The sequence below is a fragment of the Dipteris shenzhenensis genome, chromosome 27 (genome assembly GCF_047967505.1).
Source record: "Dipteris shenzhenensis isolate YYH24624 ecotype China chromosome 27, Dip_SZ_1.0, whole genome shotgun sequence".
Lineage (NCBI taxonomy): Eukaryota > Viridiplantae > Streptophyta > Polypodiopsida > Gleicheniales > Dipteridaceae > Dipteris > Dipteris shenzhenensis.
Genome location: NC_141622.1, coordinates 46,783,374 through 46,855,462, shown reverse-complemented (window position 1 = coordinate 46,855,462; position 72,089 = coordinate 46,783,374). Strand labels below are relative to the sequence as shown.

At 43.1% G+C, this 72,089-nt stretch overlaps 1 protein-coding gene across 8 annotated transcripts; it reads left to right on the top strand.

Annotated features, from left to right (window-relative positions):
• Positions 1-26,644: 26,644 nt before the first annotated feature.
• On the top strand, positions 26,645-62,587 carry LOC147884398 (uncharacterized). 8 transcript variants are annotated; one of them, XR_015543681.1, is made up of 15 exons: positions 26,645-26,973; positions 27,156-27,277; positions 44,871-44,975; positions 47,910-48,044; positions 48,199-48,315; positions 48,400-48,510; positions 54,826-54,891; positions 54,996-55,122; positions 55,317-55,399; positions 55,560-55,776; positions 56,059-56,186; positions 58,651-58,725; positions 59,235-59,355; positions 60,769-61,914; positions 62,318-62,587. XR_015543681.1 is itself a non-coding variant. In XM_087398937.1 (14 exons), the coding sequence occupies exons 1-14, from the start codon at positions 26,931-26,933 to the stop codon at positions 60,870-60,872; spliced, it is 1,551 nt and encodes a 516-aa protein (XP_087255063.1). In that variant the 5' UTR covers positions 26,645-26,930; the 3' UTR covers positions 60,873-62,587. The 8 variants fall into 8 exon arrangements, 5 of the variants coding, with proteins under 5 accessions (XP_087255063.1, XP_087255064.1, XP_087255062.1 ...); XR_015543680.1 differs by having other exon boundaries at positions 60,769-61,926; positions 62,328-62,587; XR_015543682.1 differs by having other exon boundaries at positions 59,230-59,355; positions 60,769-62,587.
• The last annotated feature ends 9,502 nt before the right edge of the window (positions 62,588-72,089 follow it).

Here is a 72,089-nt window from a genome sequence, read left to right as displayed (position 1 = left end):
GAGAAGAGATAGAAGATTGATAATATTAGTGTAATTAGAGAGATGTTTTTGGTGTTTAAGATGAGCCACAGGGTGGAGGCTATTATTGTATCACGACAGGTGCAATATGAAGTAATATACAATGAAGTGACAGAAGAGCAGTGGATTCTTATTCTACAAATAACAGATGAGATAGCTATAGGATTGGAGTTTCCCAGGAGCCAGTGACCGAGAGATCTGTTTTATGAGATAGATATGATACCAGAATATGAATTTTTTTGAGACTAGAGTGAAGATATTATATCAGAGTCATTTGAGTGTGGGGTTTGGTTCTGTAGATATTTTTGTGAAAGGAGATACAGTTTGAAGAAATCCTCAACTTTGTAGACTCCCTCAGCTCTATAAGTCTACATCCCAGAAAAGTTCAAGCATAACACATCATCCAAAAGAGGTCCTGCTGATGGCAATGACAAATTGATTCACTCTTCTTCTCTTGCATATGCTAAAACTATCCAAATACAATCATGTATTTTAGAGTGTAGGATTTCTACATGTACATCATTACCAGATTCAATGCTTTACACAGACGGGTCCCATTCCAAGATTAAGTACATGGATATATAGTTTCCTATTTTTATACTTATATCAACTCATCAAACTCAACATCAATACAAAGACTCATCCAGAGAATTTCATCTGGGAGGTCTTCCATTGCTGGTAACACAACACCCTACGATTCTTTATGGAAGAGATTGCAGTAGTTATAAAGGGAGTATAGTGCTCTATCTTTGTTGCAATCATCTTTTTGGTGTCTCCATAGAGGATCAAACTCTGGGCCTTTAGTTTACAAGATTCAAAGAGCAGAGGTTCTGAGCTGTGTTGCAAGCAATGGGAAGAAATCCACATATGAGAGTGATCCAGTGTGAGTGGTGTGGAGAGTGTGATCACAGGAAGGATAGATGCATTAAAGTCCAGCTACATGTGATCATAGGAAGGATAGATGCATTGAAGTCCAGCTACATGTGATCTGACTTCATGCCAGAGTTTAGAGAGCTCTGAAAGTGCTTGCCCACAAGAAAAAGAATGCTCTTCAAATGCTTAGTGAGCTTCTTTAGTTGTGTGTTTGCTTGTTGCTTTCTAGTCTTGTTGTGATTGAGATAGGACAAGGTATGGCAGTTGAAGAAATTGTGAGGATGGCACAAGATTTCCTAGAATACTGGGGGATGCCATTTGAGAATGTAGTGAGATTCCTGGAAAAGATGGAATTTATAGCACTTATGAAAGATAGGGAAACCCCTGAGATTTTGTTTCAGATCCTGAATTATTGCTTATAGGGAGATGCAAAAGCATGGCTGCAAACTCAAGTTGCTACCTACATGACTGTTCATCCTCAGTAGCAAAATCCGGAGTATACAGTGGTGAGAGCAGCTTTCCTTGCATGGTTTGCACAAGCGAAGAGCCCTAATGAAGTTTTGAAAGAGCTGTGCAAAGTGAGGCAGGAGGAAGAGCAAGATGTGAATCAGTATCTAATCCAATTTGGGAGATTATGGTGTGAAGCTCTTATTCCAAAGGTACCACCTTAAATGATCAAGCGTGATCGTTTCATAGCTGGCTTGAAGCCTACACTCAGATTGAAAGTGGAGTTGAAGAATCTGGATAGTTTTGAAGATGCTATCAGAGTGGCTAAGGAGAAGGAATGGAAAGTCCAGAGACAGAGGCAGCTTGGCATGCAAGAAAAGCCTAAGAATCTGATTGGAAGTCCAAAAATAATAAAGGCTTATGCAGAGAGAGAGCCGGTGTCTGTTCCTGTGCAGGATTTCTTCTTGAAGAAGGACTTGCATGATGCTGTAGAGCTTATGAAGGCACTCAGCCTGAATTGGATGGAGACTACAGGAAGAGGAAGAGGCCGAGGTGTGAAAAATAACAAGAGAGATGTACAGGCTGGGAGTGAAGGAAATTCAGCTAGAGTAGGTATAGGACGGGGATACATGAGCAATGTGAAGTGCTGGAACTATGGAGAGTGGGGACATATCAGCCCTCAGTGTGATAAACCAACAAGAGTAGGTGGAGAAGTTTATCTTGTAATGCAGAAGACAAATGATAGGTCAGGAGACTTTAATGTGGAAGTGAAGGATTTGAATCACCCCTCTACCAGTGGAGTCAAATGGGAAGATAAGGGAAAAGGGAAGGCAATCAACCTGATTACGGTGGAGACTATTCCGAAGATCATGCCAGTGGCAAAGAGAACAAGGAGTGCAATAGGAGAAAATGGACCCTCTGCAAAAAAAGGAAACCACTCCCCATTTCAGGTGGATCTTTGATTCTTAAATTGCTAATCAATTCACCTTGCATACTTGGATTGGATTTTGAAATTTTGGTTGTGTCTTAACCCATGGCTCTGAGACCTTCCATCTCCTCCTTTCATTCCATTAACCTTCCATCTCCTCCTTCCTCCTGGAGGTGACCTTCCATCTCCTCCTCTGAGACCTTCCATCTCCTCCTTCCTTCCCAAGGTGACCTTCCATCTCCTCCATTCCATTGACCTTCTATCTCCTCCTTGCCCCTAAAGCTGCCTCTTGTCTCTCCACCTCCTCCGCCCTCCAAGCCTCCATCCAAGAGCTCCTTCTTTGTGACGCGTGGCACGCTCTTCTCCTCCAAGCTACCACGTGTCCTCTCTTTTTTTTTGGGTGTCCATGGTTAATAGGTTAAAGATACTAGGGACATGGTTTGGTGGAACAAACAAGGTCTCTTAAATTAAAACGTTGTAGACTTTAATGTTGAGAGTGACTCCAAGATTGGGTAGAAAATTCACATGCTCTAAAGCCAAGATTTTTTTTAAATAAGTAGAAAATTTACATGCTCTAAGAAGAATTTCATCTATAACTCAAAAATTCACATTCAAATCGCATTCCTAAGGTACATGCTAGATTAAGATATTAACCCACGCTCACTTGACCTGACCTAGCCAATGTAACACAATCTTAACCCAATCTAGGCCCCTAATCCAACCCATAACCTAACTTCAATCTAACCCTAATTCACCACTTCATCCACCTTCCCCATCTGCCACCATGGCCAGCCATCACTAGCAAGCCTCAAGGAACATGACAGCATGTGATACGGAAACGTCCATAGCTTGCCAAAAAAAAAACCCTGTGCCGCTAAAAACCTTCTGCCTCAAGCAATAATAACCTCAAGATTCAAGCAACTCTTCCACTCGGAAGGAAGCACTGCTGAAGTTTCTTCACGAGCTTCTCCATAGTGCTCCCTCGCCATCGGTCCTTAGGCTTCCTCCCCCATTAGCATGCTTGCCATCTATCTCTTCTTCCTCCTTTGTGCACCAAAAGCCTACCGACAATAGTAGAAGTGGTAAGGTTGATACTAGAGGTCCGTTCTATGAATCGAGAACACTAGCGAAAGGTTGGCGAAGGCAATTCCTTTGGTCAATTTGGCACTATAAGGATCTGTACACTTAAGGGTGCCTAGGCAAGAGAGAGGAAGAAGAGGCATAGCCAATTGGGACTGGCCACAGAGGTATTCTTCCAATATTTGGCAAAGTGCATTTAGTAAAAATGGCTAGCTTTTTAAAAATTGATGAGTAGAGGTGTACTCCACATTCAAGTTCAAGTTTACTTTTGGGTGATAGTAAACATTAGATTACTAAGTATGCAAGACCCAATGGAGAAGAAACTTAGATCATTTACGATAAAAACTCATTAGGATCAACTAAGCACATGGTAAAGCATTAAGACTATTGGTGAGAGTAGGATCTGAGATGAGCTTGAAGTGCATGCAGGTAGAGCAGTTGGGACATGGGTCTCTGGTGAGGTAGAGAGGTATGAAATGTGCTAGAGATATGGTCAGTGAGGTTCCCAAGGATCCTATGAGTGATCTAATGGGGGGGGAAATGGTTCCGAGGTGGTGAGCGATGTTCTCAAGGCTCTAGCGAGTGACCTAAAAGAAGGAGAGAAGCATTCCCCTCCATCGTACACTGAGACAGTTGCCAAGGGGAAGCAAGGAGGGTTCACTCAACTTGAGGAACAAGAAGCTTTGAAGCTTCTGCATGAAGAAGTTGATAGGAGAAACAAGGAAGCATAAAGGAAAGGTTGGTTTGATGTTGGTAAGTGTCACACTATTGAGTGTAGGTTTCGATGAAGGTGGTCAAGCCAAAGCTTGAAAAGCTTGTGCGAGGTGATCTATATCTCCTCTTCACGTGAAGAACCTCTTTTATAGTGGAGCTGGGCGATTTAATCACTTATGAATTCGATATCCTACCTAATGCATATTCTGCTAAGTTCCTGGGAGAGTGTTTTTCCTACTTCGTTGTGTGGTAGAGGAAGAGTTGGCTAGTCATGTGGTCTCCTTTGCTAGTGCAACGGTGCTTCCAATCCCATGGATGCCTTCTTTCAACATCGACAAATTCATCTTCTGATACTGCCCTATTTAGGTGGACTTCCCTATATTTCGTGCATGGTTGTGAGGATGCTTCAATAGGTTTATCACCTCGTTGGGTAGGGTACCACTGCATATCCTGCCATCATCATTTTCAAAGTTTGGTGCAAAGCACGCATGGATTCTATGGGATAGAAAGCAAAATATTCCTGAGTCCCTTCAAGCACGTCTCGCTGATGATCAAGGATTTGTGACGATATTAAAACATTGTATTAAAACATTTTGAACATTTTTAAATTAGCCCTGGGGCATTTTAAAACGCCCCAGTAGCGATTTTTATCTAGGACTGGCTCCAACCGGTTCTCGGCCAGTGTATTGATACACCAGTCGGTATTGCGAGACAACACGATTGATATTACATAATACCGTTCCGTTTCAATATAATTAACAACACCAGCTAGTGTTTAGCACACTTGTCGATGTTGTTAATGTTATATAAACTAGTGCTGCATGCATACTATTCACAAAATCGAGATTCCTAGAATACTATGGAGTCTTGGGAAAGACAAAAAGCATAAGAAAGAGGATAAACAAAGCTACAAAGAAATTTGTAAGTTTTGTTAGTCCTCCTAAGTTTTAAAAAGTATTTGGTGCTAATGGTGGGCTCACTTTTGCCGGTTGGAATCCACTTGCACTTAGATACTAATTGGAAAATAAGTATTTACATACTATTAGGTGAAGAGTGAGTTAGTTTCATGTGACATTGTACTTAGCTTTGGAACTTGTCTAGATTCTAGACTCTTTGGAAAGATTTGTCATGTGGGACTAGGTAAAGAGTTAGTTGCATGGCTTGGAATTTTAGTTTAGTTACATAGCTTAAGATTTCATTCTAGATGCATGAAATATAATAGATAGAAAATTTTAGAAAAATGGAATAGTAGACATTAGCACATGAAATGATTTACGTTTGGAATAGTTTATGTTTATGTGTATGATTTTCTTACTTTTAGCATATGTATTTATTTTATAAGCATGTAGCTATAGCTCATAACTATACCTAAAGAAAAAGTCAATGAGCCGGTTGGAGGTTCGCTTAAGCCGACCTGTAACAAATTGTTCGTTGATGAATAATATTATACCACATGCCAAATGGAGGTTCGCTTAGGCCAACCTGGAACATCTCGTATGTGGTTGAAATTCATACTATATATTACTAAAAATCTACAAACTAGTATTTAAGAATGATGAGGAAATATTTGACTTTGAGCCGGTTGCGGGCTAGCTTATGCCGGCCATTTGCATCTCATTCAAAGTCTAGCCAATTGTGGAGCTCGCAATTATCGGCTTGTAGCAACTCGCAAAATTATGTTGTGTACGTGTGGAGAGATAGTGAATATATTACATACGTTTTAATTTGTAGCCTTTATTAGAACTCAAACTCCATCTTACATATATACATAGAAAAAAACAATATTGAGAATTGAGGGTATTAGGTTAACAAATTCTCCTAGCTTAGAAAGTAGTAGTAAAATTGTTTATAATTACTTGTGTACGTAATGCTAGCTATGGCACCAGTGTGTCTAAAATACCAACATCCATCAATAGAGCATGATGTTGTAGATGATCATGGTGCAGGTAGATGCTTACTCAAGAGAGAGAAGAATGTGGAAAAAGGTGATTTTTTGTCCCATGCCTATTTCAACAGGTAGATTACTAGGTTCACAATCATCCAATTATGACAGGAGGGGGCAAGACAGTTGGATGATTTCTCTCTCTCTATGTATAGCAAGCTTGCATGGAGTATTCTAAGTTAGTGTCCCAAATAGCCACATTGATTTTGGATGCACACTGTAAATGATTCAAAATATTGTTATGTGTCGTAGAACCTAAATGATATGGTAGTATCCAAAACATGAAAACTAATGTGAATATACATAGTACTTATAGAAAATTTTGTACGTTTCTCTTACAACCTTTATTGGAAGCACGGCTCTACAAAAACAAGAAAGAAATCCAACCAAGGCTTGCGATTACGTTACAATGTTGCCTAACAAGAAGTGGAAATGCAACTTTTGTCATGAAGAGTACTTAGGCTCCGACACAAGAATGCAAAAGCACTTCTTGGGTGATAGCAACAAACAAATTGGAAAATGCAAGTGGCCAAGAGTTGAGAGATACGGACAAATGCCTAAAAGTATGGACAACCAGGTAGATGATATAGTCGCACGTCACCAATCCCAACCTCAAGAATGTATGCCTAATGATTTACTCACACCTCCAACTAGTCATTCTGTATATGTGCCACCTCAAAGTAGTGGTGTGGCCTCGTTCACACAGACGGCAAGTTGCTCTATGAAGTATAAGGATAGTGGACAATGTAGTGACATTTCTCCTTCGCAATCATGTGCACATACTGTGCACATACACAACGATCTTTGAAAGAGTCATTTAGGCAACAACATATAGAGAAAGTGCAACAAGATGTTTTTTAGGCCATTTGTTGCATCGATTACCCACTAAGCATGGTTCAAAATCCACATTGGAAAAGAGCCATGGCATCTATAGCAAAGGCAGGTCTAGGCTTTACGTTGCCCAGTTACAATGCTATCTAGAACAACTACTTGGATGCATACTATGAGAGGATGAAACTAGAGATGGAGCAAGTAGTATATGATGGTATTGAGAGAACATGATGTACCATTGTTAGTGATGGATGGAAAAATGTCATCAAGAGGGGTCTGATCAAATATCATGGTCGTGACATTTAAGGGAGAGGCTTTTTTTCAATACATTAACACAAGTGGTAATGCCAAGACAAGTGAATACATTACTAAACAATTGGAGGCTATAATCTAGGATGTTGGGGAGCATAATGTTGTTCAGATAATCACTGACAATGCAAAGAATTGTAGGAAAGCTGGAAAATTTATAAATCAAAAATATCCAACCATTTGGGCATCGCCATGCTCTTGCCATTGCCTTGACCTTGTTCTTGAGGATTGGTATAAATCAGCGGAGACTCTGTGGTTCAACGCCACTGTAGATGAAGGACAAAGATTGGTGTTATACTTCCTCAACCACAAGATATTGTTGGGCATATTCAGAAACCATCAATCTGTAGAACATTCACTAGAGTTTTTGAAACCTGCCAAAACATGTTTCAGAACAAACTATATAATGTTGGACCATTTGCTTAAGCTACACGGAGCTGTAACGGAGACATTATTCAGTGTAGAAGCTAGCGAGTGGATAGCTGAGTCAACCTCACAAAATGCTCATATTGAATTCATGGAGATGAAGAAAATGGCTCACACTGCTAGCTTTTGGAGAGAATAGCTGATGCGGCTGATGCAATGAGGCCGATATGGTGTGCCATTTATAAATTAGACATGAAAGGTCCAAGTTTGGGCAAGGCTTACATGGCTTGGTGGACTGCTAGGCAAGACCTCTTGAAGAAAAATAGATCCACAAGCGACAACATTGGCTATAGTGACGGTCATCGTGCCACTTTGCAAAAGATGTTTCGAAAGCGATGGAATCATGCTCACAATGACCTTCACTATGTTGGTCATATTTTAGATCCCCAATGGTGGGAGTATCATCCAAAAACATTGGAACACATAATGCAGCCTTGGTATAATCTCTTGGGATGATTTTTTGAGGATGGATTTGAATATGTTGCTGTTGTCAGAGAATTATCCACTTTTCGAAACAAGGAAGGGTTGTTTGCATATACAAGAACTATATGAGACCTCATAAAGGAGATACCTGCATGGAAATGGTGGAAAGATTGTGGAGCCTTGACATCTCATTTGCAAATGTTGGCATTGAAAGTGCTATCCCAGCCTTGTAGCAATTTGTCAAGTGAACAAAATTGGAGTAGCTACAAGAAATCGTTTGAAGACAAAAAGAGCAGAGAAATTGGTATATGTTTATGCAAATGGTAGAGTTTTGGATGATGTTAAATATGGAGAGAGTAATGTTTGAGATTTAGCCAAGTGAGTACATTGTGATTCTCTTAGATCCGTTGCATGATCCTCCTATTGTTGGACAATTGCAAGTCATAGCCAAAGCAAGCTCTAGCGATGAGGAGGATGAGGATGCAAAAACTTTGTGATGACTCATGAACAATCATTCCTAGGCTTGAAATACTATATACACTGCTGATTATGCTTACATTCTAACTTATTAAATATTGTGCTATTTAAAATTTTGTTGATTGATGTCATACCAATTGGAAATTATTCTAAAGCATTTAAATGGTATTACAATTGTGCTTACATCCTGATATAAATATTGTGCTATTTAAAATTTTGTTGATTGACATCATACCAATTTTGTTGATTGACATCATACCAAATGGAAGTAATGCTAAAGCATTTAGATGGTATTACAATTGTTTTATTTCCATGTTCAAACTTGGAAAGTATTATCCAATTGCTTGCAACCTTTATGTACTTGTGTAAGTGATGCTAGCTACACCAGTGTGTAAAATACCGACATCCGTCCATAGAGCATGATGTTGCGGATGATCATAGTGTAGATAGATGCTTACTCAAGAGAGAGAAGGATGTGGGAAAAGGCAATTTTCCATCCCACACCTGTTTTAATAGGTAGATTACCACATTTATAATCATCCAACCATGTCAAAAGGGGGCAAGATAGTTGGATGATTTCTCTCTCTTGAGGTCTAGCAAGCTTGCATGGAGTACTCACATGTTGGAAGCTAGGATGAAAATGCATTTCAAAGGGTTCAAAAGTTTTTGATGATTATGAAAGCAATTGAATTAACTGCACTCCTTAATTTGACAGCATTCAATGGCTCCAGAGAGAAATGGAGGCTCAACAACATCATTATTGCCAAAGCCTTTGATACTGTTCAGTGGGATTTCATTTCATCGACTATGCAAGCATTGGGTTTTGGCACAAAAATGCAGCAGCTCATCACTTGGCTATATCAAGATAGTGAAGCTGCCTGTATACTCTCAGGAGATATTTCCCCATCCTGGACTCTTGCTTGCTCTGTCAAGCAAGGATGTCCCCTGAGTGCTTTACTTTTTGCTATAGCCACCCATCCACCGCTTCAATATTTGGATCACCTTTTGGACATTGATCAGTTGCACGGTTTGGAGATTCTTGGTAGTCGCAGCATGATTGCTTAGGCATATGCTGATGATTCATTCTTTACTCCAAAAAATACTCGGGCTGATTTGTCCATGATTATGCATGCTCTTACTACATATGGCTTGGCTGCTGGCCTTCGGGTAAATTTTCAGAAATCAAAATTGCTGCCATTACATGCACAGGAATGGCACAACCTTCTGTGGCCTGGGGAAATTGTCCCCGCTTCTCATTTTATTCGACATCTTGGTTATCCTCTAGGCTGGGGACTCACCCGCTCACAACAAAATGATTGGGTGCTAGCAAAGTTAAGGGCAAAACTTGAATATTGGAAGCTTGCAACTTGGCCATTACATGTTCGCCTGCGAATCACACAATCTATTTTGATAGCATACATACAATTTTATCTGCCTCTCACCATGTTCACTAAGGCGGCTCTGGTTTCATTTATGTCAGCTATCATGGAAATTTTTTGGCGTTCAAAACATGGCAAGAAAAGTCTCAGATTACTCTCTATGCATCGTCTCTATTCTCCCAAGATGCACAGAGGTCTAAACATTCTTGATATTCAAATGCATTTACTTGCTCACAGAGGGAAAATGATGATACAATTTCTGCAAGGAGATCAGCCTTGGGCTTTCATGATCCGCTCTCTCTTATTACATCTTCATACATCTGCCTTTGGGCATTGGCAGCTTACTCAGTGGAATTTTTATTTGGCTCTAATCCAAGGCAAGATCAGAGGATGCCCTTTTGTCTCTCGTCTGCTTCTTGATTGGAAACATATTCTATCCCATTTGGAATGGCATGGCAGGGACTCTCTCTCGGGCAACTCTTTGAGGGTAGAGAATATTTTTTGGTCTAAAATTTTCCACCCCCCTTTGGCCATACAAGAACCCCGACGTTCTTATTTTCTCTCCTTCAAAGGCATTTCATCTGTGGCAGATGTACTTTAGGATGATGGCACAATCTTATCTTTTTCTATGGCTGCTCGCAAATATGGCTTGGGAGCTCATTATCTCCCTTTATGGCATCGAATATCAGCAATGCTCCAACCGTACTTGCCGGTACCCCATTTAGAACTTCAGAATCGGCTTGAGGATTGGATCTTACGCTCTCCTTCCTTATATGCCCGTCCTCTGAAGCTCTCACATATCATAGTGTCATCATTGTATAAAGTGTTATTACCTCTGCTTTGGATTTCCCACAAAGCAAATGTTGTTTGGCATATAGATCGCCCAATGAAGTGGTGGAGAAAAAGGCTGCATCTCCTTTGGCATTACAAAGTCCCTCTACGACAATAGGTTTTCCTATGGCGAGTTCTTCTTGGCATTTTTCCATCCGGACAGTTACTTGCACATAGACATATAGCTTCAGCTGTTTGTCACCGATGTCAGCACTCTACTGAATCAGTGTTTCATATCTTTTGGTCCTGTCCAAACACTTATGATCTCATTGCTCCAATCAGACAGAGGCTTCGATAGTGATTTCCTACTGTTACTTTTGGTAGATTTTTCTGGTTGTTTGGCTTTCATCCAGAGAGACAGGGATTTGATTTATTTTTTGTATGGGTGCGCTATTGGATGCTATGGACTCTATGGATGGACAGAAATCATAGAGTCTTTGGTGATCCACTATTTTCATCTTTTCTTTTTTTCAAACGATCTCTGCAACAATCTTTTTATGATTGTCTTCAGACTCGTTTGATTGATCAGGATGTATATACAGCTTATACTGAGATCTTCAGTTGAGTAGTAGTTACTTCGTTTTTTTGAAGTAACTATGAATGTAATTATTCTACAGCAATAAAAGATTTCTTCCCACAAAAAAAGTGTGTGTGTACCCACCTTTGCCCAAGTAGGGTACATCACACTAGGTGAGACAGTAGGTCATCACCTAGTGTGATGACCTACTATCTACCTAAGAGAGATAGAAGTGTAAATAAATTAGGTTTTAGTTGAGGGAAGGTATTGGAGGAGATGTAATTATGGATAATATTTTTGATTCTATTCGGTTGAAAGCCATTGTCTTTGCAAACGTCTATGAGAGTGGATATGTGGAGGAAAGCTTCGAAACTGTCAAAGTAAGAGTAGAGAATGGGAAGGATGAAGGTTAAGCAGACTTTGTATGAGGAGGAGAAAGCTCGGTTGCCATGACAACTGATGAGGGAGACAATAGGAAATTTGAGAAGTTTCTTCTTCCAAATCAAAGTAGTAAAAATTCTCCCAGGAAAGGAGACGAAAGGGCAAGTTAGTGTTAAGAAATGTGGTAGCGAGGCTGATGAGATTTTGATTAGAGTCAACAAAAGAGGAGGAAAGACTACATTTTAGTGAAATAATGTGTAGTGGATAATGGTAAAGGGGTCGTCATCATGGAGTGGTCTGGAAGGGTCAAGAAACTTGGTGATGTAGGGATTATTTATGGAGGATGTCATTGACATATCTAAAGGTATGGAGAAAGTGAGAGAGAAAATGGGGATGACCAAGACGTGCAAGTTTTTTTATAAATTTGAATTCGAAAGAAGTAAGATAGAGATGGCACAAAAGCGGTGAGCATGAGAAACCCATGGGAATGCCTTTAGATTGGATCCAGCAATGTGGGCCAACCTGAATGACACAAAAGTCAAGCAAGAAGTGGTTGTAACTGAGAAATGTACTAAAGATGTAAAGGGTTTTGACTTTGGTTGACTTAATGAGACAAAAACAACCATTTTTTTGGAAGAATCCTTTAAAACCTAGTTTGGTAGCAAGTTTACAGAAATATGATAGGGATGCCATAAGACTGGAAGAGCCATGGTGAGGAATGACTTCATAACAGTTTGCAATGTCGACAGAGTAGAGAGAGTGGATTTCATGGGGTAGGTTGACAAGAAATTGTAAGTTCAAATTGAATCTATACCCCATAGTAAATTGGTGTTTACATTGAGGAAAGTTTTGTAGGTAGCATGAAGTTTATCTCCATGGATGGAGATGACATTTTAAGCTCCTTTAGTCTCGAAGAAATAAGGTTAGTGAGAGGAGAGAAGATGCAGTCTCGAGCATTAGTGAGCCAACGAAAGCTGTGTTTGTGTGCTTTATAAGTTGCACATGAGATAAGAAAGGTTGTTGGAATTGTAGGGAATTTAATGGGAGTCAAGCATGTTTGCAATGGATATTAGTGTATCCAAAGGTAAAGCCATTTGGGGTACCAATTCAGGTGAGTTTTTTATGTTGAGGGTGAGCTTTTAAACTAAATATTTGCAAAGGACAATGGGAGTTTGGGATGCTTTGTCCAAGCCAATGATAAACACATGGTTAGACAGCCAATTTACTTCATCAAGAAGAATTTTGTTTTCCATGATTGTTGGGTTTTTAGGTTGGGGAAGTGAAAGAGGAGTCTTTTCCAAAAAAGGTGGGAGAGACAAGCTTCGTAGTTTGTGTGATCCAAATTAAGACAGAGGTAAATTTCTTGAAATACAATCGTAAGTGCTTAAAGTGTTGTATGAGGATCTTAGGGGGTAATGGGAATGTTATTTAGTCCAAAAAGGATATGAGATCAAAGGAAGGGATGATGAAAGAAGTTGGGGTATGAAGTGTAAACATGTAATTGATCATCAAAAGTTTTAAGAAAGGATTTAAACCTCTTAGGTGAAATACATTGACAAGTGGAGCTAAACGATTTTGCTATAAGAAGGTGAGTTTTGGTTTGTAAATTAAAGATCTAAGGGGTGGAGTATACTTCCAGCTAAAAGTGAAAGAGTCAAAAGTGTGGAGAGTGTCGGAATCAGTGTTAAAGTGTAGCAACGGTGTATATCTAAAAAGAGATTTAGGGGGGATTTTAGTTAAAATTTTATTAGCATAAAGAACATGAAAGGAATTTGAGCATAAACCATTATTGAGTAATTTTATGGAACGTCCCTTGAGATCCTCAAATGGAGCGCCCTGCAAAAGAAAACGCATTGGAGATGATCAATGTTTATCCGAGTCGATGGAGTAGTGTGAAGTATCATCATTATTAGGTGCTTTTGTTTTGGAAGCAGAAGTGGCAGAGGACTCCGATTGGGAATCTTTGACATGAGAGGTGAAAGAAGGGTTGCAAAGAGGGGTAGAAGGGGTAATTTTTTGAAATTTGGGGGTGTATTTTGGGGAGGAACTATGCCTTCTTTTGGGTAAAGGAGGAGTGAGTTTGGGCAGTAGAGGAAAGGGAAATAATGTTGAGGGTGAGGGAGGGACCAAAGAGGTTGAGAAAAGAAGAGGGAGGGAGAAGGCGAAGGAAGGACACATGGATTTTGCCATTTCTAGGAGTAGAATCCTAAAATGGTAAAACACGACAAGGGAGAATATCACCTCTTTGGGTAATTGCGCCATCCAGTTTAAGAAGGCAAAGAATTTTGCTTGTAAGGAACCAATAGGAAAAAAGAGATCCAAATGGTTGATAATATACTAGACCACATGGTCAAACCAAAGGGATTTGGCAGGAGATGTTTGTTTTCTTTATGAGACAGGTGCGCTTTATGTAAGGCCTGAAGACGTTCCAACAGTTCTTGACATAATACTTGTCATCTTGGTTAGAAGAGTTGGTGGAACCACATTTAGAATGGTCAGTCAATAGAGTTTAGGAAGAAGTGGGAGTTAAAAAAGTAATTTGAATTTAGATGTTGATGTCCCTGGTAGGCATCTTGCTTGCATTGCTCCACCTCTTTTGAAGAGAGGTTACACATGAAGGCAAGCAAGGGAATGGAAAAGGATGCGAGAAAGCTAAGGTTATCTAGATACCAGATTTTGTTAGATATCAATGCTCCACTCTCATGTAACTACGTGGAACCAGCTAACTCTACTTGTTAGCCCCCCATATGAGGAGAAGGCATTTGAGTAGCTCAGTTATCTGGTAGGTCCTGGTTTGGACATCAGATGGGGGTCATGTGTGGCCTGATGGCTAGACGGCTTCAAATAGAGTTGGCACACTGCCAACTAGGCTACATGCAAGGGCGGGAAGGCATCCCTTGACTGACCGCACTGAGGGTAGACAGAGCATTTCTCGGGGTAGCCCACTCTCGAGTTGCGGGGCCCGTTTGGAGCCTCAAATGATCTCGAATGGCTCTGGGCCAAATGGTAACCATAGGTCAGTTGCTCTATTTTGCACACTGGATCTATCGTATGGTCGGTGGCCTATTTCGAGACCGACCCCCAGTCGACTGTTTTGGGCGGACTAGGTCGGTCACCCAATTGAGCCTAGCCGACTACGACTGGTGGCTATATAAGAGCAAGCCCATGAAGCCCATTTTATCACTGGCTACAGAAACCCTCATTCCTTAGCATCCAGCCTCCATCTTCTACTATTTCCAGCATGCCATCGAAGCTTCTTTCACAGGAGCGCACGGTTGGGAGGCAGCGCCATCTATTGTATCAGTTCTATAGTAATCAAATTTTTGATTCTCCATAATATCTTGTTTTCTCTTTTGCGTACGAGATCCTATTATCTATTGAGCACAGATGTTGTATTATTTTCTTACATGGTATCAAAGCCTGGACTCTAGCAAGAAGATTTGGTAGTGTGTTTCTGTTTGCGAGCAGATTGTGAGAGATGGCCCAGCCCACAAGACTGCGAATCCCACCGTTCGGCAAAAGCGAAAAGTTGGATGGCTCTATCCACTCTGGAAGTTCAAGATGAAGACCATCCTAAGTGCATACGAGCTTTGGGACACTGCTACTGGGGTGGACGTGAGGCCGATTGCGAGATCGCGGATCCAACTAATATAGGACAACAGATAGTACCAACTGCGGATGAGATTCTCACATGGACAAGAAGAAATGCAGATGGGTTGTGTTCTATTGTTTGTAGTGTTAGTGATTCCGTCATGGCGTTAATTCAACATGTCACCACAGCAGAGGAGGCATGGACGGTCTTGAAAAATCAGTACGAGTCCATGAATCAGACATGGATTCAAAATTTGGAGACTCAACTCACGAATGAGAAGTTATCTGAGTCTGAAGCGGCATAGAAGTTCATAACTAGGGTGAAGAATCTGTGTGATCAGATGAGTGTGATTGGCATCACCATCACCAACGAGAATCTAGCACGAAGGTGCATACGGATTCTCCCACCAAAGTACAATGGTCTTGTTAGAGCACTAAATACACAAAACAGAAATCCGCCCCTCAACTTTGAGGATTTCAGCGCGATGCTTCTAGAGGAGGAGATGCATCAAAAGACGAGGACTGGAGATGATTCGGCTTTCTGGACCAGATCAAAGAAAGGTAAGGGTAAGGACTCTGGTAACCCATCTTCTTCTGATGATAAAAAGAGAAAGAAGAAGATCAAGTGCTTCTATTGCAACATGGCAGGGCACAAGCAGAATGAGTACCGAAAGAAGATTGCAGATGAGAAGAACGGAGTAAAGAAAGAGTCCAGCAATAGTGCGCAGGTAGCACTAATAGAGTTGTTTGTAGCAATTGAGGAGATTTGCACAGAGGCAGTTCATGTACCTACGGATGAACCTTGGATCATTGACAATGGTGCATCGTGCCACATGACCAATCGGAAGGATTGGTATACCTCTCTACAACCGGTAGGGAATGACATCATGGTAGCAGTCGACAATGATGCAAAATGTCCAGCAAAAGGAAAAAATACAATTGCTCTCAAGTCAGATGGAGTTGTAAAACAATTGTCCGATGTTCTTTATGTGCCAGATATCAAGAGGAACTTGTTGTCTGTTTCCACGATCACGGATCGGGACCTCAAAGTTCAATTCAATAAGAATGGTGCACAGATTCTGGATCTTCAAGGGAGGGTCATTGGTAAAGGTACATGGCGCAACAACATTTCTGAACTCTCAGCTTTCAGTGCTCGAGCGGATGTGAAGAACACTAAGCTGTGGCATGAGAGGTTTGGTCATCTAAACCTTAGTTCTTTAAAGGAGATGCATAAAAGTGGAATGATTGCAGACCTACCAGAAATTTTAGATCTGCCCGATGTATGTGAAGCTTGCATGATGGGCAAGTAGCATCGGCATCCCTTTCCTAAAGAGGCCAGCAGGGCAAAGGCTCCTCTAGAGCTCATTCACACGGACCTCTGCGGAAAGATGGAGATGGAAGCTTTGGGTGGTTCCTACTACTTCATGACGTTGATCGACGACCATAGTAGAAGGATATGGATATACTTCCTAAAGACGAAAGACGAGGCTTTCAGTAGGTTCAAGGAATGGCATGTAATGGTCAAGAAGAATCGAGGAGGAAGGTGAAGAAGTTGAGATCAGATAGAGTTGGAGAGTTCACATCAATTGAATTCAAAAGTTACTGCAAAAGTCACGGGATCAAGAGGCAAAACCCCCGCCACATACATCACAGCAAAACGGAGTAGCAGAACGCAAGATGTGCGTCATCTCCGAAATGGGCCGGAGTATGATGAAAGGGAAAGATTTGCCAAAGTCTTTCTGGGCTGAAGCATGTAACACTACAGTTTACATCTTGAATCGTAGCTACACAAAGGCTGTGAACAGGATGACTCCACTGCAAGCCTTTTCTAGTAAGAAACCTTCAGCTGCACATTTCAGAGTTTTTGGATGTGACTGTTTTGTGCATGTCCCTGATGCTACTAGGACCAAATGGGAATCGAAGAGCCGGAAGTGTATTTTCTTGGGCTACAGTGAAGAGGCGAAGGGTTACTGTCTCTATAACCCTATTACCAAGAAGGTAATTGTAAGTCGCGATGTGGTCTTCTCAGAATAGCCGCATCAATTAGAGGAGGATGCTTCCTTCCCAGACAACCAGGACCAAGATATCCATCCAGTACCGCCACCAATAGTAGACCGAACTCCCCCAATGGTGCTTGAGAGGATTCAAGACAAAGAAGTTGAAGAAGAGCCTACAGAACCACAATGGCAACAACCATTCCCGAAGTGGGTAAAGCAGCTTTTAGATGGCAGAGATCCTCCAGCCATTGAGGAGGAACCATCCGAACACCGCTAGTCCAAGAGATTAGAGGTGCAAAGAAGGGCGCAGGAACAATTGGTCAACTATGCTTTGATGACAAAAGTGATCCGTGCTTATGAACCTAAGTGTCTTGAAGAGGCACAAGGCGATGATAGGTGGATGGAGGCTATGCAGCCGGAGTATGGCTCCATAATGAAGAAAAACACTTGGGACCTTGTGGATCGACCACCAAAACGCAAGGTAATCGGAACCAAGTGGGTGTACAAGACCAAGTACAAGTCCAACGGCACATTGGATAAGTACAAGGCTCGGCTCATGGCAAAAGGATTTGCACAGGTACATGGTTTTGATTATCAAGACACTTTTGCTCCCACAGCTCGACTAACCACAATTCACAGTGTTTTGGCTTTAGTTGCCCAGGGAAGTTAGCCCGTGTTTCAGATGGATGTGAAATCCGCCTTTCTGAATGGAGATCTTAAGGAGGAGGTATACGTAGAACAACCACCAGGTTTTGAGATCCCCAATTCAGAAGGTAAAGTCTGCAAACTGAAGAAGACACTTTACGGGCTGAAACAGGCCCCACGAGCGTGCTACCAGTGAATTGATGCCTACTTTCTACAAAACAGGTTCAAGAGGAGCCCATCTGATGCAAATTTGTATATCTTCAGAGAAGGAGGTAGGTGTATGATCGTGGTCCTTTATGTGGATGACCTTGTCATAACAGGGAACCATGAAGAGAAGATCTCGCAGACGAAGCATTTGCTAGGAAGAGAGTTTAAAATGACAGACCTCAGAGTGATGCATTTCTGTTTGGGGATTGAAGTTTGGCAGGAGCCTTGGCAGGAGCCGAAACAGATCTTCATTTCAGAGCTGAAGTATGCTGGAGAGATACTGAAGGCATTTGGCATGGCTAAGTGCAAGACAGTTGGTACCCCTATGGAGGTTGACGCGAAGCTCTCAAACAAGGATTCATCACCACCGGTGGATGAAGCGAAGTACAAAAGGCTTGTGGGCAGCTTGATTTACCTGTGCAACGCACGGCCAGACATCAATTTTGTGACTGGTGTACTAAGCAAGTTTTCCAATAAGCCCCGAGAGAACCATTGGAGGGCAGGGATGCGGGTGCTGAAATACATCAAAGGCACACTTGATTATGGCATCACCTATACCAAGGGCAACATCTTGACTAGATTCTGTGACTCGGATTGGGCAGGAGACATGGACAGCAGGAGATCAATGACAGGGTACTGTTTCTCACTTGGATCTGGAGTTGTGTCATGGGTCAGCAAGAAGCAACCCATGGTTGCTCTTTCTTCTATCGAGGCCGAGTACAAATCTGCATGCTTTGCTTCTTGCGAGGCAGTGTGGTTAAGGAGGATTTTGGCGGACATGGGTGCAGTGCAAAACAAGCCTACGCAGTTATCATGTGACAATCAGAGTTGCATGGCAATTGCAAAGAACCCGGTGTTCCACGCTCGCACAAAACACATTGAGATTCAATATCACTTTGTACGTGAGCTCATCATGGATGGAGAGGTTGACTTGGTGTACTGTCTGACTACAGAGAATGCTGCGGACATCTTCACGAAGGCTCTTGGAAGAGACATGCTGGAGAGGCATCTTCATCGACTTGGCATTGGGCTGAAAAAGTAAGTTCCACTTGTGGGTGGACATTAAGGGGGGGTGTTAGATATCAATGCTCCACTCTCGTGTAACTATGCAGGAACCAGCTAACTCTACTTGTAAGCCCCCCATATGAGGAGAAGGCATTTGAGCAGCTCAGTTATCCGGTAGGTCCTGGTTTGGACACAAGATGGGGGCCATGTGTGGCCTGATGGCTGGACGGCTTCAGATAGAGTTGGCACACCGCCAACTAGGCTACATGCAAGTGCGGGAAGGCATCCCTTGACTGACCGCATTGAGGGTAGACGGAGCATTTCCCGGGGCAGCCCACTCTCGAGTTGCGAGGCCCGTTTGGAGCCTTGGATGATCTCGGATGGCTCTGTTTTGCACACCGGTTCTATCGTATGGTTGGTGGCCCCGACTCCTTGTCGACCGTTTTGGGTAGACTGGGTTGGTCACCCAATTGAGCCTAGCCGACTATGACTAGTGGCTATATAAGAGCAAGCTCGTGAAGCCCATTTTATCACTAGCTACAGCAACCCTCATTCCTTAGCATCTAGCCTCCGTCTTCTACTGTTTCCAGCACGCGATCGAAGCTTCTTTCACAGGAGCGCACGGTTGGGAGGCAACGCCATCTATTGTATCAGTTCTACAGTAATCAAATTTTTGATTCTCCATACTATCTTATTTTCTCTCTTGCATACGAGATCCTATTATCTGTTGAGCACAGACGTTGTATTATTTTCTTACAGATTTTGTGATGATCAACAACTGGAATCTTTATTTCTATGTGTCTAAGAGGCAGAAGGGGAACACATGAAGCAACATTTTTAGGCTCTCTACTGTCTAGGGGATTTGGTGGTTGAGAGAGGGACTGAGAGAGTGTTTCAAAGGAATCCTTATCTTCAGGGGATAGGAGGTCAAGATTTATAAACTGTGAAAACTAGAATTAGTAGGAGCTAACTCGGCAGGGATGGGGAGGGGAAAGCCACCGTTGAGGACAAGGATGTCATTGGCAAGGCCAGGGAGGATGGTATGGTAATCATTCAAAGCTTTAGTGTCATTGAGATTGATAGCGGCTAGGTTTGAGGCAACTTTTTAAGGTCTGGCAAGGGTGCCATCGCTTTTTCTTTGTGAGAATTTAAGAAGCTTGATCCAATCATTAAGGGAAAGCATTCTAATGAGCAAATGAGTGTTCTTTGCAAGAGCCTCAAGATCATGCATTCTAATGAATGAAAAGAACTCAGGCTTTTAGAAGCATAAGATTATCACTTGGGTCGTGGGAGAGGTAGTGGGGAGAGGAGTGTTGAGTGACTTGGACTGGAGTCTTGTAACCCGAGTATTTCTGCAAAGATAAAAAATGAATTAGTAGCAATAATTTTGCGTACAATGTTAGAAAAAATACCAATTTAATGAAAGGAGTTAAGAGGCTAAGAAGCTTTGATGACTAAAGTGTACTATGTGCAACCGTCTAGAGTTGCAGGGGAAATAGATGTGTGTGGTAGACAAGACAACAACCCCTTTTACATAGTTAAAAGACAAAGGAATCAAGGAAAAGGATAGAAAGAGAACATTATAAAGGAAGTGCTTGAGTGAGTAGGTAAAACACCCACGAAATTGTATAAAAAAGTACGTAAGAGTTTATTCGATAAGGAGTGCCAATAATGATCTAGCAAATAAAATAAAATAAACTCGATGAAGTCTTAACAAGCCTCTCTTTTATTGACGAGGAGAATCTGCGTACCTGTCACCATCCAACAAGAAACCATGATAAGAACCAGACTAACTTTAGTTGGGAAGACAAGTTTCATAAACACTTCTCCCTTGTTATCGAGGTCACAACAAAATAGGAGCTTATCCAAGAGCTTAAGCTTAGTGCAAAAGTAAGAGCATAAGTATGTGCGAAGGAAAATGTGAGTTTGAGAGAAATTTGATGTGGAAGAGAAAAAAGAAAGCATGGTTACGACGGTGCATGCAGGAGGATTGAGTTAGGACAAAAAAGAACTTAGGGGGGGGGAGGAAAGGAGCGTAAGGGGTGATAGGTTGATGAGAGTGGAAGATAAGAGGGGGATTTAACAAATTTTAAGGGGAAGGAAGAAAAATTTTACTTTAACTCAATTAGAAAAAATGGTAAAAGTAATAATTTAGAAACGATGATAAAGTAACAAAGCTGAGTAGATGTAAGGATAAAGGGAAATTTTATAAGAGTTTGAAATTTGGTGAAAGATTTTTATTGAGTAAAGAAGCATTAAGATAAAAATTAGGGAGGAAGAGGGGGGTGGAAATAGTAGGAGAAACTTAAGGGAAATTATAAAAATGAAAAATTAGGGCAAATAGAAGGGAGAATTTCAAACAAAAATAAAGGGAAATAACGTAAAGGGAAACGGGAATGAAGGGATAAAGGAGGATGGAGATATATGGATTTAATAAATGAGGAGAAGTTGGCCTTTGGATAAGGGACATAAGCTAACAAAGTAAAGGGAACACTTAGTGAAAGGTGACGAAATAATGATAGGGAAAAGAAATTAACTAAAAGGAGGAGGAGGGGGGGGGTTAATATTGAGCATGAGGTAGCAAATTTTAAAGAGGTGAAAAGGTAGCAAACTTTAAAAATAAGTAGAAAGGGGGGGGGGGTGTTTTAATATTGAGCAACAAGAGCTAGAAGATCTTATCTGATTTGATGCCTATACTTTCATGGTTTGTATGCATTAACTTTGAAGTCGCCAACCTTAGTGTTTGCCAATAGTAGATGCTTGCCTATAATTTCTTGGATTTTAAACACCTTGTTCATCCTCTAGTTGATCGCATATTTCCAGAACTGTTTGATGGTCATGGGGATGGAGAGTGCAATAGGTGATGAGACTGCTATTGGCTCTACTTGCTATGCTTTGCGTTGACCTCAAAACCTTATTTTGCATGTGAGGGCTTGTTGGGTTGTCCTCATCGCTCAGCTCAATGCTTTCACTTCTCATCAATGAGGGCTTGATCCATTTGCCTTTGGTCAACTTTCTATTTTAGTGTGGACTCTCTCCCTCTGAGCTTGCTACTTGAGCCACATCTAGAATCGAGTTTCATAGATTGCTCGTTCTCTATCTGTTTTCTTCTATCTGCTACCACATCAATTGGACTTTATTTGTCGCTAGCCGCTTGGTGCACTTCGTGCTTTGTTTGGCTACTACATTTGTGGTGACTATAATTTAGCCACATGGGTTTTCAGTGGAGTGGCCACTTAATGATTAATTTATTCCATGTCCTTTGAAGTTATGATGTTTGTGGCTGCTTTTCCACCTTGGTCTTTGCCACCTTGGCCTTTCTCTTTGGGGGGGGTCACCTGTCTAGGCAAACTTGGCTATGATGAGGCTGACGCCCCTCCCCCTCTAGCTCTTGCTTCTATTTGGTTGTCATTGGCTTCATTCTAATTCCTCTCATTGAATATTTTTGGGATCCTGCACTCAACATTAACACTAGAATGCTAACTTTAAACTCCTATTACTGAATGTGCTACTATTTTGGTGAGCTTTCAACCTAGTAATGCTCATAAATGGTCGTGATCATACATGGTTGAAATATTGTAGAGGGAGTAAGATGGATAGTCACACACACAGACTTCCTAACCGTTCCTTCTTTTGAACACCCCTTGTCTACTACCCCTTCCCCCTTTTTTCTTTCCTTTTATCCTTTTTCTAATTATTTACACTTACTCTCCTTTTTCTAATTATTTAAACTTACTCTCCATTTTTTCTCTTTTTCTATTAGTTCCACTATTCAAATATTTAAAGTTAAATTAAACTCCAAAGGTTTCTTTTCCCTTAATTTATCTCTTTCACGTCCTTAAACCCAACCCCCCCTTTTTTTTATTTTCCCAATTTCCAAGCTATCAATTTTTTAAAAAAATATAATCAAAATTCTTTACTTGATTTACCTCGCTCTTTCGTGTATTTTTTAAATCCTTTTTTTACTATTTATTCCCGTACTTTTTAAACTATTTATCCTTTACTTTTTGTAATTATTTACTCTAAACTTTCCTTAAATTATTATTTCCCCCCCTTATCTTAGTTCCACTTTATAATACTTTTTAAATCCTTTTTAACCACCCCTCCTCACTTTTTCTACTGACCCGTTAAAAAAAAAACACCCCGCACGCGTCCCCAATATATGACCTCCCTAACTCTCTATTAGCTTGACTGACCACCTCTTGACTCTCTGCTAGCTCGACTAACCATGATTCTCTGTTAGCCCGACCCCCCCGACTAACCACGATCCACTCTAACCTCCTTTCCCATCACCTAGCTGTCGATGGCTTCTCTTGTTGTCAGTCCTTCCCTCCCGCCCATGCAAACTATCTTTCCCTCTCACCCTACGAGCTACCCAGAGCCTCTACCCAGAGCCTCGAGTAACTACTGCACTCCCGCCCTGTTGCTGTTCCAAACTGCTCCAAAATACTCCCTTCGCCTCGATAGCTCCGCTACTACGATAGTTAAAGCTCTATTCTCATTCGATGTCTATTCGCATTTTTTTTTGCGTCCTTTCGTTGTCTCATTTCTCCTTTGCGTGACGGCTACCCGCATGCTTCTACTTGCCCTCAATGGACTCATAGGTCCCTTTGAACTTTCTCTTCTCCCTTCTTTATTTAAACCTTCTTTTTAAGCAAACCCCCCTCTTCCCCCCTTTCTTTTCATTCCTGTTTTTTCCTTATCCCCCTTCACCTCTTTTTCCAAATTTTCTTTAAAAGTTAAATGTAAAGATCTACTGACCCTCAGTGGTGAGGTAGAATAGCAAATTGCTTTCATGAGCATGCCTTGGTGATGAAAGCCGCAAGGATGTGGCTTGGAACAGAGTTGGGGAAAGTGTTGGACCTCAGGATTCAACTAATACCGAAGCGAAACCAACCAAAGGACAAAGTGGGACTTCAATCAAAGAATAAAGGGAGCTCTTGAGCAAAGGACCCAAAGGCCAAATGATGCTTCCACTAGATGACGTCTTGGAGAGAGTGCCCAAAGGACTAGGCAGAGCAACAAGCACCACAAAACCCCTAGCTCGCCTCATTTTTCAGGCATCAGACAAGAATCAATAAAGATAAGGGATCGCATCGACATACAAAAGTCAAGGCATACAATGCTTGATAGCGAGTGGTCAAACTCCCTCCATGTATAAAAGGTCTAAGGTCCAAGTTGTTAGGGTCCGTCAATTTGGGAGAAGTCTAGTGTGCATGGAATGTATCCAAGTATAATAGATAACTCACTTCCAACCTTTCTCACATTCGCTTCATAATCGAACCTAGGATAACCTTTATGTTGCATGCCACATTTTGCATTCATTGCACTGAATTCACCAATGGTGAATGCACTCAATTTACCAAGGGTGAATCTACGCGATTCATCGATGCTCATTAGTTATTCAAAAAAGGAAATTGCCCACCATCCATACACTCAAAGGGGACCATTTTGGACGAGAGCCTGAACCACAACATGCATGAACCATCTCAAATTTCAATCTACAAGAGCATATAATGCTATTACTAGATCAACAACTTTGTGTTGGCAAAGGAAAAGACATTGTGGCCTGATCATGATGAGCAACATTTAGCTAGCAAAGAATTAGTATTTCATGCTAGAATAAAGCATATTGAGATGCATTGTCACTTCATCAAAGAAAAGGTTCTTAGTGAAGAAATTGACCTTGTTCATTGTTTAACACAAGAACAAGTTATGCATATCTTCACAAAGGCACTATTCCATGACAAGTTATCATACTTTTGACAATAGCCTAGAATATGCTAGCTACTACTGAATAGGAGAAAATAATGGCTAAGCTGTACTTCATGCGCATACTTCTCAACTTCGCACATGCCTCTTTATTAATCCTAGTATCAACCATGTAGGACTTGCAATAGAGGATGTGAGTAGATAACCTGAATGAAATTGTGCATGAACCTTTGACTATACCTTGCAAAAGCATGTAGGACTTCGCCCGCACATCGAGCACCAAAACACTTTACACATCTTATTGGAACCACTGCAAACTAGCATAATGCCACAATCAATCATGACCCTCAAGAAAAATGCATGTGACATCACATACAACCACCAATCATGTTCAAAACATAATGGATCATCCGATTGCAAAAAAAGAATGTAAGCATTCTTAAAAGCAAAAATCGCTTTCATTGCAAGATTCAACCAATATATACCTTTGTAAGACTAGAATAAGTCCAATCATACAAATTTAGAATTTTTGTTGTTCTAAACATCAAAAATCTACAAAGAAAATAAAAGAGAAAATGAAAGAGAAGAAAAAAGAGGTAAACAAAAACTTTTATGAAAAGCAAAAGGAAGACATACTTAGCAAGCAAAGCAACACTATGTCATCAGTGCCCAAGATTCAACCAACATGTTGAATACCAAAATTCCATATGTAACTTAGTAGAATGATTGTGTGCTTAGATAATCCCATAATCAACCATTGCCCTCATGGGATAATACTTATGGCATCCAAACACTAACAAATTACATTTAGAAGTCAATGAATGGTTGGTTGCCAAAAACGTAAGCATCCTCAAAATGTAAAGACCCAGTGAGAGCTCCTCAAATGTAACTCCACAAGAGTGACTAATCCCTCACCAAAAAGAGTAGTAGCAAAAGTGCTTATCAATGTTGAATCATCAGCAGAGTGTATGTGAGTAGCGCTAGATTATGCTTTTGGAATGTCCCCATGAATTGCTAGTGCTTCTAGTCTAGCGTTGTAACACCAACCCAGAGTTTCCATGTTTCACAATTTTAGCCTAGTGATCAGTCGATGGAATGTTATGTCAAATTTTTGGCCCACGAAAATGGAGTCATGAACGATTTAGCTTGACTTCAAGCACAAGTCCCCAATGCATTTAATTGTCGAGACTAGGCATTCCATCGCAAGGATGCAAAAATGTTGGAAAGTTCTTAGGCCAAGGAGTCTGGCGTTGTGTCGTGTTCACACCAACCACGTAGTAGCAGAATCAAGTCAAGGAATCCTGCAGCCCGCATCAGCCTCTGATTTGTGCCAATGAGGGTGATCAATGTTTGGGCGGGGGGTTGCGTCAACCGCAGGCGTCGATGGAGCATCAATATGAGCCGTTGATCTCCGCAACTTCCGTAATGGGAAAACCCATTACTGCGGCAATTCCACGAACCGGTCAACTTTGGCCGGATAAAAATTACCTACGCATGCTCATGGCGGCTGCATCATTATCCACCGTTAGATCTAATAAAGATCTAACGGTGCATGACTCCTCTACACTCTATCGAATAAGGACCATCGGATCTTTCTTGATCCAAGGGCTGGCGAGTAGCGCCACATTATGGCCCTTAGATCAAGCATTTGATCTAACGGTGCAAAAAACTCGGTTAAATGTGGCACTCAATGACGCGACACCTATTCTCCACCATCAAATCATCATGTGAAATTTTCGATCCAACGGTGGACACTCCGCCTCCCCCCATGGCTGACTACCAAAAGTCCTCTCCGGTAGCCATTATGGATCGAAAACCGGCAAAACCGGCTCTCGACCTACCAATCGATCGTCGGTTTTGTAGTTTTCCCCCCGGGAATGGCTACTACCCCTTTCCTTCCGGTGCCCAACTCTTCGCGAATGGGTTCGATCCACATTGTCGGACGGCTCAGGCGGTGCTGATGAGCGCTTGGGCGGGGTTGCTCCGGTACGGGCGCCAACGAATGGGTTCATTACACATTGTGGGGAGCCACTTTTGTTGCAAGTGTGAAACCAGGAAGCCTAATTATGGAGAATGAGACCTGCAAGCACCGAGAAACAGTACATTACAAACACGCTAAGACAATGTGGAGCAACCCATTCCACTGTGCAAATTTGATAAGCCCTCCTGTGCAATCTACCCGTTAGAACTATCTCACATGGAGCTTCTGAAGATCCCTTGGAGCCCTCTTGCTTATCCCGGTGAAGTTCCTTCGTCCCTTGTCCTCCATGATTCAAATGTGGAAATGATGCCTTATCTTGAAAGGACCCTTTCTTTCTATCACCGAGTTTTCCTTTGCTCTTAGGAGCAAAGTTTAGTGATAGGCATTGTGCTTGCACAGTATCAACTTTACGCTGAAGCGCGGTTTATAACTGTATTACAGACCGGTCGCGTAGCAGATATTTTGGGTCCCATTTCAGGAGAGGTAGATGCAGATTTTATGCCGCCTCCCTTTGCAAGAGTTGCTCGGAGCCCCGCAAAGACCTCGAGGGGCAATTGGTGACTGTAAGTTGAACGTGATTTACGTACACATCTTTATGCAAAAAGTCTGGACGTAATCGATATGGAATTGAAATAATTTTACATGAATCGTTAGCCTAGCTCGATAGAATTATGCAGCGGAGCTGCAACGGAACTATCCCTGTACAATAAAGCTGCCAATTTATCATAATGTTGGCAACCGTAGTTCCTGTTCCCATGATCCGCAGGCATGACATTCCTTTCTAAGAACCCTTTGAGAACAAGAACAGTGATTGCGAAATATGATTCATGAATTATGGAGCATCGGGTTCCTGACTGAAGTTTTTCAACAGCATACATTTTCCTTGAGCCCCTTTCAATAAACCTAAATTGTGATGCCAGTTGTTAAAACCTCTCCTTGACGTGGTCTCTGCATTCTGTCCAGATTGTAAGGAATAGGAGAGAGTGTGCAAACAATTAGCCCCATTAGTAGCATCTTGCTGTTCCATTTTCAGACTATTAGGAAATATTGATTGAGCATAGAATGCCTGGACTTACTGAAGGAGACTTTTCGAGAGCATGGATATATGTCTGTGTTGAATATTGCAAGGAAATAAAAACTTATCCTTTGCATCTTCCATCTCTTGCTTTAGGCGTGCTGCTCAAGTAGCCTTGTTAGTCCATGTGTCCTCTTGATAGGAGGCAGCTGCTATCGTATCAGAAAGCCCAATAGATATGGATGGGGGATGAACCAGGGGGCTATGGAGGTATCTGCGATTGGAGTATGTGCATGGCTCTATAGTGTTACACAGTATTTGAATGTGGTGCAACTGTTGCCTCTATGCCCTCTTTTCGCTGCTCCATCAACACCTTGGCTTGAACAACTAGATCTGTGACTCTAGGATGGAGAAGGAATCGAATCTCTGCATATTCATACGGGGTACCTCCAGATGGCAAGAACATCCCCTTGGGAATGGCATGGCAACTCTTCGTACCACAGCCTCCCTCCCATGAAAGTTGTGCTTGAACTTGAGGGGCGGGGCTGATCCGTTCAATGTCTATGCACACGAGGTGCATACTGTCTTCTTTGTTCTAGATGAGCCATTTCTCTTGATGAAGAAGATGTCTTGTCATACATAACACCTTATGCTTCCACCTCTTGTGGCCATGGTATCTTGTAGGAACTTCGGACTTGCGAGAGAATGTGATCAAGGGAAGATTAGAAGAGTAGGAGAAGAGAGAGGGAAAAAGATGGGAGTGTTGTGGTCCCAGGCTCAAAAGAAGCAAATGAAGAAGCAAGGATTTTGGGTGCAAGCCATCAAGGAAGGATGAAGCAAGGATGAGGGAAGAGAGCGAAAGAGGAATGGTCTGAAATGGAGAAGGTATGAGGCTAGCTGGCTGTCGGAAACAGCCAGCTTGGGCTTCCAAAAGCCCCAAACTCTCTAGTAGGGCACAAGGGGTTGAAATTCCAACAAAGGAAGGCTCGATAGGGGTCAGGAGGCAAGGGAAGGAGAGTCGAATTGAAAGAGGGAACAGAGGAGTAGGCTGTAGCTGAAAATGGAGCCCAAAAACAGTTGTGGCTTGATTCTATGCAGGGTGAATCCCAAGAGTTTTCATCTTGGAGTAGCGCGTTTTGAGCATTGTAGCTAGAAACGTTTCCTTGTGTTTCGCCAGGACAAAACATATTTTTTGGTCACCCTGCCAGTCATATCTTGCTATCCATGTGGCAGTTCACACAGATTGTTGATCTGCTGAGCAGGCTGTAGCTGAAAATGGGGACCAAAAACAGCCGTGGCTTGATTTCTATGCAAGGGGAATCCCAAGAGTTTTCATCTTGGAGCAGCAGGTTGTTGGAATGGTCACCTCCCCATCTGTAAGCCCCCATATGAGGAGAGCGTGGGGGAGGGAGACCTAGGGCAGGATGTACCCCAAAAGAAGCGAGGAGGGTTCCTGGCTGATCTGCAGGAGCATAAGGCGGAGCAGAGGACAGCAGTAGGGACCCAAGAGAAGAGGCCAGGAGCTCATGGATGACGTCAGCAACAGTATGGAACAGTACGGAGCTGAGGCGCACACGTGTGGGCAGATCAGGGAGCCAAGAAATAGCGCAGCAAAGTAGGGGTCTATGGGCAGGTATGCAGCCTGCAGCAGGGTCCCCAGCAGCAGCAAAGGGGAACCTAGCAGCAGCCCAAAAGGGCCTGGCTAGGGCCCTTATATAGGGCTGGTTGGGCTGAGCCAACCAGGTCTGTCCAGTCGGTCCATTTAGGGCTGGCTGATCGGTCCATTTGAAAGGGCCTTGAGCCCTATAAAAGGAGAGGCACTTGCCTCATTTCATTATCCAGCATAGCCAGCAATTCCGGGCAGAAAGGAGCAGCAGGAAGCCTACTCTCTGGGCCTATCTACAAGAGGTGAGAGAGTGCAACAAGGGCTGCAGACTTAGCCAGGAAGGGCTGGACCTTGGCTGTCTTCTAGGGCAGCAAGGTGCTGTGATCATCATCACTTGGAACAACATTCAGCCAGAGCAGGAGCAGCCAGAAGCCACTCCCTTGGGCCTCACACTGGGGGTGAAGCCTCACACTGGGGGTGAAGGAGAGTGGAAGGTGAGCTGCAGACTGAGTTCCCTAGAGGCTGGACCTTGGCTGTCTTCTAGGGCAGCAAGGTGTTGTGATCATCACATTCTCTAGAGCAGCAGATTTACAACAGACAGGAGCAGTAGCTGAGGCGCACACGTGTGGGCAGATCAGGGAGTCAAGAAATAACGCAGCATAGTGGGGGTCTATGGGCAGGTATGCAGCCTGCAGCAGGGTCCCCAGCAGCAGCAAAGGGGAGCCTAGCAGCAGCCCAAAAGGGCCTGGCTAGGGCCCTTATATAGGGCTGGTTGGGCTGAGCCAACCAGGTCGGTTGGGCCAGCCAACCAGGTCTGTCCAGTCAGCCCATTTAGGGCTGGCTGGTCGGTCCATTTGAAAGGGCCTTGAGCCCTATAAAAGGAGAGGCACTTGCCTCATTTCATTATCCAGCATAGCCAGCAGTTCAGGGCAGAAAGGAGCAGCAGGAAGCCTACTCTCTGGGCCTATCTACAGGAGGTGAGAGAGTGCAACAAGGGCTACAGACTTAGCTAGGAAGGGCTGGACCTTGGCTGTCTTCTAGGGCAGCAAGGTGCTGTGATCATCATCACTTGGAGCAACATTCAGCCAGAGCAGGAGCAGCCAGAAGCCACTCCCTTGGCCTCACACTGGGGGTGAAGGAGAGTGGAAGGTGAGCTGCAGACTGAGTTCCCTAGAGACTGGACCTTGGCTGTCTTCTAGGGCAGCAAGGTGTTGTGATCATCACATTCGCTGGAGCAGCAGATTTACAGCAGACAGAAGCAGTAGAAAGGGCTTCCTTGGGCCTTTTCCCGGGAGGTGAAGGAGACCTAAAGAGTCCTGCAGATTGAGCTAGTAAGTGCTGCCTACCTAGGCTGATCTACAGGCATTAAGGTAGAGAGAACCAATCTGGACAGAAAGTCTATAGACGCTCGAGGTGGAGCACGCGGGCTCGAGTCTAGAGATAGCCAGCAGATAGGGGAAGTACCTTGTGGTAAGATCAGAGGACCACACCATTGGTGGGACTCTGGATCTATCTCTTTTGTATTGTGTCCATAGCTTTGGACGGAAATATATTATTTTGGTGGTTTCTCTGTCTGGCTGGTTCATTGTCTATTGATGAGTCTGCACATCTATTTTATGCACATTAAGTGAAGAAGTTTGTGATTCCACACCCCACACGCACACTGTGTGAGCTCCTAGGCGTTACTATCAGTCTTCCGCTGTGCGTACCCTTTGTTGGGTCATTTCTAACACAGGTTTTGAGCATTTCGGTAGCTAGAAACGTTTCATTGTGTTTCGCCAGGACAAGACATGTTTTTTGGTGACCCTGCCAGCCATATGTTGCTATCCATGTAGCAGTCCACACAGATTGTTGATCTGCTCTTTCCATGTTTGCTGTTATTATATGGCTGCTTTGGAGGTTGACATGACCCCGCACCTTATCACTAACCTGGAAACCCGTCCTCAATCCAACTAGAAATATCCGCAGGCATCTCGATCCTGGCAACCACCCCTAAGCATGTGGGTTACAGCTTGACTCATCCATAGGCCCGTATCTAACCCAGGTGTCCCATACGACCTAAGCCCATCCAGAGGACCTTCAATACACCACCTATGATCCGCCATGTAGATGGCTAGAGTCTTGGCCGGGTCCCACCCAGGGTCCCGCCTAGGGTCCAACTATAGATACCATGATGCTATGAATAGCTCCCTCTATATAAAGTGAGCACTATATATGACTATATATAGCAATCTCGGCTAAAAATAGCCATCCGGCCCTTTGCTATCCCTTGACCCACGTTCGCCTTATATCCAACCCTAGGTACACCATGCACATGACATACTCCGGAGTTCACTAGAAAGCCCGAAAACTCTCTGTGAAGGTGAGCCAATGCCAATAACTAAACTCTGACTAGCAGTTTGAGTGTGGTATATGCTTTCCATGAGACTCCAATCAAAGAGCAGCTAATGTCAAAGCCACATTCTTTGATAACCCATTCATGGAAAGTAAATCTCTCAAGCTGAACAAGGCTACAGATCTTCGAGTATTCTTCTTGAGAAATCAAGTAACTCTTGAATCCATAAAGTTAGTTCCTTTGGTATATCGATACACAAGCATGGTAAAAACTTGTACCGAGGAGTTAATGCTTCTGTCAACTCTATCTATTGAGTTACTTGGTATTCGAGGAAAAAGATTCATCATGCTGAATACCTTGAACGCTTGCTTGTTTGCGGCAGCGGCAGGACCTGCCAATCAGGTGGAAGGGGAAGGGAGTCATTGTTCGATGCAGGCTTTCAAGCAGGACCTCGAGCCGCGAGGCGTTCCGGCTTACTCAGGTGGCAATATGTTATGGGTATGTATTTTGTTTGGATGTTAGGTGAGGAATTGACGGCTTACCACAAATCATCTGTGATAGCAAGAACCTGTAGTTGCTCCACATGAGCCCACTGACAAGTCCGGCCCCAACAAGGGCTGCCATACATTTCTGTCGGTCGAACCAAGGAGTCAATTAGTAGACATTTGGTATGAGGATCCTGAAAATGTGAACGGAAGCATTGCCTCTCCAATCTAGCTAACGAGGCATACACTCCGCTTAGGCGAGCCTGCATCGCCGGTCTCATGGTGAAAAAAGATAACCCCTACGTAGGTATATGATGAGCAGCTCGTCGGCTCTTCTTCTTGCTGACCGACCAAAGAGGCTGGGCCTATCTATAGGCCCACCCCTCCTTGGTGTTTTGCATCTCAGTGTGGAGCCTTGTGAGCATTCTTGTGAGCTCTTTGGCAGTCCTTATCAATAGAGGTTTTCCTCAGCTGGCTGTGGGGTTTTGGCCTGAGATCACTTGCAGCTCTCTCTGTTTTCCCTTCTCCATCTCAGTGTGGTGTGTGTGAGATTTGCTCTCTTTTTCCTTTTCTGTTCATTTCCACAGGTTTGCCTAAGTATTTGTTACATATGAAATCGGAATTAACAAAGGCAATTGGATATCCCTTCCTAGAATCCTGGTGCATAGATTCCTGTTTGGTTTCTATTTGAATTTGATCTTGATGTGATTGTGAGCTGTTGGAAAGGTCACCTCCCCATCTGTAAGCCTCCATATGAGGAGAGCGTGGGGGAGAGAGCTAGGGCAGAAGATGCCCAGAGAAGAGAGAGGGAGGGGGCTGCCACATGGGCAGCACCTTACAGCCAAGAGAGAAGAAAAGGGGCTGCCACATGGACAGCAAACAGGCTGTCATGTGGGCAGCACAAAGATCAAAGCACTGAGGTGGAGGATCCCTGAAGGAACAGTACGGAACAGCAGCATCTCTAGTATGGGTGATTATGCGTGGCTGTACAGGACTGGTGCAGATCCTTGGATGCGTGGCCTAACAGAAGGCGGAACCAGCAGGTCTTGGACGCGCTTGCATGGAGGCCAGGTGGAGCAGCAGAGAAGGGCTGCAGTGGGCAGCACCCTGCTCTTATATAGGGCCAAGAAACTGGCCAGTCCACATCCCCATGCATAGGGGGGAGTGGAGGGGGGCTGGCACACAAAGCAAGGGGGGGCTGGGCCCCCACTTCAAGGCAGGGAGCACACAGCCCAATAAATAAGGGCATGGGTCGGTTTTAGGGCAGACAGAAAGTCGGCCAGTTAGGGGTCTGCCAGCTGGTTTTTTCAGCAGCCCTTGGGGGGCTATAAAAGGAGGGCCTCCAGGCCCTCATTCATCATTCTTTGGAGCAGCAGATTTACTGCAGACAGGGCTTCCTTGGACCTTTTCCCAAGAGGTGAAGGAGACCTAAAGAGGGCTGCAGACTGAGCTAGTAAGTGCTGCCTACCTAGGCTGATCTACAGGCAGTCAGGTGGAGAGAATCATTCTGGACGGAAAGTCTACAAACGCTTGAGGTGGAGCATGTGGGCTCGAGTCTAGAGATAGCCCGCAGATAGGAGAAGGACCTTGTGGTAAGATCAGAGGACCACACCATTGGTGGGACTTTGGATCTATCTCTTTTGTATTGTGTCCATAGCTTTGGACGGAAATATATTATTTTGGTGGTTTCTCTATTTGGCTGGTTCATTGTCTATTGATGAGTCTGCACATCTATTCTATGCACATTAAGTTAACAAGTTTGTGATTCCACACCCCACACCACACTGTGTGAGCTCTTGGGCTATTCTATCAGTCTTCTGCTGTGCGTACCCTCTGTTGGTTGATTTCTAACAGAGCTATGATATTTCTTCTAGTTACCCTTTGGGCATATGAATCTTCTCATTGATTGGACTAGGACGAGTCTTGTTTTGGGTGCCTTCTTTGAGTCATGTCAAAAGGGGAGGTCATTCAGATTCTCACTTTTAAGACCGAGGTCATAGATAGAATGGACTCAAGACAATTGGAACTGATGCTGCTCCCCGCTCCTCCTGCTCCCCTCCTCACTGCTGCTCTCCTCGCTCCCTTCTGCTCTCCCCGCTCCCTGCTGCTCCTCCTGCTCCCCTCCTCGCTGCCCCCTCCCTTCGCTCCTGCTGCTCCTCCTCCCTGCTGCTGCTCCTCTCCCCGCTCCCTGCTGCCTCTCTCCCGGCTCCCTGCTGCTCCTCCTGCTCCCTCCTCGCTACCCCCTCCCTTCCCTCCTCGCTGCCCCCTCCTACCTGCCCTCTCCCCCGCACTGCCCCCTTCCCCTGTGCTGCAGCCTCCTCCCCCCCCGCACCTGCTGCTGCTCCCCCTGCGCTGCAGCCTGCTGCTCCCTGCTGCTCCCCCCCCCCGCTGCAGCCTGCTGCTCCCCCCCCGCACCTGCTGCGGCTTCCCCCCCGCTGCAGCCTGCTGCTGCTTCTCCTCCCATCTCCTTCCCCTCTCCTCTACTCCTCTTCTCCCCCTCTCCTCCACTCCTCCTCTCCCCTATCGTCCCCTCCTCTCCCCTCCTCCCCGCTGTCTCTTCTCTCTCCCTTCTTCTTCACCCTCTCCTTCATCTGGATTACCCCTATTCTCTTATAGGGGTCTCCTGGGTTTCAGGAAAGCGGACGGAGTTTTTATTTTTTGTGTTTGAATCGGCCAACGCACCTCGATTGACGCATGGGTTCCCATTCAGTCAATTCGTCTCCGCTCACACCGGCCGTGAGAACTGTCACTTTTTCAAAAAACGAGCTACAGCAGTTGCAAAAGGATTTCGAACATGAGTGTTCCACGACTCTCTTCGCAGGCATTCATGGCTCACATCCCTCCAGGTCACAAGCTAGAGATTGGATGCTGTCGGCGCTTCCTCAGGACCTCGCTCCCCACCTCAAGGATGTTCGTTTGTTGAGACGGGGTTTCTTTCCGGTGTGCCTAGATTCCCCGGACGTCACGAGAGACTTGCTACAGGCCGGGTTTCTACTTCTAGGCTACAGGAGGATCTTTTTGTTTCCTTTTCAACTGGGATTTGACCCAGTTGAAGAGGACAAGCAAGGAGTTTCTGTTTTCATCAGGTTCCCTGGTCTTCCCTCAGTTTATCACCGGCTTCTTTCAGTTATTGGCGAGAGGTTTGGTGTGGTGGTAGAGATCCCCCCTCTCCCTGGCGAGCCCTCTTCGGCTGCTGAGGCGGTCAGGATGGACGGGGTACCCAGGGTTAGGGTCATTGTCCAAGACCCCAATATTTCAGATGACCACATCATGCTACAGCGACACGATGGGTCTTTCTTCCGCCAGAGATTTGAGGTTGCAGGTCGGCAGGACCAGTGCAGGATTTGCAGATCCTCAAGGCACATCGCCAGAGATTGCCCAAAGAAGAAAAAGAGGCCCACAAAGCAACCAGCTCGTACTAGCTTACGATAGAGAGCTGGAGCAGGGCCTACCGCTCCACAAACACGGCCTCAGACACGGGCTCCCCCCTCTCCTAGGGCTACTCGAGTCCCTTAGGCACCCTGCGCCACCTCTGGCCCACGGTGGGCTCCGATCGTGGCTAGGCCCTCTACTCTAGTTCACTCCTCCACCTCTCCGGAGGCTACCCCCTTGGAGCCTCAGGAGGAGACTACTGTTCAGGAGCCTTGTTCGACTCCACCCTTGGATCAGGCTGTACCTTCCTGAGCAGCACAGGTTGTTGGCACCTCGTCTACACCACTTTTTGATCAGGATCCAGTACAGGTGCCTCCCTCTTTAGACAGAGGGAAGGGGGTTTTACATTCTCTTCCTGCTTCGGTAGGAATCCATTGTACGTACCCCCTCCCCAGGACTTACTTAGCGGAACTCATTTTCTGCTTTGGAGGACCTCTCTAGCCTCCCAGATGATGATTTTGTACCCTCTACTTTTGGAGAGCCAGTTATCGGCATCCCTCTTGAGAGATCCTTCTCTCTCTCACCTGTGGACTTTCCTCCCCTCGGACCTCGTGTGTATGGCAAGAGGTCTGCTCCGGTAGAGGCTTCTGTTTCCGCCACCAGGTCGGGTAAGGTATTCCAACCCACTTCCTCCCGTTGATGAGGATAGCTAGTTGGAATATATAGGGATTGGGCGGCATCTCTCATCGCCGTCGCAGACAGCTAATCAGGAATTAGCTCCATCCAGGGGTTGCAGGTGGTTCCCTAGACATTGTTTTTCTTCAGGAACACAAAGTGGATATCAGAGATTGCTCCAAGTCAGGTAAGTTGCTCTCAGGCCGGACTTTTTAGCTTCCTGTCTTGGGAACCAGAGGAGGTACATGCATTTCAGTTTCAGACTCTATTCTCCCTCTGGTCATTGGACACGGTACCATAACCCCCTCTAGGGCCCAGTGGGTTTTACTTCTGATTGACGGACATAAGGTTGGTTTCCTCAACCTTTATGCTCCGAACAACAGAGGGGACTGTGTTTTGTTTTGGAAAGAGTTGCTCTCGTGGGCTGACATTACAGATTCGTGGATTATTGGATGGGACTTCAACATGGTTGAAGCACCTTCTGATAAGAAAGGGGGCAGAGAAGGTGGTATCCACTCCCTTGAGAGAGCAGCCTTCTTGTTCAGGTTCAGTGGCAGAGATGTTTGGTCAGATGTGTTTGGTCAGATGATGCATTTCTTGTTCAGTCTCAGTTACTTTTGTTTTCATGGTCGAACCATAGGGTGCAGATGCCTATCCATGCTCGGATTGACAGATTCTATGTGGGTGACTGGGCTCTTGATAGAGGGGGGACAGTTTGCATTGCACCCGGTGTTTCCACTTCAGACCATTTTCCGGTAATTTTGTCCATTTCAGAGCCTCATCTGAGAGGACGGTCTCACAGTATCAAGATCCCAGACGCCTTATACACGGATGAGACTCTCACAAAGGCCGTGTTGGAGATCTGGGTTTCTCATATGCAGGGGGGGTGGCCGGTCCTTCACATGTGGCCACAGCACTTGCCAGTATCAGCGACTTCTATCACTCCGTTGCTAGTGCTCGGCGAGGTGAGGTACTCAGGCGAGAGATTGGTATCCACCGACAGTTGGCAGCCCTTCAGAGGGAGGAGGAGAAACGTCCATCAGATGCTTGGATACAGGAGCACCTTGCTGCGGCAAGGGCTCACTTGCAGACTTTGATCAGAGAGAAGAGTATGCCTTCCATGCACGAGAGTCCTTTTGGATACAGATGGGAGGGAGAGTCAATAAACACTTTTTCTCTACACTTGGCCCCAGACATAGTAGAGAGATTGTTAGGCAGCTTATTGACTCTGACGGCGTTTTGCAGGCCCATCCGGAAACCGTCATGCATTTAGCGACAGATTTTTATACCTCCCTTCTTTCTGTAGATCCGAACTCACAGGCCAGAGAGGTGGCTAGAAATGAAGTTTGGCAGAGTTTACCTGTGTTGGTCACCCCAGAGATGTTATGCTCACTTGATGGACGCTTTACCAACACAGAATTCAAGACTGCTCTCTCTGCCCTTCATAAGGGCAAATGCCCTGGTTCCGATGGTCTTACTCCTTTTTTTATAGCCTTTTGGGATATGATAGCTGATCATATTACTTCAGCCCTGCAGGGCATTTGGGACTCAAGTGAGATGCCTGACTCACTGACCGAGGGACTCATTCACCTTATCGTGAAAGGTGGCAACATGAAATTTGTATCCCATTAGAGACCCATCACTCTTTTGGGCACTCTTTACAAAATCCTTGCCAAGGCGATTAGCATCCGACTACAGCCCCTTCTTCCAGACCTCATCCATGATACTCAGACAGGCTTTGTGCATGGCAGGAGCATTTTTGATAATATCTTTTTCTTTTGGGAAGCCACAGAGTGGGTTATGCAGAGTGGGCAGAGGCTAGCAGTTTTACTCTTGGACTTCGAGAAAGCCTATGACAAAGTAGTTGGGGTTTTCTTGAGGGCACTCTTCTACGGTTTGGATTTTCAGATGCTTGGATTAGAGGGGTGGCCTCCCTTTACAGATCAGCCCACAGCTAGGTTATGATTGGAGGGGTAAGGGGTGACAGGTTTCAGATTTCCAGATCGGTTTGTCAGGGATGCCCTTTAGCCCCCTTCCTCTTTCTTTTTGTGGCAGAAGCTATGAGTATCTTCCTTAGATCTCAGGTTGAGCTTTTTGGGTTGAGACTGCCCTTGAGACAGGAGCAGGAGCTTTTTGACTGTGAGTTGGCTGATGACACTGCTATTTTTATTTAGGCCTCCTTGCAGTCACTTGATTCTTTCCGGACAGCCTTGGATATCTTTTGCTTAGCTACAGAGGCACACATTAACTGGCATAAATCCTTTGGCTTTTGGATCAGTGATGAGGACACTCCAGGCTGGGGAGTTGACATTGGTTTTTCATGGATTCAGAGGGGTGTTCCTATCAGGTATTTGGGATGTTAGGTAGGATTGGACATCTCTCCAGCACAGCAGTTTGCCCCAGTACTAGAAAGTATAAGAAAAAAGCTCCTATTCTGGAGCTCTACCAAACTCGACCTTGCATCTAGAGTTGTGGTAGTGAACCAGGTTCTCTTGGCCACCTCCGTGTTTGTGTGTTCTTGCTGGTGCCGGTCTAGGGATTGCATCACTCAGCTCATCAGACCAGTCAGGAATTTTTTATGGAGTGGACTTGATGGCACAGCAGATGTTGTAGCAAGGGTGGCCTGGGAGACTATTATTCTCCCTACATGTGAAGGAGGCCTTAATGTCATTGACCTGGACTTGCAGTGTAGGGCATTGCTTTGTAAGGTGGTGGTGAGGGGACTCATGCCTGGGCAGAAACCTTGGAAGGATTTCTTTTTTGGACGCATTCAGGCTTGCACACCAACCTTGGGAGATGATTGGGTGGACAGCCCTCGCTGGATTTTCACATCAGCCCCTCTCAGATCTCCTGCCTCTCCTCTCATGACTGGCCCCGCCTACACAGTAGGCACTTGGAAATCTTTTATCAGGCTACTTGAGGATCAGAGACTGCAGTCCGTGAGTCACCTCAGAGGGGTAGCACGCAGTATTCAGCAGATAGGTGCAGCCATCCCGGTGGAATGGACAGTTGAGCTGCCTATTACTTCCACCACTTGGATGGGGGTTTTTTCGAGGACATCAGTTCCCTTACAGGTGATCGCTCTCCGAGGTCTCGGGGAAGACGCACTGGTCTTTGATGTTGGGGATGGAGGTTTACTTTCTACATCCAAGGATGGCATTCTTCTTGAGGTTGCCTTTCAGCCTGTCAGGATTGCTGGTTTTGTGGACCATGGAGCGGGCTTGCAGTGGTACTTAGACCCCGACCCTCTGCTCTTGGCCTTGGGATCCTGGAGGTTGTGGTTATATGGAGGTGCACCTATCAGGTGCTTGCAGTGGGACCCAGGAGAGTGGGAATGGATAGATCATGGGCACCGAGAGAGGGGGATTTCCTTCTTTCGTTTCACGGTTGGTAATGCCAGGAGGTTTCAGCTGAACAGTGGGGGATGGATTCCCTCGAGAGCCCCCCATTGTGAAAGCTTCTTCATCACTGCAGATTTGTGTAGAAATTTCTGGAGAAGGCTCTGGAAATCCCTCAGAAATAGAAAGATCACTCTTTTCTTTTGGCTTTCTATTCATGGAGGGATTGCAGTGAACCTGTGAAGATCACGATTTGGGGCTGATCCCACTCGTCCTCGATGTCATTCTGTAGAGGAGTCAGTGCGACATTGCCTTTGGGACTGCAGTCAGGCGAGGATTGTTTGGAAAGGGGTTGCTCGGATACTCAGCATCTTTCACACTTCCCCTTTCTTCATGACTTGGGGCTCGGTCGCATGGTTATCTCTTACCGGGCCCGAGGTGTTTTATGAGGGTGAGCCTTCTTCTTGGGCACTCTCGGTCCCTTCAGAGCTTCTCATGTTTCAGTGGATACCTCTTGGGAGATTTTAGCTAGCATTTCCTCTTGGCACATTTGGAGAGCCAGAGGTATTGAGGCCTTGGATGGCACTCAGATACACCCATTACAGGTGTTCACGGGTATACACTTTGATAGCCATATGGGCTAGCATGCAGGGCCCTTCACGGGCAGCCTCTTCTAGAAGGACTATATTTCTTCGAGTTTGGAGGGATTCTCCCTTTTTCTCGGAGGTTTCTACCGGATTGAGATGGCACTATCAGCCTCAATCCTTTCTTTTTGGCTCTTGAGCTTTTCATGCATTGCATGATGTATCCTGTATGGAGCTTGCTCTAACGGTTTTTCTTTAATACTTAACAGAAGTCTCTTTTTGCAAAAAAAAAAAAGAATGGACTCAAGAGTCTTTAAGGGATAGTGCCTACTTGTTTTATCATGGACCTATTGGTATGGGTATTGTGACACAAGGGGTGATATAATCACATTAAGAAAAGGATTGAGAATGGATTTGCCAGTGTGCCACCCTGACTCAATCTGGGATGGTCTGAGTTGAAGAGGGATTTGCTACCGTGATTCACTCTTATTGTCCACAGAGTTTTTTACTTGCAATATACCTTGGTGGTATGGGACACTAAGGTATGTTACATCTAAGATTCTCTGATGTGGTGGTATAATCCAATGTGAAGCACTACCCAAGGGCCTCTAGGGTGAAGCACAAGTAGGATGAATTGAATTGGGGGAACGTTAATAGACATGTTTCAAGGACTGACCAAGATTCTTTACCTTGAGAGAAGGCATGTATCATTGGGTTCAACCCTGGAGCTCCATAGTTAGATGCAATCTCAAGGGGGTTGCTAGATTATTATGATGATGGTCTATTAGTGTAACATGCAACGGTTATTTGATCGTGTAATCACAGTAAGACCTTTAAACCTTTAGCGAGGAATTAGCGTCATGCACCATAGAGAGAGAAAGGAGATGAGGGTAGATAGAGAATAGAGTCGACAACTGATTGGGTCCATGTACCCATTGAGGGTCCCCTCTCTGAATCCGGGGAGAATTTGCTTTAATACTTGGAGAACTGAAAGATACAAATAACAGTCTTCGAGAGAGCACGGCAACGCATTTCTAAAGAGTACACCGTGCACGCGTATGGCAGACCCAACGACCTGGGAGGCAACTCCAACCAATACGGAGACCTTGATGCTGTCCACATTGACAATGTAGGGCACTTCTGCAAGGCAAGGAAGAGGCTTGTGCTGTCCACCGGTATGTAGAATTATTGTGCGAGTGAGAGAGTGAAAGCTAGGAGTAATAGAATCTAAGAGAGAGCTGAGAATTGAGCTGTGCAAACTGCAAAAGAGAACTTCAAAGAGCTGCTGAAACAGTACCCAAACCTTACTCCGTTTGCTGGTCCAAATCCTGGACTTTTGTGCTGCGTAGACACCTCCCAGGAAGGCTGAACTGAGGGCCAAGAGCTGAGGCTGATCAGGGCCAACTCTGGATGTGTCCAGGGCTGCACAAGGGGGCTGGAGAGGAGCTGTAGGATTGGCTGAAGGCTGGGAGGCTGAGTGAGAAATGAAGGCATGGAGCCCCCCTTTAAATAGGGGGCTAGGGCTGAGCCAAGCCTACCTACGAAGGGGTGCAGGGCAGCCTTTAAAGGCAGCCCTTCCCCAGCCCATTCCTCTTCATTGTCCCAGCCTAGAAGGGCTCCTATCCTAGGCTGAGACCTAGACCTACCTAGAATCCTAAGATGGAAACACTAACCTATTGTTCTCCATTGGGTACCCGTGAACAAGGACTGATCTTCTGACTTGACCTAAGGCTGAGAGACTGACCTACGTAGCTTGTGCTTGACTATCCCTAGACAAGGGCTCACAAAGGGTCAGGCAAACGGCAAAATCTCCTATTAGGGAACTATAATGCCCTTGTCGATGTAGCTAGTAAATGCAGGGGTGCATGTGACAGTCAGTGCCTTGCTTGGGATAAGGCGTTCCCAGATTAGAGATTCTAAGTACCGGATGAGTTTGGGAATGTTCCTAGGTTCATCTAGGTATATCCTAAGTACCGGATGATCTTGTGATAGGAGCGGTTTTATTGTGCACAAGTTTTCTACATGATATCCAATAATGGATCTTGTTTTAGAGATCTCAGATTGCATATTTCCGTAATCTTTGGATCACATAGGTTGTTATTCCTATGATAGTTGACTCTACGCATGTCTAGAACGATACCATTGAGTGAATATACCCAACTGAATTTCTATATATTATCCTCAAGTATGGGGCAATCAAAGGATGGATCATGGGACCATATCTTTGGTCAAGATTTTACCCATTGATAATTACATGAAGATTCTTCCATCATGAGTAAAGAACTGATGGTCTACTAGTTTTTCCTGATTGTTCTCTTTGGGTGTTCAAGATTGGACACATACTATTTTTCATAGTTGAGAGAATGCTTCTTTTGAAGCAAGATACTCGGAAAGATGGATACCTAATAGTCTGCAATGGAAAGTTTGTCATGTATTTCAACCCAAGACTTTGAATTACAAGGGTATTTAGTTGAGGGGTTTAATTGATGGGGTTGCTAGAACAATGATTTCTTTGATATCAACCTCAGATTTTGAGTTTAAGGTATTCAACATGATGAATCTTTTTCCGTGAATACGCAGTCATAACTCAATAAAATGGGTTGACAGAAGCATTAACTCCTCAGTACAAGTTTATACCATGTTTGCGTATGGATATACCAAAGAAACGAACTTTTTGGATTCAAGAGTTACTTGATTTCTCAAGAAGAATACTCGAAGATTTGTAATCTTGTTCAGCTTGAGAGATTTACTTTCCTTGAATTGGTTATCAAAGAATGTGGCTTTGACATTGGCTTCTCTTTAATTGGAGTCATACCACACTCAAACTGCTAGTCAAAGTTTAGTTATTGGCATTGACTCATCTTCACAGAGAGTTTTCGGGCTTTCTGGTGAACTCAAGATGTGCATGGTGTACCTAGGGTTGGATAGCAGGCGAACTTGGGTCAAGGGATAGCAAAGGGCCGGATGGCTATTTGTAGCCGAGATTGCTATATATAGAGATTGCTTCATCTATAGTGCTTGCTTTATATAGAGGGAGCTATTCATAGCGTCATGCTATCTATACCGGGCTTTCCTTCTCTATAGAGGGAGGGTTAGTGCTATTGTGGCAGTTCAGTTGAGCGCTCCTCAACTGATGGATGGGGTTTGGACTTTGGCCATCTATGTAAGTGTTGCTTTGCTTGCTAAGTATGTCTTCCTTTTGTTTTTTCATAAAAGTTTTTGTTTACCTCTTTTTTCTTCTCTTTCATTTTCCCTTTTATTTTTTGTGTAGATTTTTGGTCTTTAGAACAACAAAAAATATAAATTTGTATGATTGGACTTATTCTAGTCGTACAAAGGTATATATCTACATGGTGGATCATAGGATTGCGTATCGAAGGTCCTCTGGATGGGCTCAGGTGGTATGGGACGTTTGGGTTAGATACGGTCCTATGGATGTGTCCAGCTGTAGCCCAGCTCTCAGGGGTGGTCAAGAGGATCGAGGCATGTGTGCATGATTTTGGTTGGATTGAGGACGAGTTTCTAGGTTAGTGTAGGGTTAGATCGTGCAGGGTCATGTCATTCCAAAATCTGGTCAATTTAATAACAAGACAATTCTGTTCATACAAAATTGGATAACTTCTGAACCAAAAGTGGTCCAAAGATCCAGTCCAGCCAAAAAATAAGTGAGTGATGGCCAAAACTAAGGATCTCAGACTCTTCATCGCTTCTCAATAACTCGGAAGTGATAGAAAGAGTCTGAAACATGCTGTCTACATTTGGGATTGCAGGAGCCTTTGGCAATATACTTCCCTTACCGAGGGTTTTTGTAGTAGTGAAGAGCTGCCCAACGTTCATTCTTTAAGGAATCCATCTCTCGAAGGTAGTCATGAGGTCTGCGAGGAATGATCTTAGATGTAGCCTCGTCCTCCATCTTGATAAAGCAATAGTCCGGGTTAGAGTTTGATTGCTTTGATGGCCTTCCATAGGAACAATGGGCAAGGTATGAACAGCAGCCAAACTGTTCATACGAATGAGGAAGGATAACAAAGAGTGGAGGAGGAATCGGGGTAGATAGAGCAAGGGAGGGAGTCCTATAAACGTGGGAATCCATAACTCTAATGCTTTTTTGTCAAGGCTTTTAGTAAAAGCTCATCCATGCTTTTCCAAAAGCATGATAGAACATGGAATGAAGCAATACTACGAAAGCAAGATGAAACCTTAATGTGAAATATATTTGTGTCCATGTGAAAATAGAGCAGCACTACTCTGAAAGCAAGATAAAATGAGGACATTCTAAATTGAGTCTCCTAAGCTTTTCAAAGCTACCTATCTGCATATCAGGGCTTTTGTCACTCATACCTCCGTCTAAGTAGTACATTCCCTAGACTGATCGTTGCTCGAACTTTTTAATCTGATTTTAATACTAACAATAATATATCTGATGGTGTGGTAGCTTGTGTGACATGATGATATGGACTTAGACAGGGGACTGCTATGTGTTATGTAGTACATTGTGAAATGATCATTGCCCATGCTATTTGAGTATCACTTTCTGCATCCCATCATAGCACATATAAGTGCCAACATCAGAGGTGACACTGATAAAATTTCACTAGGCTTGTGAAATAATTGGTTTGCTGAAGGGTCAACATGTTCTCTTCCGTTTTTAATATTCTGGGGGAATGCCTTGTGCTCTTTAATTTGACTGAGCTGGCATGGAAGAACAATGATTTATGTGTTTTCTTATTACCAATGGTAACACAGGTGCTGGGACTTGGAGTTTCTGGAAGAGCAGCAGTAAAACTTGCCCTAGCACGTGGAGCCAGTGTGGTGGGTATTGACAATAAGACCTGTATTCCACCTCTGCAGGTAAAGTTTCTTTTTGGAACCTGTACTGAATTGAGATTGGAAACGGGTGGTGAATTTATCTATGGGGCTGCATGGACAACTTGTGCATGAAAAAGAAAACTCATATGGGCTGCATGTATTAAGCCACTGCTTACGAGAGCTTTATGAGTTACTATCATGAGATTGAAACTGCACTATGTGTTGTGATTCTAGAGGATGAGTGTGGGCATGTTCTTGGATTCATACATACATACATACATACATACATACATATGTATATGTATATATATATATATATCATACATATATCTATACATACATACATATATGTACATGTACATGTACATACATATATCTATACATACATACATATATGTACATGTACATGTACATACATATGTATGTATGTAAATATGTATATATAGATATAGATATACATATATATAATATACATATGTACGTGCATATATACATATATACATATATGTATATGCATATACATATATCCATATATACATATATGTATATGCATATACATATATCCATATATACATATATGTATATATACATATATGTATATGTATATATATATACATACATTATATACATGTACATACATATACATATATACATATATATGTATATATGTATATACACATATACATATACATATACATATACATATACATATACATATATATACACATATACATATATATACATATACATACATATATATGCTATATAGGATTCACTGGGAAAGAATAAAAACTTTACATAAACGCTTCCTAATAGGGGAGTTAGTGGTTAAGGCATAGACACCCTGCCCTACTCCTGCTGGCTGAAACACGTATGATACCTCTAGAAGGGGAAGCATTGTGTCAATTCATGGCCTACCTCAACAACGTTGAGAAGATTTATGACAGTAGGATACCACACAAAGCAATGGAAGCTACACAACTCACAGGTTGGCACAGAGAGGGGACGAAGTGGATGGAATCATGGGGTATAACTAACGCTGATATACCAGAAGATGCATGTGAAATAAGAGAGATTGTGATGTATGTACATATATATGTATGTACATGTATATATATGTATATGTGTATATATATGTGTGTGTGTATATATGTATATACATATATATACATATATACACATATACATATATATGTATATGTATATGTATATGTATATGTATATGTGTATATATGTATATACATATATATACATATATATGTATATATATGTATATGTGTGTGTATGTATGTATATGTATATATATGTATATACATATATATGTATGTATATGTATATATATGTATATACACTGTATATATGTATATATGTATATACATACATACATACATACATGCATACATACATATATATAGTTTTTTTTACATGCATACATACATACATACATACATATATATATATATAGGTTTTTTTTGCAATGTTAAAGGCCAAAACACCTCTCAAAAAGAGCTCAGGAAAGAGCACAAGTTTTCAGCAGATGCGGGGCAAAACACAGCCAAGGATGGCTGCCAGAAGACTGAGGAAGAAGGCTGAATGCGCTGCTGAGGAATAGGTCCCCGGTGAGTGTGGACGACCTTGTATGACCCCAATGGTGCTTAGGATCTCATCTATCCATCTGCCCCCGGCCCGGACCCTGCAAGAAACCCTCTCATAAAGTGCCATGACAGCCCAAACTATCTCCGGCCCATATCTCAACTCTTGTAGCCACCTGATGAGGCGTGCTCGAGGCACTGTGTCAAAGGCTTTGTGGAAATCCACAAAGCAGCAATGTACCCTCTGTCTCCGTGTCCTGGCCTCCTCTATGACACTCCTAAGTGTCAGGATGTGATCCATGGTCCAATGGTCACGTCGAAAGCCTGCCTGTCCATCTGCTCTGAGTCCTTGCATCTCTGTATAGCCACTAACCTCCATATCTAGCATTGAAGCATATATCTTGAACATGACATGCCCGATCATAATGGTTCTGTAGTTACTTGGATCCATGGGATCCCCTGCCTTGTGGATAGGTGTGATAGTGGTGAGGGTCTAAGTGTGTGGGAAACCAAGACAAACTGCTTCATTAAATAGCTATGCAAGGATGGGGGCTAGAATATCAATCCCGTATGCAATAAGCTCAGTGCATAATCCCTCGTGATCCTTTGCTCGGCCATTATGAAGTTTCATGACCGCATCTTTGATGCCCCCCTTGGTGAAAAGTGTGCAAGAGGTAGGTCGTGGTATGAGCGAGAGATCAGGTGTGGGCTGGTTGGGGATGTCATAAAGTGTGCGGGCATAGTTGTGCCAAACTTGAGTGTCTGTGAGTGGTGAGGGGGACCGCCGTTCAAGAAACCGTTGCCAAAAGTCATTGGAATTATTATTGAAAAGAATATTCAGTAATTCATCCTCGTTTTGGCGAACAAATTTTTGTTTCTTTTGGCGAACTAGATGACGGTACTCGCGCAACGTGTTTGGTTCACTTGGTAGGCCATGTTGAGAGAGAGAGAGAGAGAGAGAGAGAGTGTGTGTGTTTTGGTCTCTTTTGTTTCTTGGTTTATTTGTTTAGTCACCTTCTTCCTTCTTTGTTTCTTGTTATTGTTTTGTTTTTTCCTTTTGTTAAAAAAGCTTTTTGACATATTTTAGTAAGCACTGGGTTTGCCCAAGAAACACCGCGGGTCTTTAGAAACCCTGTTAACTGCTTATGCTTGGGCATTGATGATGACATAAGCATAGCTTTGCTTGCTAGGGATGTGTACCTTTTGTTTTAAAAAAAAGATAAGAAATAAAAACATTATTAGCTCATTTTTCTTCTCTTTCATTGTGTCTTTAGAATTTTGGACTTTAGAACAACAAAAATCTGAATTTGTACAATTGGATATAATCTAGTCTTACAAAGGTATATAAACCAAGTTCTGATGAATAGAAAATGGGCATGTGCAGGTGGATTTCGGTGCTTCTCGGTTAAAAGTGGAGCTTGGAGAATATAACAAGCAGAATATAAGCAATGCCAAAAGAGTGGTTGTGTCACCAGGGGTTTCTTTGGATCAATACAATCTCCTTCATTTGATACAGATGGTATTCCCAAAATTTACATAATTCAACTTTGGATTATTTGAAGCTTATGTATGAATGACTTGAAAAGTTTGAAAATCAATGTTCTGCATAAGGAGAATAACCTACTTGTGGAGTGGCCCATTGGTGAGATTAGGAGTTGGGTTAAGGAGTGCAGGGACATCCAATTGTGTCAGAATTGGAATTCGCATCTGAAACACTGCCCAAAGAAGTCAAAGTAATCGCAGTAAGTGGCACAAATGGAAAGTCTACTGTTACCTCTTTTACTGCGCAGGTATGGTGTCATAGAGTTTCCTTCCCTTTCTAATGTGTTTCATTGAGGATCTTCATAATCTATTATAGTGTATGTACCTCTCAGATTTTGGAGCAAGCGGGCATACCCTGTTTTGTAGGGGGAAACTTAGGTGTGCCTCTGTCTGAAGGTGCGTTGCGGTGCTTGGAGTCTCCTGCACAAGTTCCTCCCTTTCATGTAAGTCTTACAGATTTCCTATATATCTCTTTGGCTGAGAAGTGGAACATTTTGTTCATTTTTTCCAGCACATTTTTCCCTGTGTTTGTTTGTTTGTTCCCCCAAGAAAAGAATGTTCTATTTGAAGATACAAAATCAGCATCAGTGAGTAGCTGAAATGAAAAAAGATGCACACTGTCCTGCTCATGGTCTTAGACTTTAGCTCACTGCTAGAGTACCCTAGAAGCGGGTGCCAGCCAGGGGAGAGGAATATACAACCAATGGATATCTCGATCCATGAATACAAAAAATACCTGCAGGCCAAGCCTTGCAGCATCGCTCACACCTTGTGGTGGTCTTCTTAACAATTGTCTGTACCATGTTTCCAGATGGCATGCAGAGTATACATGACATCATGCTGAATACTCATGAGGGTAGACGCAGGTTAGGTCGGTTACCCCCCCATAACAAGGCTACATTGGGCCACCCATATATTCCAAGCTGTGTTGCTGGGGATGGCCTCCCGAATAGTGTCATCTAGTGAGGGCCTTGTGCTCCACTGAGTTGGAGGGGAGGCCTTGATTAAGTCACCTGTTCACTGTCAATGAGATAGGCTGGTCAGAGAAAGTGTACCTCCCCTCTGTCAGCCAAGCCATCATCCCCCAAGCCTTGGAGGACACTATTACAACACTACTATAGCACTATTAGAGGACTAACAGGTACTGAAACTCTAGTAAGTTCTAGCATAGATCAAACCAATTATCAGTGCACTAAGAAGCACTATTAGAGCACTATTGGAGCACTATTAGAGGACTAACAGGTACTGAGACTCTAGTAAGTACTAATTGAGCACCGTTAGAGTACTAAAATGTAGAAAGCGCTATTAGAGCACTATTATAGCTCTAATTCAATACTAACTTGCACTAAAACCATAATTACAGCATGAAGTAGGACTAGTAGAGCACTATTAGAGCTCAAACAAGAGTTGCAAATAACAGAAGCACTATTAGAGACTATTTCATGCATTTAAGTCTCGTAACGTTGAGTCACTTCACTGTTGTTACTTGCAGCAACAGTTTGCTGATGACACAAATTTAACCCTTAGGAATGAGACTCAGGTTATACAAAAGGCTATGGAGTCCTTAGAGATCTTTTGTAAAGCTTCTGGATCCAAAATCAACCACTCCAAAACTAGATATGCAACTCTCAAAGGGGATGAGCAGGCTTTCTTGGAAGAGATGGGCTGCCAGAGAATCAAACATGGTACAATCTTCAAATTATTGGGTATCCCCATGGGGTTTGACATTTCCCTCAAATAGAGATGGGACTGGTTCTTGAACAGGTTTCAAAGTAAGATTGAGAAATGGAGAGGGTTCTAGGCCAGCCTAGCTGCAAGGAGAATGGTTCTCAACCACTGCATATATCCAATTGTCATTTTCTACCTCACTTCTTGGTCCCCTTCTAGAAGTGAAAATGATAGGTTCAATAAAATTTGTAGATCCTTTCTTTGGGGGTGGCAAGAAAGCCAAGGTCAAATGGGAGTTTTTTTATCAAACCGAAGCAGGTGGGACGTTTAGGTGTGATAGATATAGAGCAGGCTTCTCTGAAACTATCCTTATCTTGGGTAATTAAAGCAATCCTCCATCCTCTTGAGGATTGGGCCCAAATCCTTCTAAGAAATGTCAACTCCCTAAGACCTCTGAGAGCTTTCAAGTGGAAAAGTTACCCTATGTTGTCATCTATTTGTAACCCTGAACCCTGCAAAGCTAAAGGCAGTCAGCTTTGGCTCCGATGGATCTCTGCACACTGGCTAGGATCCTAAGTGAGCCCAACCAGATCATTTAGGTTGAGGCCCGAAGGTAGCCCACAAGCAGTGTGCTATCATTTCTAGGTCACTTGCCGAACAACAATGACTTGTCCCATCTCTCTATACCTGCACTAGCCACAAGCCAATGGGTAGGCCCTCGTGAGCCACTAGGTAGAAGAAATAGGACATCTTCCTTGGCCAAGGCTAGTCCAGAGCTAGAACTGGAATCTAGGAATGACCTTAGTGGAGATTTATTGCTCCACCCAGTGGCGCTTCTGCTCCAAACTGAGGTCTGCAATTGACATTGTCTACTAGCTGGAGTGGTGTACGAAAAGAACTCCAATTCTGCTATCTTATCTGAGCTTCCAACCTTGGATGGCCAAAACCACTCCCTAGGGCCCTAGTGAATCTCTTGAATTGATGTCCCTCCTAGAGTCACAAGCGCCAATGAAAGAATTCATCTCTGTGGGTTGGGTGACTCCAAAGAGGCCGAAGTGCCATCGTCTTACTCTGGCAATTGCATTCCTCCTTACTTTGGGTTTGTAGGATCTTACTCTGGTAATTGCATTCCTCCTTGCCACTTTGCAAGGAGTGTTCCCTAGAAGCCCTTGTTGAAGCAAGAGCTTTGTGGCAGGAGTAAGTTATCTATATGAGCTTGCCTAGGAGGGATCCACACCTTCATGTCAATAATGCTCAGCCCTCCCTTTGCCCACATGGTCTACCAAGCAACCCTCACACGGGTAGTTCTTGTGCCATCCTATCTTGTCCATAGAAAGTTCCGAATTAACCTGCAATTTGTCCCATACATCCTTTGTGGAACCTCCAACACAATGATATGTACCGAGTCGTGGCCAAAAGAATTACTTTACGACAACTTGCCCAAGCTCTAGTAAAGGAGGTTCTTTTGTACACTCTCGAACACTGGGGCTATCTACTAATTTGCTGCGATACCCAAACCTACTTGGTAGCCTAGGTAAGTGTTGTTTGGCCTTGGGGTACCCATCTGAAGACAAGATCAACCCCCCATGTGAGTGCTTCCTCTGATGTTGTGGGGAAGCCTATTGATTTAGCCCAGCTGAGCTTGGCTCTAGGTTCCGAGCAATAGACCTCTAGGAGTTGACTCACCCGTCTAGGCCGTTGGCAGTGCACTTCACGACAATTGACGTATTGTTTGCAAACTCTGAGTCTAAGAGCTCCTCGTTTTGTCAGAACATCTATGTGGAGCTGCTTGCGTAAAGAGCTGAATTTCCTCATATGCACTACGCAAAGAAGCATAGTCTCCTCATGGTCCCATTCGAGAAAGCCCAATCCATCATGTCATGAACTCCAAGCGTGGGATCACAAGTGGCTCTAGACTCTTGCTATGCCCACTTTGAGGCTTCTCAGAATGTGAAGATGATGTCCAAGATGACCCTCTCTTAGTGCTTCTATTGAATGCGAATTGTAAAACATGCCAAAGGGAGTTTGGCCCTTACTCCTTCTCCCAGGGCCCATCTAGAGAGCTTTCCGGCAATTGAAGGCTTGGGCTTGGAACTTTGCAGTGCTTCTTTGGATTGACCTCTATCATCCAAAAAGCCCACCCATTTTGTAGGTGATCGTCCTTCACGAGCCAAATTTGGAGTGTGATCATAGTTGCACGAAACGGCCGTTTCGTGGCTGGAAGTGGAAACGATGAAACGGAAACGGCGTTTCGTCAAACAGTGTGCAGTACCCTTTCATGTGGCGAAGACTACACGATGGAGGAAGGCCATGAGAGCCATAAGCCGCATTGGGTATGAATGGGAAGGGCCTACATATGAGGCCTTGCGGACAAGAGAGCTAAGAAGAGAGAGGGAATGTGTGGAAGACCAAATGAAGCCCTTGAAAGAGACTTGGAAAAAATATGGATGCACACTCTTATGCGATGGATGGTCAGATGCACGCAAGAGGAATGTGTACAATATTTTAGTGTCTTCTTGCAAGGGAACCATGTTCTTGAGAGCCATAGATGCTTCCACTGCAGGTACAGTGATTATAGGGTTGTATATTTGGGAGCATTTACGGGCAGCCATTATGGAGATAGGTGTTGAGCATGTGGTGCAGGTGGTGACAGATAATGGCAGCAATTGTGTGTCAATGGGTGCCATGTTAGAAGATGAGTTCCCTAAGTGCCAACCTTGTTAGCCATGACTCATGATACATGTTGATTTCAGATTATTGAAGCATCATTCAAGAATTTAGAATCATAGAGGCATGAATGATGCATTGATGCTTGAAGGCTGAAGCTTCAAGTATAGATAATTGTAATTTGCATTATGTATGATTTGCACTCTATTGATAATTATATTATGTATAAAAATAAATTTTTATACATAAATTGTATCATATTGCCGTTTCTTCCGTTTCCGTTTCGGCAGGGCCCAGAAACTCCGTTTCTTCCGTTTCCGTTTCGGCTGGTAACTATGAGTGTGATGCACCTTCTCTTAATACAACACGTTTGCGATCCTTAGTCCTCGTTCGAGGAGCTCCTAGCATGGCTGCTCCAAGTGTAGAACAATGGGAGAATGGGGGAGTAATCGAACATCGTCGTGTTTGCCAAAACACCTGTGTAGACACCCCTATGTGTAGACCCCAATCCTCGACATGAAACCTGTCAAGTCTCTCTAAGAGACCATCAGGATGCCATTGGACAAAGAAGAAGGAAAGGTGGCTCGGAAGCCCGGTTAATTTGGGCTCCTACCATGGACAACAAATTGCTCCCAACGGCCTTGCTCTGCCATTTGCATGATTGAGAATGAATCACATTCTTGCTTGTCCTCCTCAAACTTCAAATTGTTTTAATCTCCTTCAAAAATCCAAGGCTCTACATTAGGGAGATAGTGTGTGAGTTCGCCAGATGGGGGCTCTTTGTTGGTGGCATGTTGGTGTGTAATATATTGAGAATCCCAAGACAAGATCCCCTTGCCAAATGCCCATTTACACTGCACGGCTTCCTATCATTTATCCTTGGTCAAATACCTTTAGAAATACAAACTTCACTGACCACAACCTTGGGGCAAATGTCTGTGCCTTTTGACATCGGCTATTGAGAACATATGCTTCCACATAATGCCCAACAAGGGCTTGTTGTAACTCCTGTCTCATAATCAATCATTGTGCGTGTTGATGTGCAGGGTCATGAAAGCCATGCATGTTCTAGCTTACTATTGGATAGAGAATAGAGCCCTCTTGGAGCTTGACGCTTGCAATAAATGCTTTGAGTGTCTCACCTTAGTTGGTGGTTTTGTGGCTGAATAGTTGCAATCTAACCTTTGCCTCCAAAGAGGCATCACAGACACCATGCCAAACTTGTGGGCCCAAGCCAATAGATTTGTGTATGCGACTCCAAGGCGGGAAGCCATCTCCTAAAAGTGCCATATGCAGCCGTTGTGTGGGGGAAGGAAGGGAAGCGGGGGGGGGGGGTTGGCTATCCACTCTAAGAGCAATCGACAATCTATCCGTACGAGAATAAGGTTGGCTCACACTTTGCCTTATCCCCATACATAATCCACATGGCGCGTCTTGCTGCTCCCAACAATCATCCCATGAAGGAGGACATCGGTCCCGAAAGCTAAAGGGAAAGGAAGTAGCCAAGAAAAGATGGGAAAGGAAATGAGTAAGGGAAGGGGGAAAGGGGAAGGGGGAAAGGAGAGAGAGGGAATGGGAATGGGAAATACAAAAGTTCTATTAATGTCCCCGAGAGACCAACAGGTCTATGGGACAGGAAAAACCAGCTAATACATCCATTCATGGTGGGCATAAGGCAGCTCCCAAGGGGTGCATAAAGCGACTCCTTGGGAATGAAGAAGAGAGTGGGGAAGGAAGGGAAGGGGGAGTGGGAGTTTAAAGGTAGGGAGCAGGAATGAGAAAGGGAAAGGATTAGGAGTGGGAAAGGCAATAGAGGGAATGGAAGGGGGAAAGGAGAGAGACTCGAGGAAATAAAAAGGGGCATGGGGAAGGAGAGGCCCCAAGGGCTGTTGAGAAGCCCAAGTGGGAATGGATGAGCTGAGGTGCTGTTGATGACCGCCCGGAACAACCCGCTCATGGTGGGAGCTCCCTCCAGCTGCCTCTCTTGTTGTACAGTAGCAAAACGGTCTGTCAAGGGTGGGCTGTGAACCATAACAGATGCCCTTTGTTGGTCCTGGCGACCAGCGAGCAGAGGGCGTACTGTACAGCTCCCCCCCCAAGTCCTGACGGGAGCTGGGACATGGCGTGTACATGAAGCAGAGGAAGGGGGAACGAGAGGTGGAAGGCCATGCCAGGGGAGTGATGGGGACAGGGGAGGAGCAGAAAGCTCATAACCCGTGAACTGGCTGCTCAGAGGCTGAGCAGATAACAGGATGGAGGGGAAGGGATATGGGGAGGTGGACGTCATTGGGGAAGGCAGAGGAGCAGGGGAGCAGCTTTTCAAAGAATGGAATGTGACTTTTGTGTTTTCTGCACCGCCTTGCTTTTTTTCACCCAAATAGTTTTAGAGGAGGTGCTAGTTGTGCTGAAGAAAGTGTTTTCAGCAGGTAGCTGTTGTCGAGGTCAGCAGTTATCAAATGGAGATTCAGGGTCACAATTTTCTGCCTTCTGTGAGTAGTTCATTTTTCTAAAAGCCACAAATTCAAATGGCATGAAAATAGCCAGACTCGCTCACACTCATCCTACTAACAATGGATTATTGCTTCATGTTTAGGTTGGTGTGGTACTTAATCTCACTCCAGATCACTTAGAAAGACATAAGACTTTAAAAGATTATGGAGCATGTAAATGCAGGATTTTTTCACACATGGGGCCCTCTCAACTTGCAATCATCCCCAAGAGTACAATTCTTTTGTTCTCTTGCACTGTTATTGTGAACTATGCCAGAGTTTAATTTCATTGCTATGCAATTTAGCTTTGAGAGGAAGAAACCAATTTGTCCTTGATTTGGCATGCCATTCCTTTAATAGTCCTGGTCTGGCACTGATCACATTTGGTTAAGAGTGCGTGGTTTTCTTGGTTGTGGGAAGGATAGGTGACATGCTTCTGAAAGAACTCGCTTCACAATCAGGAGGCCGTGGGACCAGAGCTTGGCTTGGAAACATTCCAGGTGTGCAAGTGAGTAGAGTTTGTTTTAACAATATGCATTCTAAGACTAAATTGATAATGGCTGATTTGCTTGCATCCTCTTTGTTAGGGAGAAGTGGGTAAAGCAACCTGATTGACTAAAATTTTTCCCTCCTCTCCTCCTTGCCCTTATCCCCTTCTTCTTCTAAAGCTTGATGATACAGAGACCTGTGCCACAATCCATGTTCCTACCACATCACAGGAGGCGTGCCTGGATTTAAGCTCCTTAATGACTGTTGGTGGTCATAATGCCCACAATGCCGGGACTGCTGCCTTATTAGCCCTTGGAGTAGACATAGGGATTGATGAAGCTACTGTTCAGTCTGCACTTCCAAGGCTCAAATGTCCCCCTCATCGAATGCAAGTTGGTGAGATTAAGTTTCTGTCCTAATTTGCATTTTTTTAATTTGTCGGTGCATTTCATAGTGATGACATATATCATTTTAAATTGAGCTTCAGAACTGGTTTCTATTCCTGATAATAGTCTGAATTGTGATGGGAGGATTCAAAATTAGTCAAAAGAAAAGCACAAAGGGGGGGGGGGGGGAGGCAGTTGGCATCCAGTTGTCCCTTAGTTTTGTATTAGGCATGCTAAGATGTGTTCTGATCAAGAGATCAAACGGAGCAACATCATAGTGGAACTTATGCAGTCTGCCAGGATGAAGATGGTTTCCTCTGGATAGACGACAGCAAGGCAACGAACGTTGATGCCACATATACAGGTCTGAAGGGTCTTACCAAGATGCAAGCAGTTGTTCTTCTTGGAGGACTTCCCAAGGTCTGCATTGTTCTTAAATGAAATGTACTCATTCTATGAGGCATATTTGGATTTTAAAAAAGGATGATCTTTTTTTCTTTTTTTGGGGAGGGCTGGCCATGAGGGGGGTGGGGGGTTGCAGGTTGCCTATTGTCTCAGACTGTTGCAGCTATCTATCTTAAAATGACTTTGGTAGAAGGACACAAAAATGTCCTAGGATACTTTACGTCGTGTTAACTTTGCCCAATTCTTAGAATTATTCAAAGACATTGATTATTTTGGGTTTTGATTATTGGCCATAATAGCTTATGTGCTGGAAAAAACTTGGAATTATTATGGATTGAAACTCACACCTATTACTTTGAATTCTACTTATGTGCTGAATAAAACTTGAAGTATTACTTTGAGTTCTACTTAAGTTTTAAGGTTGATCTTATACCGGAATTTCAAACTGTTCTCTCAGTTTTTAGATAAATTGGCCATACTTCTTACTTAGAATGCGTTTTTAAGATTTTCTAAGTCCTAGATGCTAAGGATATCTATAACACATATTTTTAGATTGCTTTATAGCTAGATAATCATTCTTATTATGATCTATGGCCGCAAATGTAATTTTAGTGAATGCTGACATCGAGGCAAAATTTGATCTTTTGCATCTTCTTTGACTTGTCTAATATATTCCAGATTCAACCATGCTTTGTATATGTCTTTAATAGGATATTATGGATTGGCAAGAGTTTTTAGGGGACCTAATATCATGCAAAACACCAAATTCAAACCTTATGTTCATCATGCGACTATTTACGCTAGTTTCAAGATACAAGGTTTAACTGATATGATAAGAACCTTTAAACGTTATTATACTTATAGAGTGACTCTAATCATGAATGAGTGATACCAATTTAAAAAAATTATATTTAGAACACTTATATACGAGATAATTAAAACTATAAAAGCGGTTTATTGCACAACCTGTTTTATAGTTGAGATTAAGAGCACTTAATCTCTTTTCGTTGCAGCCTTTGTTGTAGTGTGGTGGCTTTTCCCTATGATAGACTTTTAGTGTTGTTAAGATATGACATTTTGCGGCTATTATATGTAGTATATAAAGATGCTTATTTATGAAAGGTGACTTACAATGCAACCCACTAGGCTAACCACTCGTTAATTGCTAAAAATATCTCCAAAAATTATTTTTAAACAAACTTTGGTCACTTGTAGGTGTTTCATATACTCACACTTTGTAAAATGCTAGCTCATTGAAATCATTTTTATCTTCAAGCATGGTAGACAAAGTTTCAAATTTCAGTGCTGCTTGGGCAAAATACTGTGTTACCATACAATGTGAGAATTTTGTCCTCTATTTTAAAGAAATAGTCCTACGAGTCTACCTTAAAGCTCAAGAGAGGAAATTGTCAAAAAACACACCGACATGAAGTTGTGATTTTTTTGGCCAAAACATCAAAAGGACAATTTTATGCCTTGCTATGCCACCAAACTGGTGTTAAGTGGTGCGTTGCTATATCAGCTTTCTTTTCTAAGCATCTTTTGCTTATGCTTGTTTGGGAGAGACTAAAACAAAGACTACAGTCTTTACAAGCAGTTGTAGCTTGAGTAAAGAGAATGTGGACTACTTTTTAATTAGCCTTCTTCTATAGTACTAGCCTTTGTCATGGCTGAGTCTGCCCTTCACCTCCAGAGTGCTGACAAAAACTCAATAGGAAGACTTTTGTATAAATGGATGCTCAAGTGTGCATGGTATGTGGATATATGTATGTGTAAGCCTTTGTTTATACTTTGGTCTACATCCACTGTTGGGCACTGATGATGTCATTGGGGATGTCATAGTGGCTAGTCTCTGCTATGCGTGATAGAGTTTATGGTTTCCAACCTTGTGATTATCGTGAGATTGAAATCGCAGTAGTTGTTGTGTTTTCAAAGGATGAGTTAGGGCATGTTCCTGTATTTATCTAGATATATTTGTAATTGATGGCTTTTAACACTTGAACATTGTGTTGCACCATTCATGAAAGTTTTTTGAACTTTTAGAGAGATGATTGACAAAGTTAGCCTTCGAGCATTTCTCCTATATTCAACTTCCTTGCATAACATTACTACAAAATGTGATATAAACTTCTCATTCTGAACCTGTTTTCAACTTGTGGAACTAGTCAGATTGCCATGGGGCCTAGCATGATCATGGCATCTCCTTCTCTTGAACCTGAAACCCGCTAAATGAGCTTGAAGGCCTCTTTGTATGTTCTAAGGAGGCCTATATAATGTGTGAAATAATTTTTGTTAATGCATGGTGCCTCGTGCGAGTTTTGATGCTTGAAGTCAACAGCTTGCAAACCCTAACATAAGTATTACTATCTCTGCCATGCCTGCCTTGTTGCTTGGCATCTGTCCATTTTCTGATTGAGTTCCAAATATGAGAGAGTCTCACAATTTGATAATACATTGATTCTCCTCTCTCTCTGTTCAGGTGTTGAATGCAGAGGGTGACATTGGTTTCAATAAGCTTGTTGGAGTCTTGAGACCTCACAGAGCTGTTATCACGGTAATATTGTCCATTCAAAATACAAATGGCATTCAACCAGGGTTACTTTTTTAATCAATATTTCCATTTCTTTATTGGAAGAACTCTTGGGTAGCAAGTTGTTTGGCCAGTCAATTAGTAAGGTTGTCCATTCAGAGTGCAAATAATATTTAACTAGGGTTACTATTTTTATAAAAATCTCCATTCCTTTATTTGGAAGAATTCTTGATGTAAAAGCAATGAGTTGGTTGGACATTGACGACCTTCTGAAGATTTCCTGCTTTGATTCCATTCCAACAGTAGGCTAGGCCTCTAGGCCCATCTTTTTTATCAATATTTTCAGCATTTGGATTTCTTGCTCCATTCAATGGTGGTCAGGTTGCTGTAGGGTTTTAGATAGTGCTTTCAAATGTGTGATCATGGTGCTAAAAAGATTATAGTTTCTCCATCATCATTTTAACCATAAAGGAAGATACCAAGTTTTTTCTTGAAGTTGACCCTTTATTCTGTTTGTTTTTCTGTAAGGGCAGTTTGGGACTGGTGGGAACAAGATAAAGAAAGACCTTGAAGAAGCGGGGTTATCGATACCATGTATACAGAGGGAGTGTTTGGTAGAGGCCGTAGAGTTTGCAAGAAATTTAGCTCAACACGGTCTCTTTCTTTTCCTCTCTGTCTCTGCCTCATGCATGTCTATGGTTTGTGTCATCGCCTCATGACTTGTTTTCTTTTTTGCTGAAATGCACTGGTTTTCAGGCTCAGTTTCACTTTGATTAAAAGTGTGATCTTATAGTCCTAGGATTATTTTAATTTGAAGTTTTGATGCATTTTGTATTTCTTGTTAACTCAAAAGAACATTCTGGGACATTTTAATGAGACGTTGAATCCTATTGAATCAGTATTACCCAAATTTTGATGCTTCCATTTTGACCCTTTGAAATGGGCACCTCTGACAAGGGGCAGGGTTTTGCTTGTGTTAAGTTTCTTTCAATGACAATAACAGTCATTTAAGACAATGCTTGGCCCATACTTAGTAAAGGGATTGTGTCTCTAGACATTAAAAATGTTAAGCGTTTTAAAAAATTAGCTGTCCCCAAATTTCATCGCGTGGTTATTTTTCTGCCTCCAACCCCCCCACTTTGAAGCCACCAAAGAATCTTATTGTAGACAATGTTCGCAGCTCTGCCCTAGTTTTTAACAGCAAAGAAATGAGGCTCTTCAGAGAACTACATCCACAATCATATTTTCAGAAATGATAACAACCATGTGAACATATAGGAAACCTGTCGACTGTCTAGCCATCCTCCTTGCCTTTCTTCACATATTGACAAAAAATAAGGTGAAATCAAATTTTGTCATGTGAAAATGCTATTGACCAAGACATTTACATGAACATCAGTGGGCAGCATGGACACTGATTTACTGAAAATTTACAGCTTGATTATTGATTAAGAATTCTGAACTGATGATTTGAATGAAAGTCTGAGTTTTGAGTGCTCAGGGTCAACTTTCAAGACCTTAGTATGTTGGAACTCTGTACACTCTGCATTGTATGTATTTCAAATTGTATCTATGATCTTGCATTATAGTCTGTATCAGAGTGATATATAGTATATATATAACACCCTTGGTATTTAAATTTAGATGTATATATTTATATATTGTGATTGAAAAAAGAGCGTTCACAACGTTTCTTTAGGTACTTGAACCTGAAATGTTCGTAGCGTTTAGTACTTGACATTCCTAACCACCATGGCTTACTTGGCAATATTCATATTTCTGCAGATTCTAAATATTGTAGACATGTGATGAGGGAAATTTTAAGGGGGATTGGATACAGTATGTTTTGTTTTAAGCCTCAAAATCAAGTGTTTTGAATGCTAGGAGGCATACAGTCTGTGCTTCAGCATTAGGGTGTGGTTTTCATGGTTATCTTTAAGAGTACGAAGGCATCTAATTTTGGTTACACACGCACATCTGACGGTAATACGGTTTTCCTTTGTGGAGCTTTTTGGCAAAAGTTTTTCATTGCTGAACAGTTGAACGTGGATGGTGTTTTGAATACAGGGGATGCCATTGTGTTGAGTCCTGGGTGTGCCAGCTTTGATGAATTCCGCAATTTTGAACATCGGGGTCAGATTTTTTCAAGCCTGGCAAGAGGTGTACCATGAATTGTGAAAAATATTGGAAGGCAAGTTTTGATTGGCTTTCTGCACCTTATGTGCATTCTCAGGGTTTTTTTGGTGGTGGATAGAACCTTTGCTATCATGTATTTGTTCATTTTCATATACACAAAATATTCAGTCATATGGGACATTTGTATTGGCACATTCTTTAGTTCCTCTTAGTTTTTTGGATAATGAAGAGCTGCTTTAAGGACTGATTTAAAACAATAGGCTCCATAATAAATATTGTTCCAATCAATTGATTCTGTGTAGAACTGCCATGAAGCTAGACCTCCAATATGTTATTAATGAATCGTTTTGTGAGGAAACTATGCTGTGAGAAATTGTTCCTGGAATGGTCACCTCCCATCTGTGAGCCCCCAAATAAGGAGAGCATGGGGAGGTGCACCAGGTTAGGTTAGGAGTCTATGTAGGCAGTAAGAGAGATTGTCACATGGTGCAACTGTAGAAGGCAAGGTGGCCACATGGACGTGGGCAGCAAGCACACAGGGCTGCCACAGCCACATGGGCAGCACAGGCTGCCATGTGGACAGCATCCAAGAGGGTACCTGTGAAGGTTGCGATCAGCAGCAAGAAGTTGCACAGACTATAGGAGTCAGCCGGAGCGATCTGGAGGTCAAAGCCGAGCTGGGACACCTCGCAAACATTTGGCAGAAAGTCGCAGATAACACGTGTCCGGACCTGTTGGAGCTGCTGGAGCATTTGTGTGGGGCCTGGAAGGACCTGGAACAGCTGTGACAGGAGTTCGTACAGGTTGCGGGGATGTAGGGCCAGGTGGCGCATATGTATGGATCATGGATGTGTGGAGCAAAGCTATGGCATGTGCAGCAGGGCTGGAACAGAACCAGGATGTAGGCGGAACAGAAGGAGCAGGCAGGCAGCTGGCTGTCTTGCATGGACTTCTGGCGAAGAAAAAGGCCTGAATCACCCGGGATCAAAGGCGAGATCAGTTGGAAGTTGTGATTGCAGGGCATGCTTACGAGGCTAGCTCAAGCTCTAGGAGAGTACGCAGCCAAGTGTTTTGGAAGTGCCAAAAGAGGTAGGAGAACAACTTTTGTATGTACAGGGGTCCACATCTAGTCAGCACTCCATTGATAGAGAGTGAGACACTGGATATAGATTTTGTATTGTCTGCACATCTATGCATAGTACAGAATAAGAAAAGAAGTTTGGGTTTGAAATACACCAATGTGTGAGTTGCTGGGCTCTACTCTGGGGTTAATCTTCTGCTGTGCACACCCTCAGTTGTGTTCTCTAACTAATGTCACTCTCTTTGGAAAAACTATTGTCACTGACCCTACTAGTGTCCTTGCAAAGTTTCATTTGTAAGATGTCGTAAGGTGGCTGACTCACCAAGGAGAGCAAGCACACAGACGTGAAGACAGTTTTGAGAGCTCTCAAGCAAGTAGTCGATGCTGATCAGTCCTGAGTTTTTCACAGGCGTTCAAGGACTAGTCAAAGAGCCCTGCAACGGCCTGAAGACCAAAGCTCTGGGTTCTATGACGAAGGACATCTCCACATGAGGGTACTCAGGGTGCTCGTGATTTCCTATTCACATCTTAAGTTATATTTGCTCCTCGTGGAGATCTTTCAATGCTTCTCCTTTTCATTTGCATGAACTCATGATGACGTGTGCTTTATTCCAATATTTCTTGAGAGATGTCTCGATAATAAAACATCTAGTTGGTTGTCAAATTACACTAGTTGTTTACCTTTTGGTTGTCTTGTACTCAATGAAAATGCATTTCTACTTTGAGTCAAATCACATTTGAGTCACAGGCTATCAAACCAAATACCTTTAAACACTCTCTTTGTGCTTTTCAAGTGACATCTTTTAATGTAGTTGTTGGGTGACTGGTTGATGATTTGTGATATTCACAATTGTTGCCACTACGTTTATATACGAAGCTTCTAGTCTTTAGTTTCAAATACACCTAGCACTTCTACATATTGATGTACTTTCCCTTTGTACAACACCAGATTAACTTGTAGTAAATTGTAAACACAATGTGTGCGATACTCTTGGAACAATTGGACAAACATTTGTTGATGGAGACTTCGTCCTCAATCAATACAAGTGTCTATTTTGTAAATGTTACGGAGGATGATTTAATTTGTCCTTGTTTGTCAGGTACCTTGAAGCTAAAGCCCATAACCTTGGAGGATTTGATCCTTGTTTGCATGAATTGTGAGCAGGCTTATCTTTGCCTTTTGAATGTAAAATTCCCATCCTTTGTGAGAGGAAGGGTCCATGCGCTATATTTCCATCTTGCCTAACTTCTTTTAAAACCAAAGGTGCCATGAGTGTACTTGATATGATCAATTTAAGGTGGAATCTGTAGAACTTATGCCTCATAGAGGGACTGGGGTTGAATTATAACATAGTTGGCTCCTATTGCTGTTGTTCATGTGCGTATGTTGGTTCGATATTCTCACAATAGCAATGGATATATAAGGTATTATATTAAACGCTGACGCATCCAGATAGACAGGTTTCATCATGATCATATGTAGAAATAACGCATGGGAGCTTAGAGAAAGCTTTGTGAGAACTCTGATCAAGTGAAGATTTCCAAGTTTCAGATGGTGCTTCGATGGTCAGTAATGAGTTTCATATTTCCATCGATATGCATGCTCACTTCACAATCTTGACATGATATACTGTGTATTCTTCGGGTTATGTAGGTCAATGATGAAGGTTGGTGTTTTCAAGACTATAAGCTATTGGCACCCAATACAGCATAAATTTAGGCAAGCTTCCAAGGATGTGGGGATGGAGGGAGATCACGCTTCAAGCCAGTCAGGGGAGATGATGTCCTTGCGAACACACAAAAAAAATGCTTTTGTGATGTTTTTCTAGTCTTGATCGAGTACATGTCATGTTTGAATCTTAGGGTCGCAATCAATTCCCTTGTATGATGGTGCACCTATGTTGAAGATGTGGGCTTGCCTTTCGATCCTAAATTTACAAACAACTTATGAGTGGCCAAACACCAATGTCTCATCTTTATCGAGATAACTTTAGAGTTTGGAGTTTAGGCTTTAGGGTTTATGGTGTGAGATTATTGCTAGAGCCAAATACCATGCCACCATTAAGAGACAAGCAAAGAAGATGTTGATGAGTGTTGGCATGGACTTCAATACTATCCATGATTGTTCTTATGATTGCATACTCTTTTGGCTTGAGTATGGGTATTTAGTTAGTTGTCCATTTTGTGGGCCTCTTTATTATGGATAGGACTTATAGGGTCACCATCCCAATAAAGGATTGATAGGACTCGACATATGTTCAAGGGCAAGTTCATAGCCAAATTGATGACATGGCATTCTACACATCATTTCACCGATAATACTTTGAGGATTCCTACTGATTGTTGTGCTACATGGAATGAGCTAGAGAACATTGTCCAAACTTTGTAGAGGAGCCATGTAACTTGCATCTTGGGCTCACCATGGATGATGCGAATCCTTTTGGACTACGCTCAACATCTTGGTCAATATGGCCAGTAGTTTTGGAGAACTACAACATTCCCCCATGGTTAACCATAAAGAAGGGACACCTTATGCTTCCTCTTTTTATCCCAAGAAAAAGGCAAAGAATATGGATGTGTACATGCTACCATTGATAGAGAAGCTCCAAATCCTATGGAGAGGGATTTGTGTCTTCGATGTCTCTATATCAACTTCTTGGTCAATCTTAATCTTCATGTCCTTCCTGGTTAATCTTGATCTTGATGTGGACCATGCACGACTTCCTAGTTATGGAGAGTGCCCGTGTAAGACCTTCTTTACCTTTCATGCGCTTAGTGGCATGGATCTCTCTCTCTCTCCGTGTGTGTGTGTGTGTGTGTGTGTGTGTGTCTCTGTCTCTCTCCTCTTTTATGTATGCATGCAAGTTTGTCAACAAGTGGATACAATGCTTGTTAGTGATCATTCAATCTCAACATTTGAGAAGATGTTACATGAAGTTCATGTTTGGTATCTGCCACGTGACCATCTTGCATGTGATGGGATCAAAAGCCCCTAAACATTCTTGCATGTTATGGGATCATTGGTCCTAAAACTCCCCACTTGAAGGCAAGTGATCGGCTACATACATGGAGAGATAAAGGAGTGCATCCCTCACTTAGGATATAAAGACTCAGTTGTTCTTTCACAAGCTACCTTACTAGACTTCATGCATATTTTCAAGAATGTGGGACAGGTGAATGGATCGAGACTGGTACTGAAATCTACAATCCATCAACACAAGAATCCCTTGCGTATTGCACCTTATGCCTAGTAAAATGAGTTTCCCTATTACCTAAAGCAAGTTACAGTTGCCTCTGTTCCAAGCCATTGGGTCCAGTTCATCCCCACGACGTGTAGATCAATCCCTCCACTAGGTAGAGGAGTTGGTTAATTTACTTGCTGAGGTCTCCATTTACCGCTAGGCCTACCAAAAATTTGACAAAGGAGTGAAATATAAAGCCGAATGTTGTTGCCAGGGACTAACATTTAGAGCTGAGTGTGCCAAGTGCTCATAGGCAAGATTCGAGCACTACCCTATCCTACAATGGATACATTGCATGTGTATTACACATAAATATTACAATTGCTTGAGAAGTCAATAAGATTTGCAATTACTGAGTCCAATGACATGTGGCACCATTTATTTGGATGTGCACAAAAATCCCACCATGAAATGGATGGATCCTTGCTTCCAATTCAAGAGTTATGGGTAAAAATTTGAAGAGCTCAACATGGTGGACTCAGAGGTTAAACTTGTTTTACAGAGTGGTCATCAGAAGATGGGCTCCAACACCCAAAATAGAGACCATTGATGTCAATTCACTCTACCCTTGGCCACCAACAACACTGATTTCTTAGGTAGGTTGGCCTTGCCAGACTCATTGGATGTGCCCCATCGTTCTGCAACCTCGACCCTTTGTCATCCTCCATTATCTCTGTAGTGCAATGTCCAGCTCCCAAAAGGCACAAGATAACATACGAGCCTCATCATGGGAAGCCCCTCATTTGGTCGATAAGCTTTAAACAAAGATTGATGTGTACGACGGTGGAGTGGGGACACTGTTTCAACTAGTAACTTGTAATGAAGGGGAAAAAGGACCAAGTTATGTGACATCTAATCCTATCTACTCCCTTCTTCTCTGTCATATGCTTATGTGTTAACTATAGGACACTCAACAAGTTCACATTAAGCAATAAATTTCCCATGTCTTGCATTGAGTACATTTTGGAGCAACTGAATGGTGCCAAGTACTTTTCAAAGTCAGATGCTTAGATTCAAGAGTGCCTTGCTGTAGCAAGGGCTCATCAGTAGATATTGCTTGATCAGAGAGCAGAGTATGACTTTCATGCACGGGAGTCCTTCTGGATTCAGATGGGTGGCAGAGTCAATAAACACTTTTTCTCTACTCTTGGCCCTAGACATAGTAGAGAGAGTGTATCCTAGCTTATTGACTCACATGGGGTTTTACAGACAGATCCAGATGACGTCATGTGCATAGCTTCAGATTTTTATGCCGCCCTTCTTACTGTAGATCCTGACTCACAGGATAGAGAGAATGCTAGACAGGTTATTTGGCAGATCATGACTTTCATGCACGGGAGTCCTTCTGGATTCAGATGGGTGGCAGAGTCAATACACACTTTCTCTCTACTCTTGACCCTAGACATAGTAGAGAGAGTGTATCCTAGCTTATTAACTCACATGGGGTTTTGCAGACAGATCCAGATGACGTCATGTGCATAGCTTCAGATTTTTATGCCACCCTTCTTACTGCAGATCCTGACTCACAGGATAGAGAGGATGCTAGACAGGTTATTTGGCAGAGCATCCCTTTGTTGGTGAAACCGGATATGCATGTTTTTCTTGATGCACCTTTCACCAACACAGAGTTTAGGACTGCACTTTCAGCCCTTCACAAGGGCAAGTGCCCAGGTTCGGATGGCCTCACTCCTTTTTTCATTGCATTTTGGGATATGATTGGAGGCTAGCTACATTACATCAGCCCTATAGGGCATTTGGGACTCTAGCGAGCTGCTCGGGTCGCTCACAGAGGGTCTCATCCACCTTATCCCAAAAGGAGGTTGCAGAAATTTAGTGTCCCAGTGGAGGCCTATCACACTTTTGGGGACATGTTACAAGATTCTGGCCAAGGCAATCAGCGCAGCCCCTTCTCCCAGATCTTATTCATGACACTCAGACGGGATTTGTGCATGGCAGAAGCATTTTTTATAACATTTTCTCTTTTTGGGAGTCTTCAGAGTGGGCCATGCAAAGCGGCTACAATGTAGCCATTCCACTCTTGGATTTTGAGAAAGCTTATGACAGAGTAGATTGGGTTTTTTTGGAGCATCCAGGAAGAGCCAACATCGTCCACGCCATGGAGCGACAATCCCTGACACTAGTTTTACGAGTCCTAGGTATGAGATCTAAAGGCCGTTTGTCACAATTAACCAAGTCTAGAGTCCCAAGTTACTTAAGTATGGAGCCTGGTGTAGAACATGATTTAACTTGCCCTCTTCCTATCTAAGTCTAAGTGGAGCCTTGTTCTTCTTTAGTGAGTGTAGTGCCTCAAGTTTAGGTGAGTTTGTGTGCGTATGTTGTAGCTACATTGTTTCTAACCGGTCAAAGCCTATTTGGTAATACAAGGATCGGATTCAATGTCTCTCAAACTATTTCTTGATTACTTGCAACATTTGTGTACGTCCATATGTCCGCCTTCATAAGGTTTTGCCCACATACCACAAAACCCCGTGATAGTACTCTCAATGTCTAACTACCCTATACATTCTTTTGATATAACCCTAGAGTGCAAGAGAGGGAATCTTCCACCCAAGTACTAGCACTGTCTGCATTTGAACACAACTTTGATTGGTCAACAACTGAGGGGTGAGAGGAAAAGACTATCAAGAAGGAACAAACAACTAGGTTTGGACAAAGAGAAACTGAGCTTTTACATCGAGCCTATAGAAATAGATCTGCCGCACTGCTTCTACTCCTTGAACTATTAAATTGCCTCTATAATGATTGGTTGGCCACATCAAGGAAGATTGCATGTCTAATGCATGCCAATCAAGCTCCAAGTGTGTGTGCATGGCCATTTGTGTTCACCGTCACACAATCTCCCCTTCAAACCTTAGGGTGTAGTATACCATGATCACATAGAGCCAAGGACTAGTGCTCCATCCCATGAGGATACATCCATTTGATATAGACAATCTTTGGAAGCAATCAAGAAGGCTTAAGGTGCCATTATCAAAAGGGAAGGGACTAGGGACATGCGCTCTATTTGGGACATCGCAAGGTGCAAGACTAGGAGGGCAAGCAAATATTATTTTACTAGGAGAGACATGGGAATATGCGGCAAGCAGGATACCTTAGCATGACATTTATGATAGACATGTTATTTGGAAAAATGTGTTTCCAATAGGAGTAATGGTTGGGTTTCATGTTGCCTAGTCAATTAAATGCTGACCACCAAATTAAATTTGATGAGCACAAAAGACACTTGTCAGGGAGAATAATAGGAGGGCATAGGCACATGCATACTAAGCTACTATATTCCCCACTATAACTATTATGATAGACAACCTCTGATAGATATGTCCCTCATGCAAATATGAATTCAAACATTACTGAATTGAGGGAATAGAGAGACATCATAATCAAACAAACTAGATGCTTGATACAAACCCCCTTCGGATGCTCATGGGATGTGCTAAGAATACACATAATAGTGATTGTAGCCATGTTCCATAAGCGAATTATTAGAAGTACGAGCCAATTTAGTAAATAAGAGGCTTACATGCAAATCACATTTGAAGAACTCCCACTCACCCACTTGCTATCTCCCTATTGCCATTCGGCATGACCCAGAGCTTCTTGTAGCCAATGGTGTGACTCGTCTTTAGGAGAAGAGCAAGGTCCATTGGATATGGTTGTGACCTATGGACTCCCTATCTCTCTATATTGAAATTCGCTTCTTGCAGCCCCCTTGTAGCTACTCTCTTTGTTTTGGTCTCTTGATATCTCTGAATCCACTTTTGCATGTCATTACTATTGAGAATACAAAACATAGCTACCTTCTCCCTTAAAGATTCAGTCATCTTTCTTTGTAATCCATTTTCCTTGAGCAATCTCATCCATCACATAATGATCCTTCTTAAATTGCAAAAGAGGAGGCATACTTGGATTCATGCCCTCAAGAACTCCATGCCAATATATCGATAACTCTTACATTAACCAACTATTTTCATGCTCCCTTGAAGTCTTGCCTTTTCCTTCATAAATCCCTTTAATATCTTCAAAAAAATTTGGAGGAAAAACATCGGACTATGGACATTTCTGGACTGCTGATTCATCCACTTGCTTGGATCTTAATAATGCCTGAGAGTAGTTGCTCCTATAGCAAGTACATAACTTCAATAGCGTGTACCCTAGCTTCTTTGATGCTTGATGGGGAGATATCATTTAAAGAGATCCCTCTTACACATGCCAAAATAACATTGCAACATTACTCATGACAAACGCATACCAATATATCATAAAGAAATTTGATGATGGATAGTAAGCTACATCATAAGGCTATTGAGCTCATAGATGGATTTTTTGACATATCGTAACAAACCATCATTTCTTCATAGTTGGAAGCATAAAATCTATGTACCTAAGTGTGTCACAATGATAAATTATATGTACAAAGTCACAATGATCATGACATATCATATTTGAAAAAGGAATACTTGCAATAACATATGCTAATCATGAGACTTGAGGCCACTACTAAAAGCTCTTTGTAGGCAATGAATATGTCTCGTGTTGTTTGAAATGATGCAATGTCACTTTTGGCCATTGCTTCCCCCCTCTTGGTGAGGACCCACGATACCGTCCAAACCAAAAATTTATTGTCATTGCTTTGTGGCCATAACTCCCTCATCTTGTCCATTGTTGTTAGGTCCTTTCATGCTGCCTTCGTATTTCTCTCACCAATAAAATGCTTCCAAATGAAGAACTCAGGAGGGATGACAATCCATCAGTCTTGAATGGCTTAAGGCGAGGCTCAAGATCTAATAATAAGTCTTGGGCCAACTTCTTCTCATCCGAATGTATCCCTGTAGTGTGCTTGGTGAGAGTTTGTGGCCTTCCTTGGCCGTTGTGGACTTGGAACCTATAGGCTTTGCTATAATGGTGGGTGTGTGTGGCTTGGTCACCGATGGTTGGGAAGCTAACTTGGGGCCACCTTGCTGAGAGGCATCATCCTTGTCATTGTCTCATAGTCCCCTTTCTATTCTAATTTCCATTTTCAAATTTTGCCAACTCCTTTTGCCTTGATGTAGGGTGTCACTTTTGTCCTTGCTACTACTTTTGGCACCTTTTTTATTATGTGTTAGACATTAGTCAAAGCTTGTAGATTGCTTGGTTACACTCCTCTATCCAGACGCTAGTCATGAGGCACGTCTTCAAACACCACAATTGTCTTAGGACACTTGTATATATTTTATAGTAATATGCTAATCCAGGCAATTGCCGTAGCTCGGTCAATCCACTCAATTCACCACTTGAACTTTTAGCACATCTTTAATACTTCTCAAGATAGGTAACTTACAATAGCTATTTGGCTAGCTTGTGTTATATGGAATTATCTCGAGTGTTCTAGACCGAATCTAGCAACATTGAGGTGGATGCCTCTACTAACGTGCAAACAAGATTGTCATGATATTATTACAAAAGCCAATCAACAACTATTGAGTTTATTGCATTACGTCAATATATTAAAAATGACAAAATTTTCATTCATGAAGATGGGGTATGTATTGAAGATAATGGAGGATATTGAAGGCATATGAATGAATTCTAGTCCACAAAGAGTGAGAAACTCACAAAACAAGCTTGCCATCAAATTAAAGGGAAAATTTTAGTGATGCCATAGTGGGCCATACTAACGAAGTGCCTTAAATGCAAAGGGCCTTACATCCCATCATGGATGGTGGAAGAGTCTCTAGACAATAAGAGACTCAAATGTGAACCACTACAATATATTTGAAGACATCAAGTACAATATATTTGAGAGTGCGATGGAGAACTTGTGTAATAACTAGTGGAATAAACAAGTAAAATCAGAGGTTAGGATAAGTTCAGCTAAGGCTAAACAGTAGAAAGGCTTGGAAGTAAGGTTTAGTGTTTTTGGTGAAAGAAACAACAAAAATGCAACTCACACACCCGAGCCCCATGCACACATGGCCATCTAAGAGGGGCACAATCACCCGTGGCCTACATTGACGTGCACCAAGGGGTGTTGGAGGGAATCGAACGTGGGTAGTGAGCTTAGGTGGGTGAATGCATGCCGTCGAAATTGCGTGGGTGAGTTGTAAAAAAATGAAAGGTCATAGGGAGCCATAAAAAATGAAGAGGTGAGGTAAACCGAGTGATAAGTTTTTTTTTTCAGAGAAAGAAAATGAAAAGTTGTGCATGCATGCATGGATGTGTGTGAAGGACGTAGGCTACGAGGAACTAGCGCCGTTGATCATCACAAATCCCACATACAATATTGACTGGCGTTCTCGTGGTCACCACCCTGCATGAGCAGCTACAATTACCTTCAACTCCTCCATAGCTGCACCTCCCATACTCCTCCATCCCACCTCCTTTGCCCTTCCCCCTCCCGCACCAATCCCTTGCACCCGGTGGATCCTCGTTCTCTTTGCCTTCACACCTCCCTACCCATCTTCTGCCGCAGCAGCTCCTCTCCAACAACCTGCACCCGCACTCCTTTTGCCCAACTCCTCGGCTTCTTCTCTGCTGCTGCCTGCACTTGTAGAACATCGACCCTGCACCCTGCATTTGTCCCCTATCTTGTCGCCACCTCCTCCCATGGCCCTGGTAGCTTCTGTTGCTCCCTGGTGTGCAATTTGGGCAGTCCGGACAGAAAAAATTTGACTGGCCGGACTGTGAGCGCGAGTGCACCTCCTTACCTCGAAAGAATGAAGCAGCTTGAGCAGCCTCCCGAGACAGTTGTGCGAAGGTATTCCTTGATTTGTTTGCGGAAGATGCCTTAGAGGAAGCAGGACTGCCTGGTCCGAGCGGGGAAGACGAATAAACAAAGCCACAATCCCGTTGCTGTTCGGTGCAACCGGTGTCGGAGGTATATTCACCTTTCACCTGCAAACAGCTGTGGCCCTTCCCACCCTCCGGGG

Excerpts from the sequence above, each read along its gene's own strand:
- LOC147884398 (XM_087398936.1), top strand. The coding sequence starts at position 26,931 with ATGGAGCTTCTGAAGATCCCTTGGAGCCCTCTTGCTTATCCCG. Across the intron at positions 54,892-54,995 it reads GTCACAATTTTCTGCCTTCT|GTTGGTGTGGTACTTAATCT; the intron begins GTGAGTAGTTCA and ends CTTCATGTTTAG. Across the intron at positions 55,777-56,058 it reads CCCTCATCGAATGCAAGTTG|TCTGCCAGGATGAAGATGGT; the intron begins GTGAGATTAAGT and ends GAACTTATGCAG.